Here is a 60,948-nt window from a genome sequence, read left to right as displayed (position 1 = left end):
AGACGAACGCAGTGGTGCTGAGGCGCACTTTAGGCTCCAGGATTCCGATTGATTACCTCTCCACACAAATGCACAAAGCTACACAAACACAAACACCCACATGGCACCTTAACCCCCAGCCTCCCACTGCCAAGCAAAGAGAGACCCAGATCTGTAAAGAGTCATGCATACATTGCACTGACAAAGGAAATGTGTCTTAAGTTAAATTTAAAGTTCCTGTTTTTTTCTGATGTCTTTGTCCCTCCCCCCACCTTCACAGCAGTGTGGTGCAGCTGTTCCACCAACAGCCCGACCATAATCATGCTCGCACATACAAGAGCATGACACCTGTCATAGCCGCGTAATGTACCTTAGCCCCCCTGCTGTGTGGACGTCTCACTCCAACACAAAAGCCAGTGTTTTCTCTTAGCACGCGAGCACAGGTGGCTGGAGGAGGCACGGTCGAGTTACAGCAGCGGCTCCCACAGTTGAAACCCAGGAGTCAGTAAAGTAAAGTCAACTATATAAATACTTTCTTCTCTTTAATGTCTAATTGCATGGAATCAAATCGTATCTGTCGTGAACAAAATCTTTCCGTTATTAAACACACTGATGTTAGATTTAACTATCCTTGCAGACTTACATGAGCGCCCACGCACCCATAACTCTGCATCAAGCATTTAGTACATACATCAACTACATACTGAAGACTGAACTACTATGTCATATAAAGTATGTAATGTGGCTGTACCCCAAATGCCCCTTAAATATCACGATTATATTAATAGAAACTCTTCTTGCCAAAAGAGTAGTGTATAGAGTAGAAGACGTTTAAACACGTTCTATTACATTTTTAATCTGGTCATATGACAGGTTATCAAACTAACCAAGAGCCATAACAGCCTATTTAGTAGCTATGCATAACTTCTGATTTAATAGTTTAAAAATCCCCTTTGAATATTCTGACACTATGTACCGTCAACAATGACTCCCATCTCCTACATAAGGTACTGTACAGCAATAACGGCGCTTGACTTTGCTTCACTCTTATATTAAGTGCTTTTAACAATGACTGCTGCTTAACTTCTCCCTTAGAGAAAGCAGGTTTAAGAACAGTTAATACACAGCCCAGGACTGAACAATGTCCCAAAGATCACTGAGCCTCAACAACCCAACACAGAATCCACATTAATCCCAGCTAAAACTGTTCAATTGTTTTTTGAAACTCACCTCGCTCTGCTCTCCTGATCTGAAGTCTCCAACAACACATGGAGGAGCCGCTGGTTCTCCGGGCTCTGGCCGGCTGACAGCTGTCTAACTAGAGGAGAAGACCAGCTTGTCCCGCTTTGTTGACTGAGGAGATTCACAATATTAAGGCTAGCCAAGCAGAAAGTTTCCCAGCCCCCCAGGCATCACAATTCCTCGGTGGGGCGTAACCCAGTTGTTTTATCTGCACCCATCTCCCTCCTGTGTGTGCACTGTGAGGGGAACCGAGAGAAATGCAACTCAACTAGCCTGCCATGTCAACAAAGTCTAGACAACGGCACTTTACCTGTGCTTTATGTCACAATCATGGTGCCTTTAATGTTTTGATTGAGCAAAATATTATTTTTTGACAAATCAGTTCCATCATTTTATCCCATTTGTGTCAATTTAAAAAGACTTATCATCTTAAATGTGGACTATCTACTGTGCTGTCAGCAATACAAAATAGGATTAAAGATATTTGTCACAATAAAGCGTTCAACAGCATCACAGCCACACTGATCTGTAGAGACAATGCAGCACCTGTCAGAGAAAACTGCCTCCAGTGCTCCTGATGGCACCAGATGTCAGCATGCATTGTTATATGGATTACTAGAGCCACTCAGTAAACACCTCCAGGTGTGCATTCCACACCAGGACAGGGAAAGGTGGGAGCCGCTCCTTTGAATCAATAAAATTTGCTGACTTTTCTCTCTCTTGAACGCTGCATGTCTGAGCAGATGGAGAAACTGTTGGAACTGGGTTGAGTGCTTGTGCACATATTTTATTGGACAGTGAAGAGAAGCTTCCCTGCTCTAAAGATGTAATCTCACCCTTACCGAGGAAGAGTACGGTGCACAAGCAAGTCGTTTATGTGGTCGAAGATGAAGGGAAGGGCGATGGGTGGCTAATCTTTGGTCTGAACTGTACACCTGGTCTCTGCAGGGTCTGTAATCTTTGGAGGAAGGAACAGAAATTAGAGGCCCCTCTCCTACATCCCTCACATTGGGTGAAACTACCATGGGCGTGTAAATATCCACTGAAAATGAATCACTGGCAGTCAAAGCCAAAGCATTGTGATGCAAATAAGTAGCAGTACATTTCATTCTAGTGACTGACATCAAGACTATTAATAAACATTTCTCTCACATTTGTTGTATTTGTCAATGCTCAAATAACTAGCCAATCTACAATGATTTATCAACTCATAATACCAAACAATTGGTAGTAAAAGCTTCTAAATTGTGATATTTGGTGTTTCAGATCACTGTAAACTGAATGTCTATTTTCCTTTTGGCAGTTAGTTTTAAGGTAACAATTTAACGGCACCTGTTTAACAAATAAATCTACTATTTAATCTATAAAAACATAACTGGGGTTTCATTCAAACAGGCTTATAGATGAGAGCAAAACAAACAGTTTAGCTAAATTGTCCAAACTGAATCTACAGCTCGTTAATTGCTTTCAGTAATAAAAAACAAAACAAAAAACAGGCACAAGCCAGGCCCTCATTTCCAGTAAACCCAAGGATGCAAGACACACTGATAACCATCACAGGACTCATTATAGGCCTTACTCTACATGTCTGCACCTGATAGTTTGTACAAATAAATGCACATCTGAGAGGAGAGAGAGGGAGAAAAAAAAGGGGGTAGAGAGAGGAGGGAGAAGACGATAGGGAGGGCGAGGTGTTTCCTGTTTCCATAGCTCTAATTATACCTGTCTCTTGAGGATAAGGCCTATCAAGAAGAGGAATTCTGTCATTGAACAATTCCTCAATGACAAAACACTGAGTGCATTTCATGTGTGCAAGAGAATAGTATAACTGTATGATTTAAAACTTTCTTGTGCAAATTCATATGGGAAAATTATTCACTTTGAGAAGGTAGGTGTACAAAATACCAGTGAGCCACTTTAATCCTCATTTAAAAGAGGACTACTAAAACTACTAAAAACAAACAGTAAATGCCCATGCTCATTGCATTATGGTATCTGTTGTCCTTTGCAACACTCACTCCATCTGGTTGTGAGTTGTTGCCAGAATAATTATCCCTTCCTGTTTAAAGATGCAGATCTCTTCTGAAATATTGCTGAGTCGGGGCAACGTGTTTGTAGCTCCCAAAGACATTTCACGAACATATTATCAGAGCACATCACAACAAAAACAGTTAAAAGTAGGTCTATTACTCTACAACTGGGTTTTCTGCTTCTCAACAAGACTTAAACACTGCCCTCCTCTGGTGGATAACGTCAAGATATAACAACTTTCCTGCAGGATACTTGCACATGCACCTGACAGTAACTGCACACTGCTAGACTTTCTGTCTACTGTATTTCACGGCGTGTTAGTGAAAACCATAAATATAACAAGTAAGAATAGAGGAAGGTCCCATAAAAGTCTGCCCCTGTAAACCAACCACAAAGCCGAGAATATTAATAATCAGTTTGACAGCCCTGATTTGTAATCAGCTTTTTGTCCATCTATTAGTATGCAAAAGAGCAGAGGCAAGCTGAGAAGAGAGGTGGGGGGGTTGCGAGACAGAAAGAGATGGAGAGAGCGGCCTGGGGGAGAAAAAGACCCATCTGAACCGCCTTCATCCAGCAGCTCACATTGCCTGGCAACCTCACCACCGGACAGAGAATGTGTACAGTGGTCTGCAGGCTGCCTCTGCGTACTCGCGCCATTAGAGATAATTGTGTACAAATACTGGAAAATCAATAGCGAGGAATGGAACTGTGCTGCTTAGATTTGTGAAGCTTGCAGTCCAATAGCAGGTTGAGGTAAACAGCAAGAAAGAGACACTTAAAGAGCTTTTTCCTGAATTGCAAAGAGTTGCCATAAACTGCATTGGTGGCTTTCACACCCATCCCTGAAAACTAGTGTCCAAATCTAAATTAAAAAGTCTATTGTCCATGCATTTTTTATGGATTGTTACGCATGCATGATAATGTATGCTTGATAATAAACATCAGATTGAGTTGCCAACATTCCACAACCAGAATAGCAATGCTCACACGTTGATGCTGGATACACGTTGATACTTACAATCGGGTGGATTGGTTTCACTACACAAAATGCATTTATGCTTTAATTAATACAGTATGCTGCAGTACATTTGGAATAATAAAGCAGGAGCTGATGATTAAACTGAAAATATGAAAAAAATGCGGTTTGCTTCTAGTCATCTGTCACTTATTCTTCTTCGTGTGTCTATATTCATACAACAATATGTTTTTTCAACCCAGCAAAGAACATTATTGTCAACTCATTGAATCAGATTCAAATTAGAACAAAGAGAAAAGTATTCCTTGATTTTGTGTCAGAACTTGTGAGTCAGAATTAGTGAACCATTTTCCCTCCAGATTCAACTCAGTTTAGGGCTTAATCAAGTGGAAATTGGGAATAGGGGGTTGAGTGTGTGTGTGTGTGTGTGCGTGTGTGTGTGTGTGTGTGTGTGTGTGTGTGTGTGTGTGTGTGTGTGTGTGTGTATGGGAGGGGGGGTAGGGTAGAATGGAGCAATTGTTCAGATAAAGGCCTCATGTTGAGTCCGCTTTGATGTTCCTTCTGGGGGATATGCTGGGGTTTTACAGTAGCATTTCACTGCCTTACTTTTTGCACACCGCTGGCAAAACAGTGCAGGCTGCAGAGAGATGATGCACAATGGGGCTCTGAGTTGACTCTTTTTTTTTGTTCTTCTCCCAAATGTGCTGCCAGAGGGTCAATTTCACATTTTGCATGGAATGTTTCTAAAAAAAAAATGTGTTTTCTGTTTTACACCCGCAAACATCAACATTGAAGTGAGATCCCCCTCTATTCGCCCTGCGTCTATACAAGTAGACAGGCTCCCACTGATCTATTATGTCGCAAAGCCTTTCTCATGCATGTCTTGAATGAAAGCCAGCGTATCGATGGGCTGGGGATAATCACGTTTTCCTGAGACAGGCTTAGGTGCACTAAATAAGCCGCACAGGGGAAAGAAAGGTGGGTCGAACAAAACTGTTGTATATTAGGAAGAAGAAAAAAAAGCCACAAAAAGTGTTCCACTGAAAGTTTCGTAAAGAAAAATGAAAAGTAGCAGAGCTAGTGCTGAGGAATGCGAAAAAAAAGGGGGAAAGTTAGGAGTCTGTTGAAACTACGGAGAGGAAGTGGAGGTAGTGGGAGAAGTTATACAGTAAGGTATGCTACTACATCAGGATGCTGCACGTGCATTTGGACACCATTCGTTTTTTCCTACCTCTCGGTTTCGTCCTTCAGCAGGTGCACTTTGCACATTTCAGAGATGCTGCGGCGTCCTGTCTCCACTCCGCTTCCACACTTGTTGCTGAAGCAAAGAAGCCTTCATGTAAAAACTCGGTCCGCAAATGTACAGCGAGAAATACCACACACACAAAAAAAGTAAGCTGTTCTTATAGTCGTGGTGTCTGTAATACCTACTAGGATACTGCCACTTTGAGTGGAAGTTGGTAGTTGTCACTGTTTAGTGCAGGTTCTCCAGGGCGCACAAAGTGGATATTTGCATTAGGCCGACCCTCCCCTCGCCTTTCATAGCTGCCATTGTTTGTCTCAGTCGGGGCTCGGATTCAGTCCTTCCCTAAATCCCTGACGACCGGAGCAGGGAATGCTGCTTTCTCTGAGCCGGGCTGCCAATTAACAAAAGCGCGTTGATATGAAGCGACACAAAGAAACTATTATGCCAACAGTTTTTAAATTATAATACATTAAATAATCTGGCTGTCGGGAAAACACGAGTGATACATAGCTGAGAATTAGCTCACATTTAGCTGGAGACGGCTAGACTACGTTTTTTTTTATTTTTATGTTTCGCTTGAATGACAGGTTAGGTATACACTGTTGCATTGTGGGTCACGTAAAACAGGCACGTTCAGGAAGGTGACAGCTCGACTTGATCCAGGAAAAAACAAATTAATTAAAAAGCACAATTTATCTTGACAACATACATTTTAATTATATTCACTAATGCAATTGAGTTTCTATGAAATATTTCAAATCTGTTTAAATAGTGTGTTGTTTACAAACCTCACAGCTTCAGAAAACGTTATTAACACCTAGTTGAGGTTCAAAGTGAACTCTTGACCCTTGGACCAAGCAGCTGACAAAACAATATTATCTGGTTTTGAAGCTTCTTCCTTTTCATCTGCTGATGAAGATCATATTATGTGATCAAAAACTCCAGAACAGCTACTAAACTGTAGTAAGGTGATATTATTTTGTCAACCTTCAACCTGACTGAGCATGTATCCTCCTCTACAGTGATGAACTCTTCATGCTCACTTCATGGATGCAACAGATCTACAAGTGACCTACTGAATTTCACAGTATCTCAGGAACACTTCACTCATTACTCCCCACAGTGAGTTGTATGTGTCATTGATGGCTATTTGTTGCCACCTAGTGGCTGACACAAAAACATACCTGGTTACTATTGATTTTTCAAAACAAAGCCCAACTGTTGTATTTAGATGGAATTAACAAGCCAACTGCATGACTTGTAAATTAAATGAAATTACCATATACACACTGCACATACTTTGCATTTTTGCACTTTCTTTATTGTTTAATTTTCTAAATTAATACACGCTGCTGTTTTGTTGTACATATTGAGTATTTTCCATTCCTGATTATTTTTTTGTCTCTTTTTTTGTAAGTTGCTTGCTTATTTCAGTTTTTATTGTCCTTATACGGTGCATATTGCAAAATAAATCTGGTTAATCGAATTACCACACACTAATTGACACACAAGGGGCCAGATGCAGAAGATTGTAGGGACCTCCATGTGGCATTAGACTATTCCCTATCCCTGTACTGGGAATACAGAACCACCAGAGGTTTTTAGTCGACAGTATGAACCCTGTAGGGAAATTCAGCACAGTCACATATTAAAGCTCTCTTCAAGTCACCCAACTTTGTGTTATGACCTTGTACTGACTGCCTTTTCACACTGTGGAAAGGATCTTCCAAAACAGCCAGCTCTGTCTTCTCAGAGAACGAGAGGGAAGTGGAAACAAAAATAGAAATGAGACATTCTGCTTTCATTAATAAAACCACTTTGTGATAACATGAATGTAATGCTTTTACAGTAACCGGATGGCGTATGGTTGTCTTGCTACAAACGTGACTAAAACAAAAATGCCTTATTTCTGAAAGCAGAAGTGTCTCATGCAGTTTTCTGTTTGCATTTCCCTCTCAATCAAAGGACAAATTCCTTGTATGTGAAAACATACATGGCAATAAATGGTTCTGATTCTGATTCTGATAACTGTAAAATCACTACATTTGTATTATAGATAGACAGTTACTGCTGTGCCCGTATATATTTATGTAGCACATAATAAGTTTAAACTTTCAGTTGCTGGTGCTGACCAAAATCAGCTGTCTGTCTCTAACCTTTAAATAACGTGAAAGGTTGGTCTTCATCTCCTTTTGATAATTACCATCACATGATTTTAGGTTAATCAACCTAATCAAATAACTCAAAACCACAAATCACTGACAGGACATTGTTGTAATGTAAATTAGAAATTACCTGTTTTTTTTCAAATGTACTCACACACCACAAATATGTTTTAATTATAATATTATCATTTAATGTTAAATCTCGATAAATAACATCATACTGTGATTTTGTGCTGTTGTCCTATTTCTATCAACACAGTGGCAGGCAGCAGACACCATAATCAAGTGTTTATGAGCAGAAATAAACAAACTGTTAAAAAATTAAATAGAACTATATAACGTTTATTAAAATATATAAAAGACAAAATACATATATGCATAATTATATCCATGATGAAATATGCATATACAGTATAATAATTATACAGTAAAATGTGTTTACATATATATATTTTTTATACATATAGCGAGATATTTTTGCATTAAAACTGGCAGTGGTGATTTCATCCCTACCCCCCTCTCCCCCCTCCCCCCACCCCGTCCCCCCACCCCCACCCAAACAGGAAACCCCTCAGTCCACAACAGGCCTTCTGAGGGAAAAAGCCTCTGTGAAAAGCTCAAGAGCAGCAGCACCTTTACACCTGAGATCCATGTTTTGGAAAGGTCTCACACAGAACAACACAGCTACTCTGACATATAGCTTCCAGGGACTTCAACCCACAGCATTAGGAGGGAAAGGATGTCACATCAAAGGTCCTCTGATCTGTTCCTTTCAGGCATCTGTACCCTTACTGAACATGGGCAACGATCACAGCAGTCCCAGCAGAACATCTACGAAAACTTCAAAAACTGTGCCACACGTCTTCTGTTATTACATTATTAACCTCAGTAAAAACATCCCACTGGTCCAATATCATCAGCCATCGCAGTACACGGTTCCCCAGAACATCTAATCTCAGGATATATCTGTATAGCTTGCGAGAGAAGAGTAAAAAGATCCTGGACAGAGCGTGAGACACTCCCGTGGATGACGTTAAGTCCTTCAGACTGGTGTGGTTGGTTGTGGTTGGTCCTGAACATAGTTTCAGTCACTGCACACTAAAGGCGGTCATGTCTGATGGTAATGGTGGTAGTGGTGGTGGTGGTGGTGTTCGTGGTGGTGGTGGTGCTCATGACGCTGGACCATAGGAACCACAAACCCTGGGCTCCCAGGATGGCCAGACACCTTCTCTCTCTCCAGGCTTGGCAGTACAGAGGGCTGTTGCTGGGGGTGGGACTGAGGGGACACCGGGGTTTTGGATGGCGACATGGCCTCTCTGGCTTTTGCCCTAAGGCGTTTGCTATGGCTGTATTGCAAAGGGTGCTGGTGGTGGCCGGAGGATTGGGCTTGGTGTGGCAAGTGGTACACATCCTGACCCCCGTGACCCCCGTGACCCCCGTGCCCTGCTGCGCTGCCACTGTGCAGTGTGCTTTGCAGAGGAGGGTGGTGGCCGTGACATTTAGTGGATTTGCTGACCCCGTTATTCCCTCCGCCTCCCTTGTAGGTTCCTTTGGGAGATTTGACAAACTGTGTGCCCTTGCTTCGAGAATCAGTAGGGTTGTAACTATCGCTGATGACCTGTGAGCGGCGCTGGTGAACCACTTGGATTTCTGGTTCTTGGGAGCGTGAGCGACTCTGGCTCTGGGAGCTTCGAACATGAGCCTCCTGTGGAGGGAAGTCAGGGGTGGTTCCTGAAGGACACAGGATTAGTGGTTAATACAATTATGATATACAACACTGAACTGCTGCTACACTTCAGCTTCCTCATCGGCAACGTTTAACTTGTCATTGTAATATAATAATACAACTTTGTGCCTACAACAACAAGTAGGCTGTTACCTTCAAATCTGGAGGTATAGTTCTCAATACCAGCCAGGTCCAGGTAGTGATTCCTCCTCTCTGTGTTCTCGTCCACACAGTAATGCTGACCCTCTGTGGCCGGCGCCTCATTGCTCTGGCCTTTGCTGCAAAAGATGAGTAAACTGTCTTGATTAGAGGACTGTCGATTATCTACACGGATAAACTACGAAAAATACTACAACAGTGCACACATACATTCCAGCCTTCAAGCAGAGTACGGACCTGACGTAAGAGGACAGTCGCTTGTCAGCTGAGCGTCCCTCTTCTTGGTGACAGCGATCTGAAGAGGTCACATATAAAAACTCAGACTACGAAAAGTGCGCAGGTTTTTTTTTCCCATCCCATTTTTCCCCCAGACATTTCAGATGACTGATGACAATGGTTCAAGAAAAACATCACTGCATCTAAACTCTAAAAATATACAGTAAATGCAGAGTTGGCTCACAACGTACTCGGATAATAGATAATGTCTGCGGTATGATGCTGCTTTTGTTGTCATGTACCTGTTCCTGTTTCTCTTCTGTTGCATTTGGGCTCTGGAGTGACCGTCAGCTTGACACGTAGCGTCTTGCTCTTATTATGGCAGGAGTGATTCACAGAGGCATCCACCACATCGTAGATGGTGTGCATCAGACTAGACATGTCCTATAGTGAGAAATAAAACGCTGTTAGTACGGTTTGTAGTCTTACCTTTGACCAAGAAACAGCTGATAGGTAACAAACACGCACATCTTTTGTAACTTTCCCACTGTTGTCAAAGTCATAAAGCGTGAAGATCCACTCCTGACGGTTGCCATCCTCCACAGAAACGTCACACTCTAAGTCCTGTGGAGAGAAACATGATCATACTTGATACACATGAACAGCTGGAGGTTTCAATCCACATATTTCTGTAAATAATGAGCAAAGCAATAGTGTCAAAGATGGCGTTTGCAGAAAAGTACGTCCAATTGAATCGTCACAGGCGCTGTCTTCAGTGTGATTCATGAACATTTTTCTAAAGTGTTGTGTTGTTTTACTTCATTCTGCACAATAATACACTGTAAACAAAAGGCAGTACTTTTGAAGACTTCCATCCTGTGCATAAGAAAGTGTTGGACGATTCAAATAAAGTAACACATCTGTAAAGCAATAGAACAGAGGCCAACTGAAAGTCGTGTTTTCAACATGGAAACAGATCACTTCTCAGCTGCCTTTACTTTGAGTGGGGGAAAAAGTCAGCATGGTGGGCCCTACCACTCTGACCTTTTCTTTCTACTTTCTTTCAGGAAAAATGAGCGCAACCTCTCTTCTCAGTTACAACTTTTTGGCAGTAACTTTGATTCAGATGTATCTAGTAACATGGCCATAATTGGAAAAATAAACATCTGGAGTATAGGCCCTGCTGCAGGCATGGTGGAGAACTGACACTTTGTGAAAGGCAGTGTGCACTTACACGGGAGGAGTCCCCTGGGAGAGAAGCGGCCCTTTATGGTTCTATAATATCTCCTCAGCTCACATAACCAGGAGGGATCACCAAAGAGCAGATCTAAGCAGTTCTTTAAAACATGCAAGTCTAAACACTGCAATCTATTTATTCTATTTATTGGTCCCTAAATTCAATCAGGATATGGTCTGGAGCAGTGTCAACATGCAGATGTTTTGTGCACAGGGTGAATGACGGCATACAGCTGCAGCTAGGATGTTACCCACCATGCATGTATTTTATAACATAAGTTTAAATAATGTTCACTTACTGGAACACAAAACTATTGCAACTCTCAGCTCTCTTGACCTTTTTCTGATCCGGGTCCTCAGACCACTAAAGGCTTAACACAGACTCCCATTAATAATTATCAGCAATTTAGAGTCCCAGTCTACCTGAGCTGTGTGTTTTTGGAACAACTTTGATAACATTGGCTGGACATGCACCTTCCAGCATGCAGTACAGGCCTGGTTCAGAACCTTTTGCTACAAGATGAGTCCCTGTGCCACCACTTTGTTGCATATTCATATTAAACGTGGGATTTTAGCACATTACATCCTATCACATAACTGCTTACATCCAGACTGATGCGTTTTTTCCCGGGAGCTTTGGTCGAATCTCGAAGTATCTCCCGCACTCCGTCCTCTGAGTGCAGATACCGCAGGTAGCTTTCACAGCCCTCAGCCTTCTCTGGAGGAAGAACCACTGTCAACGCAGGAGGACACGTTCAAGTTTAGACACATGTAAAAAATTGGGCAACATTTTGTCTAGTTTATTCGCTTCACTTTCAAAGAAAATCTCAAACCCTCACAAGATCATACACTTTACTGTATATGTTGAATGTTCACCAAACACATGCATTCCTTGTTATACTTTTGTGTCAGTAACACAAAATGAAATTATATGTTCTCTGGCTCTACAAAAATGAAACCAAATATCTCAATATTGGACTTCTACATGAAAGTATCTTGAAATAATAAATGCATACTATGATATGTTTTATTTAAGGAATCATACATACTAATTGCAGATACATACAATCATACCACGTTAGATCTGTTTTCTGCAGCATAAAATATTCAAGTATGGCTTCAGCATAAAGCGTATCAATGAGTGAGTAGACATCCTTCTCAACCTACCCTCTAGGGGACAGTGTTGATCTGTGAATTGTCTTTCCTTCAGCTCACCGTTTGGAAACCCCTGGGACAAGGAAAGAAATGAGGAGAGAGAGAGAGAGAGAGAGAGAGAGGGAGGAAAGGGGGGGGGGCAGAGATGTAAGTGAATCTACAGTTCAGACCACAGACACAGAGAAAACAAACAGTTCCAGCTAAAGCATTTCCTACTCAGATGAGAGGAGAGGGGCTGGAGGCTCCAGCGCGGCCAAACACTTTGAACATCTGCACGCTTATTGTGTTTCACTGTCTGGGACACGACGAGTGCGGCCAAAGCCAAGCTTTCAAGATTCCTCCAAACCCTTCAGCTGGACCCCTCTCATCCATCAAAAAACCCATAATGCACTTCATCGCCTGAGCGCTCTCTCTCTTAGCCAACCTGTTTATTCTCATCCTGCTTGACATCAAAGCATGGAGAGATTGATGGAAGAAGTTAACGGAAAAGTTTTGTTGTATTTCTCATTGCAAAACTTGACTGTGAGAACTTTGGTTTATGCTAGACAAACCTCACAATAAACTCTCAGTAACGTGCGTATTTATTTTGAATGGAGAATAATGGCCAGATGGAAATTTCCATGCAGATAGGATGGGACTGATTAAATACACAATTCCATAGCCATGAAACAAAGGCAAAGCAAAGGGGTGTAAGGGGAAAAACGCTCTGCTGTCACATGTGAATAATCTATATCCTCCATAAAACAGACCCACAATGTATTCATAACCACCCCACACATGTTTTAATGCAAAGGCGCACCGAGGCAAAGGCAAAAGAGCCTTAATGTGTGCGCACAGTACACACAGCCATTCTTTAATTACCACTGGATTGTGGAAACAATGAAAATTAAGTGCAGCAGAGCCCCTAAACCACAAGTATTTAAAAAACAAATGATTCATCTTATTTACGTCATCTCAGTCCTCGAAGCTGCTCCACACACACTTTGAAATAAAACCCCACCAGATTGAATCAAGGAGGCCCAGTGAAACGAGACAAATAAAAAACAGATAGATGCTAGAAAACAAAAGAACTCCATGTACCTTTAACAGAACCGAAGCTCAAGCGAGAGCCTGAACATCTGCATGCGTTTAGGTGAACGAGCCCCCCTTTCCCCTTCCCCTTCCCCTTTTGCTCAGAGTAATGACAGCGCCAGGGCCTCTATTTAACAATCTCAGAGCCCGTGATTATTCCTCACTTCAGAGGATGATACCTCCAGCCTGTAATCTGGACCTGACCTTCACCGCTGAAAGGGGGGAGCCGGTTGAGTCTCAGGGTCAAGGCTCGGGCACCCCCTGCAAATTGGCCACCGGAGACATTGAGAGAAAACAGCAAAAAGAATGGGAGTCGAGCCTTGGGGAGAGGAGGAGAGGAGAAACGGGAGAGGGGCAGGAAATAAGCGGGAGGAATAAAGAGGAAAGAAAGGAGGAGAGGAAAGAGGGCACAAAGGGGAAAAGGAGGGAAGGAAAGATAAGATGAACAAAGACGGGAGAGCAGAGAAGCAGATAATAGTAAAGCAGAGGAGGATGTGGTTAGTTAAATTGGGAAATATGGCCTATCTATTGCTTACTCCAGACCCAGTGAGCTCAGTGGGAGAGGTGGAGTTGGGAATCAACAGACTCTGGAAGGCTTCTGGGAAAAGTGGAGACAACTATACACACTCAGAACCAGACGAGCATATGTGCATCCCGATGAAAAATCCCACACAGTTTCCGTCTTTGCGGTTTCTGCAGAGCAAGTTGTTGTTTCCTTACACTGGATGCTTTTATCTCCCCTCTTTGTAGGGTAGTCCCTTAATGAAGGGCAGTACATAAGGAAGACGGAGTTCACACAGACACACTGTTCTGCAGCTCAGAGGAACATCAAAGACAACCATTGATTCCCCGTATCCTTGTTCCCATGAGGATACAGAGCAAGGTATGAGCACCTCTAAATTAAAGACAGGATTCAGCGTTAAATGCAATGAAACAAATCAATCTACCAGCTGCCAAAAGTGAATCTCGTCTCTAATTAAAATTCTGATATCAGGAGACGTCTTGCTGCGTGCAAAAGGAGGGGACCAGCAGGGCTTGTGTTGAACACATGGCTCCCCCTCACCTCCACCACCACCTCCATGCTCATTACATCCATCGGGGGAGCTAATGAGAGAGCAGGCTGGGTCTGACCGCAGTCTGCAGTTTAACGTCTAAACACATGGCATCTCCTTCCACATCGCCCACGGTGTCGGGCTCAAATCTGCCCACCACATGTGTAATTAACTGCTTTCTGGCATCTGGCTGCGCTCATTCTTTCACTATCAGATCCCAAACTGCTCTGTAAGCTACGCAAACGTGCTAGCATTTTGGTGCAAAGTATTGCTGGTTTTCCACCAGTGGCGTACACCTGAAGCCCATACACTGTGTGTGATATTAGGTATGGGGAAAACAGATGGAAAACTGCATGTGTGGGACGGATGCTTCGACGAGAATGACAAGAAGATGATAAGGTATTAGATCTGTTGTCTTGAGGAGAGAAAAAATGCATTGAAAATATGCACTGACAGTGTTCTTCCATGTAGACAGGTTCTGTCTCCCAGACGCCTGGACATAAGAGACAGACAGCGAGGTGTGTGATGTTTGTTCCTGTTTAATGCAGCAGTTCTGCCAAGCTTCCCTAAAGCCTCAGCCTACTGCCAGACTTTTATGTGGGATAGGGTAACCAGGGGAAGCTTTCATAGCTCCCTACCAGGTGACATCAGACATCCCCCAGCAGTCTTCTCTCTCTCTCTGCCTGCCTGTTCACCACCCATCCTCCCGCTGGAAAACACTGCACATCTTTGTTCTCGCATCCCCCTCTTCTAGCTCACCCCCTAAATATAAGTACACACACACACTTCTTTTAGTCTATTCTTCAAACCATACAATGCAAAACTGATTTTGAAAATCACATCTACAAAAACAAGGGAGGCTAACGGGAAGATTGTTTACGCAGTTCTTCTGGCCTCTGGGTATGAAATACAGCAATGTGATCAGATGTAGTACATACATATGCTGGAAAAAAATACAAACACAGAATACTGGCTGGATGCTCCCATGTATAATTTTAGGCAATGTGGTTTTCTAAAATACTTCAGGCAGTTTACTTTTATATTGCATAAGTGTAATTCATTTTAAAACAACTTTTACAATACATTGTATTCTGTGTTTGTGTCTGTGCAGTTCTTTGTTCAAAGCACACCAACAATCTCAGTTATGTTCTTGAGTGTCTTAGGAGACAAATACTTTGCAGCGAACAGTGGGAGTTCTCCAGGATGTTCACCTGGAGCTGACACTAAGAAGGGCGCCACACTAAAGCCTTGACGACCACCAGCCGACCAACATTCCCGCTCCCACTGATCATTAATAGGAGATGAATATGGGGTTCTCCAGTGATGAGGATTGAGTAGAATCAATATAAAGAAAGGAACACCACTTCGTAAACAAACTGCATACTCTTCACCGCAGAATGAAACTGGAGAGGGAGTGGGGCCATTGAGAAATAAAAGCTCTCCATTCCAGAAGAAACCAACCTGGCCTTGACTCAAAACCAGATGTGAGCTGTTACACTGAGGAAAGCCAAAGTAGAGGAGAGGGAGATGAGGGTGGAGGGGGGGGGGGGCTGAAAATACGGAGAGCCGAAGAGAGATGAAGGCCAGTTGCACAAATTCTGTCTCTTCTCTTGCAAGACAGTAAAAGAACAATATGTTGGTTTCTTGACGGCTGCACAGAAAGCTCTCTCTCCCTCTGGTTCATCAGGCGTCAGCTTTCAGTCCCAGGCAGGGTAATTATGGTGCTCAGAGTCAACAGAGCAGATTGGCCTCAGCCTGTACTGAGCAGAAATATAAAAACAAACAGCATTGCATATGCTGCTGGGTTTGAGCTAGCCTGCCAAATAATGTCCATCACAATATAAGCACAAGCTAAAAGCACATCTTTATTTTTCAGTTTCTAACCGTGCACCGTTATCATGACGGAGCCAAGGACCCTTAAAAAAAGAGTTGTTTTCAAGTTTAGCCTCAGCCTTACCGTATTAATCCCTGCCATTACATGACAGCTAAAATGTGCCTTTGTACATTAATTGAGGTATTTTATCTATGTATGTGCCCTGACATGTCTTTCTATGAATGGCAATGAGATCAGAGCAAAATGCCATCCTGTCATCTGGACTGGACCCATGTGGCCAAGATGGCCCAGATATGGCCCTTCCAGGGTAGCAGGACTCTCTCTGAGGTCAAACAGGAGGCAAAAACCTCTCCCTTGGCAGGACATGAATCACTGGGGCGAAGCCTCTTCGTTCCTAGTATAACAACAGCTGTGGGGAGAGATGAGCATGCCTGTCTATGTAAGAGCAGCACGTAAACCACTGAAAGTCACCCGCTCGTATTCAGTCAGGACAGACTATCTCCTAAAAATCTGCACGCCCATCCAGTCTCCTCCTCATCCTCTCACTGATCTTTCTCTCACTTTGATTGTGACCTGCTATATGGCAAAAACAAAGATTAGCATCGCTGGCTGACCACTCTGCATCTGTCATCGATGCTGTAATCAGCTCACCTTCATTAAAGTGGGCTTTGATAGGAGTCTGATGTAATGGAGTGTCCTCCTCTCAGCTGTCACACAAGCAGCTACTGGAGGGGCTTGGAAACCATGTGCTTCATACCAGTGACTGTAATCACACTCGTGAATCTGGGTTAGGCAAATGTATGAAATTAAGTAGAGGCAGTGGATCATAAAACTATTTGATCAGTTCCTGGAAAGAGAAAAACACAAAGTGGCTGTCATAGTTCACTTTATTTGAAACACAAAACACTGAAGTAAAGTTTAAAATGCGGTGCCACACACATAATGACTGCACCACAGAGAGCATGTTGCTTTAATTCAGAGGTAACAGGGCTTGGTGGTGTAATGCAATAGTCTCTGAGTGAATTTATATATGATCAATGCCATGTGTTATATGCACTCACACGTTTAACAATCTACTTCGACAAAAGTTTAGTAAAATGGGTTCTTTTAACACTCAGAACTAAAGCTGTATGTCTTTATACTTTATTTTGTTCTGGGATTTTATGTACAAACGCCACACTTCAAAGTTCAAAGTTTCAACTCAAGTTTGTAGAAAGTCCACGTGTCTTGTGATAAGGCATACTGTGTAGGTATAAAGAATTAAAACGTAACTTACTATGTTAAATAATTGCAAATAAACTGCAACTACTGACTCACATTATTGTTAATTAATAAAGTAAACATCTATGAAATCAGGAAAGTGTCCAAGGTGACGTCTTTAAATATTCCAACCAAATTCTTTATCAAGTTTTTAATCATTTCAGGTTTAAAATGAACTAAATACTGCAGCACAAGACGTTAAAAAAAAAGTACACAGAAACTAGACAGGATAGCGAGTGCACAAGGAAACGGCATATCAAAGCCAGTGTGGGACAGGCGGTTAGACTCAAACAGGATGTTCCTCTGTTTCTGGCCTCCATGTGAAATTCTGTAAGCTCCCGCGCAGGCCCCTGGCTCTTAAGCCCGGCCAATGGGGAGCGCGCCCAGGCCGATAAAGCTGAGGGGATTTGTTCCACATTCCTCAGACCCTTTAAACAACACAGTGGATCTAAGAATGCCAGGTTGTGGGTGAGGTGGCTGCAACGCCAATCCCATTACTGTCCAAAGCAACTCCACCTCTCACAGTTAGGTTCTCTCCACAAGTGTCCAGCTGAGCAGGGTTTGAAACCGATCAGCTGCAATGACCTCATGTAATCAGGGGTTTAGTGTAGATCAACTCTTCAAAACTTGTCCGTCTTGTCTGCTTCTGCTAGCTGAAAACCATGTTGACACAATCACTCTCACCTGTAAAGAACGCTTCTTGTGTAGTTAGTATCAGGTTCCCAGCTGTCTGTCTAGTATAGAAATGTCAGTTATAATTGCTCTCACCTGTGAAATAACCACCAACACCACTGTTTTCACTGCTCCTTTTTGTTAAGCTACAAGGGATTTGTGTCGCAGCTTTGAAAACCAGGCCTGGCAGTTCATAGGGGCGAGGCTCTGTGGTTGGAGGCCGGTGAAACTACAGGCATTACAGGGCTCCTGTGGGTGACTGAGAAATGTAAACAAACCATGTTGGGGATGGACAGCTGCACGCCACAGTGGAGGAGCAGTAACATGGTCCTAGCTTGTTGTGGAGTGGCTGCCAACCGCTTTTTGTCTGATGTACCCCCACAGCCCCTACATGAGCTCAAGTAGCTCTTCAACAACACCACCCGACATGTTACAAATATATTCGTATGGCTGGATTATAAACTGGCTGGTCAATGGCTATTGTTAGAATACACAAATTGTCAGTGTGTAGGTGCCCATTTCAACATATCTGCTCCCTTGCTAACTAGCTTTCACTCACTCTCAATTGCAACACATTGGGACAGCTGGCTCAGGTTAATGTGTTGCTTAAACACTAAAATGACTGAAGATCAGAGCCACTATAATGTATAATTGTTGGCAGTTTATTTCCCTCCTGAACATAATATGTGGACATATTTATTCATCAAAAGAAAAAAATGTATTTCAGTGAGTTGAGTTTCTTTGAGCTTTCCGTATACCCATTGGAGTACACACCTGAAAGATGCTGTCAAAGTCAGTTTTATTTGTCACTTCTTCTATTTGTGCAAACATACAGAAGATCTGAAATTGTGTTTCTCTTCTGTCTGACATAAAGTGGATAGTGCAAAAACTGTTCAAAGTTAAAAATAGAACAACATATAGAACAACATATATACAACATATAAGTTGTTCTATATGTTGTTCTATTTTTTACTTTCAATCTAATCCACAATGACTTTTTGGGCTGCTCCGTCCTGCTGGACTCCTGCTGTCAAGGCCTTGTGGGCTGGTGGATGAGCCGCCTGCTGGTTTCCTGAACACGTCTTCCAGCAGGATAACAACAGGTTCGGGGTCAAATCCACAGCTCTACCGTCCACTAGTTACGGCTCCCTATGGGTAGCTTACACAGAGAAGTAAAGATCCATATGACTGACTACGATAAGAGGATGTTTTTGCAGCCGTGACCAATCAGCTGGTAATGTAGCATGAACTCTCAACACATCCGTCTGTGAGGCATACTGGGCAAACAAAGACGGGCGGTTGTTGCGCGGTACTATTATTGCATTCAGCCCTCAGGGAGAATTAGGCTTACCGGTCACAGACTGCCAAAATACAGTTCAGTGCAGTAGGATGCAACAAATAACCAAGGTAGCAGGCAAGCACACATGCACCATAGAGCCCATAATAACTCATCTGCGATTCTCAATGACACTTGCCAAACCTCGAGTCCCAGGAGACACTGCTTGTTTGCATAATTGGTACGGTTCCTTCCTATAAAATATTTAAGACTCTTGGCTTTGTTTTGTCTGTTTGTTTTTTTACACTAAATATCTTGAATCTGCATATTCAAAGTGGCTTCACCTCTTTTATCACCTGTCACCCTCTGTGTTGTTGTGTAACTCTCTCTCTGACTGTCCCCTCCAGTCGGTAGGGATTGCCAGTCTCAAGAATTCTTGACACTGCAAGACCCGTCTTAATTCCAAGTTGTGAAGTTCCTTACAGTCCTGGAACTGGACGGGGGGGACGGGGGGGTCATCCCTGGGTTAACACCAAGTGTTTTTCTGAGGGGTCCTAAAAATACACACCTGCTGGGTGCAGGAAGCAGTGGAGACTCCACGCTATTTAGATGATGTGAAGGAAGCCTGGACATGTAAAATAGCCAAAGGACCAAAGGCTGTAATGTTTTGGCATATGAGATGCAACTTCCCATGAAAAGAGGGGACAAAGTTGAAAGCTGTAGATGAACAGATGAAGAAAAAAAAGTAGCACATGGGCCAATTACTGATGCACCAAAATCATGCAAAGCTCATTCATATATCTGTTGAATTATTCTCAAAGAAAACGACTGGTCCAAAAACTAAAAAGTATATGAGGGTCTGCATACGATGAATTACTTTTTTTAAACGTAGCTACAAGACAAGAATGTTAAAGCCTCGTGGTGCAAACCATGAATTATAATTTTCATTTGTGACACATCACAGAAATATGCCAAGTGGAGATTTTGAGGCTGCAGTCGGCGAGACTGCAACATCTGTGCTTCTTGCTTTTGGACTGAAGCTGCCATGTGTGCACTTTAGTGACCTGACAGACTAGCTGTGTGTGTCTGAAGCACAGTTCCCCAGTGTGAAATTCTGGAACGTAATTCATCCATGGCACAAGCAGAGATCAAAAGGCTATGGTGCAGAGGGCAGCTCAGCAAAGCGCACAGAGAGCTGCTGCTTTCACAGCCATAATTACTGGAAACCAGGGCCGTGAGGCAATATGAAAGAGCACTTAAACATGAGCTAAGTTAGCCTAGCACGGTTGCTTGTATATTCTTATCTTATCTCGGTATAAAGCTACACGTCTGATGGAGTCTGGTTCTCTGTCACACAGCACGTCTGGAGGCAGTCCACTTAAAAGCACTAAGTGTGACACTTATTGTTTGATAAAAGTTCTTGAAAGACAAATTATGCTTCAAAAAGCCAAAGGTGCTGATTACAATAACAGTGCAATAACACCTTGAAAGCTATGAGGTGCTGCCAGGATAGAGCAGTTCTCAAAGCTGAGCACATGACACTGGGGGTAAAAGTTCAGATATTCTGATACACTGGCATTCTTTAAGTGATAGGATCAGTCAGCCCCTATCAACACGAAGAAGTAGGTGCTGGTTATTTAAAAATACCTTGCAGAGCTGCTATACCTGATCACTTTTCTGTATTCATCTATAGGCAAATATACTGCCAGAAAACAGTTACTGTTTGTAACACAAACTTTTAAAAACAGATATTCTATGAGCCAACGGATTTCTTTCTGAATTGTTGAGATTTTAACATTTGGGTATTAGCTTTTTATAAAGACACATGCTACAAAAGTCACTCAGCAGCAATATAATGAAATAAAAACCCTGTTTAGAAGAGTGTGTTTTCTCAGTCTACAAGCAGATGGTGTCTCTGAAAGGCTCTCAGTGAGGGGGCAGGCATCTCAAGGAGAACTGCTGTTTATTTGAAATGAGCCTTTAGGTAAACAAGTTACACGGCACACACAGGGCCAGGTCAGCTTTTGAAGTGGACGGGGCTTAGGAAAGAAATGGGTGGGGGAAGAAAAGAAAGCGGCCTTCAGAGGAAATGAGAACAGTGGCCTCTTTCAGCACTGTTTCATCCTCTCCCTCCCTTCTTGTCACATATAGAAAAAGTACAAAAGGTGTTTCGATACATAAATACACCAGAGCAGAAGAGTAAAATCATTCCGCAGTCATTCTTTCCCGATTTAAATTCCCCTGAAAAATGACCACCCGTGACAAACATAAACCACTTCCTTTTAATGGAGACCCATTGAGGGTTTTGATGATGGGAACAGGTTTTGCAGCCATTCCCCATTGGAGAGGAATGTGATGTGCAGAAGTAAGGCCAGGCCTGTGCTGTCTGCACAGCCTGGATACAAGCTTTGAAGCTGCTAGTGTGTTTCAACAGCTAACCACTTTCAGATGGGACTGTGGCGTTTTATGAGCTGAGTAATAGCGATACCTACACATGTGCAGGCTCGGGGTCCCAAAGAGGGGGAGGCTGAGCTCGAGCAGAGAGAAAGATGCCTAACTCCTAAGGGGGCTGGGTTTTGGGTGTTTTGGTTGATACATCTTGTGCTATGGTATTCTGTATTTCAAACTGGAAGACAGGAAGATGGATGTTGTGTAAAATCTGAACACAGTTCTGTTAAAAATTCCATTTATTTTTCAAGGTTCTTGAACATCAAATAAACTGAAGGTATTGACTCCTTGTATGGAATGAACACTCAAAATCATGGCAATACTCCTAAATCTCACGAGGGACCCCTGGGGTGAATACTATGAGCGTGACAACCTTATAGTATACACCCAAATACAAAACACCTTGAAAGGCAAACAGTGCATCACACAACAATGAAAACAATGCCAACAGTGGTCAGGAGTGCCCACTTTGTTTTTTCAGCATAGAGGAAGCCAGGATTTGTGGTGTGTGGTGTTTCACTCTCCAGTCTCAAACCTAGCAGGGCGTCAGGTTCAGGAATGTGGAGCAAGAATGAGGTTTCGAAGCATTCTGGGCTGACTCTGAAAGCATTTTGTACATTAACAATACAGAAAGCGAACGTAATCCGCCAAATGGCTAAATGGCCCATCACTATATGAGGACTATTGATGAGTAGCTCAAAACATAAAGGTTCAAATTAATTTCACACTCATTTTAGAGATTATATTTCTTCTGGCAGCATTTTTTTTCTAGCGCAAACCATAACATTTAAAGTATTCATGCTAAAGATGTATCTTCTAAGTTACTCATATCAATCAGTGCATTGTGCTGCACACTGCTATTCCGTTTCCCTGTGCTTGCATTGTGAAATATATGTCAGGTCAGTATCTGACCTTTGTGGAGGCAATCTCAAGTTTCCATTGGCTGAATTTCGTAGGAAAACAAACTTGTGTCCAAAAGAGGAATCTCCCGTCCTCTTTAAACAAACAAGTTAATTCCTCCGTCTCCCTTTCAATCTGAAAATATTTAAAGCAACAAAATATTGAACAAACATAGATCTGCTTTGCCTCTTCTGAAGATATTTGAAGCTTTATGTCTCCTCCCTGAGCTCCACACGGGCACTATGCTCACTGAAGATGTCATTTCAACAATGCAATCAATTAACAATGGCTATAATGACCGCATTGAATAACACCACCAACAACCATAACTGAAAAAATATGATATTCCCCTGGCTGCTCTGAGGCTTGCGAAATGAAGTCCACTTGGAAAAGAGCTAAAGCTTTCTAAGGGGGAACAGGGGTTTATGTGGAAACATACCTTACACACTAAAATGTAATAACCTTTGAGTCTCCCGGTGTTTTACTTGGCTGGGAGAAGCATAAGATCAAACACAGACTTGGATCCAGCATCCTTTGCCAAAATTGTCAGCGCTAAGCACTGGGCTCCAGCTTCAGGTATTTTCTTTCCCCTGGCAGGCAGCGATCGAGAGCAAAGACACAGAGCAGTGTAACCCTAGGCGGGGCTGCCCCAAACAGCCACCAGCACACTCACCATGAAGGGGAAGTGAGGTCTCCCTGCTGTCATCACTGACCATGCACGTCTGGGTCATGTAGTGTCACTGAAAACCTGGGATGGGCTCCAATCAGGAAGTTGAGCTATTCACTGTAATCCGGTCCTGTAAAGCTACACTGATCTCTCTGAAGCACTCAATCAGATATCTCATAAATATCATGAAAAGCAGGGACAAGAAGTGACTTCAAAGCGGCGCTGATGGCGCTGAGATAGCTCGAACGGCTACAGAGCTTCATTCCATATGTCTGCAGATAGAGCTCCATTAATGAAAGAAGCGACTGTCATCTCTCTTGTCTAAATATACACTATTCTTTTGAGCTGTAAGAGAAATTCAAATAATTATCAATACGTGGATGACATGTGGATGCGTTATATCTATTTTGATATCGCTATTTTTCATAATAACCTTGGCAAAGAATAGGCATTAGGACATGCTTATACTATTGACTGATGCCACTGTCATGTCTATTCAGTGAACAGTAAATATGAAGCTACAGTCAGGAGAAGGTTAGCTTACTGTAGCTTAGCACAACAATTTTAAACAGGGGAAAACATCTAGCCTGGCTCTGTTCAACAATACAAAAAATCTGTGTACCAGCACCTCTAAAGCTCACGAAGTAACGCGTCATATCTGGTTTATCTGGTTTATATGGGACTATTTTTGGAAAAGGAACAGTGACTTCTTAAACAAACAAGATAACAAGATGTTGAATAATGACCTATAGATGCATTCAGGGGGACGTGTTGTTTCAGGTACTGGTCCGACATGAAACCAGTAGCTGCTTTTCATTCACCATATCCCTGCACGCTTTATGATACTCTGCCAGAGGCAAACTGCAGAAATACAGTGTTCAAGTTACAAAGTAATCCACCAGAAATTTAATTGTGTGTGTATGTGATTGGCCAACTCAGCGCTTTGCCACATGATGTTGCGTTGCATCAAACAGTGGCAGCCGCTCACTGACTGAAAGCACCTAGGTGCTTGTAGGAGATTTGTAGATTTTCTTTGGAAAGTCAGGCTAGCTGTTTCCCCCCGTTTCCTGTCTTTGTGCTAAGCTAAGCAGCTGACTTTAACGTCATATATTTAAATTTAAACCAAAGGGATGGGAGGGTCAATAGCTAATTTTGTACCTGACACAGATAAATCCGACCCTAGTTTGTGCTGAAGACTTGTGAACCAATGTGTGATGGCTCTTTGATTCCTCCTGATGGCCAGAGAGAGGCCTGCTCCCTCCACGAGTGCAGGTCACAGAGGATTTAGGGTGAAAGTGAGCAAACTGCTTCAAAGTACTTCAGACCGTATAAATATCCTCAGAAAAATAAACATTTAATCTTCCTGCCGTTTTTTGTAATGTCTTTCTCCATTAGGCACAAGCCGCACAAACCACTGTTTGCCTCTCACTCAGTCATTCACTCACAAACACACGGACAGAGGGGGAGAGAGGGACTCAACCTCTGACTCACAGGCGAAGCCATGTGGTGAAACGCACTTAAACACTCCAACACGAAAGAATGGCTAAAACAAGCTTCTCACACTTGTGACGAGTGTCTGAGCCGGCCAGGTGATGATGTTTACACTGACAGAGAGGTGAATGTTTGTTCTGGACGAATGGCAACCAACATAGAAAAAAAAAGCGGTGTGATTTGGCAAAGTGAGGTCAACGATCAGCTCCTGACCCCCATACAATGCAGTGGACCAGGCGGATGAGACTCTCCATTACTACCCTTCCCCCTCTACCTTTAAACCCCCTTAAATATCTCCCCAATGAAGAAAAAAAACACACCCTTAAACCCCCCACTCCTCCTCCTCCTCTTTTCCTTTTCCCCGCCACCCTCTACCTCCCCCTTCCCACCACAGCCCCTCTCCCTGCTCCAGGATTTTGCTGTACAAACCAGGAACAGATGTCTGCTGGGGCTGTGCTGAAAGACCCCGCTGTTCTGGATGCCAGCCACATGCTTTTCATTCAGAGATGAAGGCTCACAGCTCGCTTCTTGTGAAGCCAATTTCCCCCCCCAAAAAAAGAAGGGTTGGAAAAAAACAAACTCTCCAAATGCCTTCAAGTCCCTTCAAAAGCAGTACATATTTGAGCACACCTTTTTGTCTCCTCTCCACCATGTATTGCTCCCTGGTGGTGTTGCATCAGGGACAGGCTTTTTTTATCGTTTGTGTTTGTATAAGAGAGGCGGAAGGGAAAAGTCACGAGATGTTGCTGGCGAGAATATTTCTTGAGGGAAGTTTTCAAGCTCTCAAAGACTTCAGGAGGTACATGATTGTATCCAGTGCAAGCAACTCAAAAGCAAAAAAGGAGTTGACCTCAAGTTTAAAATTGAAAAATATATCGTCATTCAGGGCCACAGCCTTAAGATTTACACAGATATCCCAGCCTCAGATCCAAATCAAATACTGCTAACTCAAAATGAACATGGTGACTAAAAGATATACCCAAATGCCAGCGGCAAAACTGTCCAAACATAACATCCGTTTTGAGCAGGATCACCAAATGAGGAATATTTATATAAGGGGAAAGTCTTATTCACAGATTCCAAATTAATGTTAAAAAAAAACACTAGTTTACAATTAGTCGAGTGAGCTGCATGGAAACTCTGCCCCTAAACAAAATGTATTATTGAGAGGTGAGTGCTATGTAATTCTCCACAAGTCCAAATAAATGTGCGTCCTGGAGCTTTTGGCACATCATTACATCCAACCGAATCCCTAACCAAGCCCTTTTAACTTCAAGTGTGATATTATTAACCTTTCAAAGTGGAATAATAAAGGTCTTTGTTGTGGAATTTAAAATGTTGACACACGGGCCAAGTCTGTGGGGAGTTCTGAGACAAAAGATGGTGCTGAAAGGCTGAATTAGCCTGTCATTATTTGGGCATTCAAGCTTGTCTGCTTGAAGCTCCAAAATGAAGCACTGTGGTTGTGTATGTGAGGGTCTGGGCTGTTGATGTGTTGATGTTTCCAGAGGTGAAACACAGTGATCCTTCACGGAACTCTTCCACTAACGAACGCAGGTTTGGATAAGTACAGGGAAGGAGTTTTCTGCACATTACATTTTCGATAAACACAGACTAGACTTGTTTTTTTTAGGGTGGGGCGGGCGATTATACCTTGCACAACCTCTTCTGATCTCACCTGTTATATTATATCTACATTACACCAGGTGTTTGAACAGGTAAGACTTGTAAATCTTGAGCACCTGCAAAGAGGTGTCAAAATCGTGATGTGATGTCTGTAGCCTGGATGAGCCAAGTCATCCTGCTGAATCACACTCCCTTTGTCCACTAATGTCATTCTTTAAGGAGGCTATAGGGTTACATACTGAGGGCAACCCGCCAGCTGCAATCTTGAATCATGGTTTGCGGCAATATCAATATTTAAACAGGCCCTTGCATCCTTTGATCTTTTGTTAAATCTTGTTAAAGTGCGACAAAGCATTCACAATTCGTTGAATAGAAAGGACTGCGTTACTGAGGAGAGTCACAGGTTTACACAAACTGATGTTGGGCACTGGCTATCGTAGCGCTTGCTTTTCCCCCGCCTGGTTACACTCCATCCCTCAGCCCATCCCCCAGGACAGGGCAGGGGGATAGAGGGGTGAGGGTTCGGAGGCTCCACTGATATCAGAGCCCTTTTATAACTCCCAGCTCTGCGCTTTGAAGTCGCAGCCAGACAGCTCAGGAATCCTACTCCCCCATTTGACAATGAGGAGGGGGATGGTCAGAGCTAAACAGTGTGTTCGGCCAATCTTCTCCTGTACAAAATCATAAGCAATTTGAACTGTCCCTGCTGCTCATCAACCAGGACTAAGTGCTGTAACTACTGTCTGGTGTGAGCTAGATGCCAAAATACTCTGTGGGATGAAATGTGACTGAGATCCATGTAAAAACATCAAATACATTAAAAACACCACATAGAAAACAGCAATAATAATATATATATATATATATATATATATATATATATATATATATATATATATATATTTGTATATATATATATTATTGCTATTTTCTATTCGACTTGGACTTGTTTAATCATGGTCTAAACCTCAGACATCTAACAACTCATAATCCAATAATTACATCTGGATGTGTGACAATGTAATCCAATCCTGGTGAAGAATTAATTAAAGGCATGTGGGATCAAAAGAGGAAATGGTGCATCGTCCTATACAGCAGAGATAAATGTGTTGAAAGTCAGTCTGTTCGCTGGGAAACTATACACCATGAGAGGCATCCCTGAGGACATCATCTATCTTTACATTAACATCGACACAGGCTCAATTCAAACACCATGAATAGAGCTGTCCCTGCATACGAGCAGGCAGTCACATATTGCCCCTGTGATACAATAGTGAACATAAATCCAATGCGTCGTCATAGTATCAATTTCATTCATGCTACTGGATCATTTGGCATTTCATACCTTGCATCAGAGCTGCTCCAATATTTTCGTTGTTGGTTGATCTGCAAACTATTTTACATGAATCAATTGTTGTTTGGTCAATAAAATGTCAGAAAATTATGAAAAATTGTCATTATAATTTCCCAAAGCCCAAAGTGACGTTTTCAAATTGCTTGTTTTGTCCAAAACCAGAAAAAATGTCATGTGATTGAGAAGCTGTCACTATATGAAGTACTTCTTCAAATCAATTATTAAATGATTTGTCATAGAGGGAGTTTTCTGTCAATACACTATTCAATGAATTGACTAATAGAAAATTCCCCCACTGTTGGACTAATAAAGGATTAACTTATTTTATCTAATTGTTTCAGCTATACTTTGCATCATGCTTTGGGTTTACAAGCAGCACATTATCACTGCTTGAAACATCAATAAAAAGTGATGTAGAATTTTTACTTGGCCTAAAATAACATGTTAAACCTACATTTGTTTCTCCAATACAAAAAAACAATGAAATAATTTTTATTTTCGGTTTTTACTTGTGATGTCTAACATTTATAAATAAATAGAAAACATGTCTGTAGGCCAGAATGATAATTATCATGTTATCGGCCTCAAAAAAAAGCATTACTTGCTATTTACTGAAACCATGACTACATATCAGGGCCAGTATAAGCCCTAACAGACGTGACTGCATTGTGGTTTGTTTCTAAATTAGTCTCAAAGAAAGCAAGAAAAGTAATAGGTTGGTTATCCAGTTCTGGTTATGAGCCTCGAATGTAATGAAACTAAATAAATCAGAGTCCTGACTTTGATGGAAATGAGGGTGGGATCAACCTACTAATAAGTGCTAAGCGAATGCCTTTGGTGGTTTTCCTTGAGGGGAGTGTGAACTCAAGACTCCTCTGAAGCAGAGTAAGTTCTCTATTAATTTGCCATGAGTGGGCGGTTTATAGCGTGATATAATCCATAACTCTTCCACTATTACAACCTCACAGATTGACAGTACCTCTGTGTGAACTTCTCGCACTTTCTGTCTGAGCGCTCGAGACTCTTGTGCCCCTCAAAACGACACACTAATTGAAGTGATGTAATGTTATGCCACAGAGGGCTGCCCACTGGGAGCCGCACTAGAATGGGAGGCATTGAGGAAAAAGACACAACCCTGAGTCATGATGCCAGCAGCCGCAAGAGCAAACGCTATATATCCCTCAGTCTGAGAAACGACTACCTTTCCACCCAGTCTCCAGTGTGTGTAAGTGTGTGTGCCAAGCCGCTTAACACACATGGCTCATGGCCGTCATAACCCTGTCCATGGATGCTTGCACAGGGGAAGACGCTGTACGGTGTTGTGCCGGAGCCGGACATGACAACCTACAACTTCAGCGTGTCTTCACACATGCTTATGAATACAATTTGCCTTTCCCTCAAGTTCTCAGCTCCTCTTTAAGAAGAGGGAATGTAACAGATTCAACCAGACATCTTTGAAGTGCTTGACAGGCCCATCCCATCAGCAAATACACACATACACACATACACACACCTGTATAATTAATTTTGTTCATGAAAAACATGAACGTTGCACATGCATAACAATAACAATATATTTATTTCTGAAAGTATAAAGCACCATTTAAACAGAACAGGATTAAATAATCCTATATTTGAGAGTTCTTTTTTTCTCATTTTTAATGGATGCTAACTTTTAGTTTGACTTGGAAATGCTCAGGCAGTGTTCAAACTTATTTCCACACAGTCTCTAGTCATTAAAGGGGAAACATAATAGCCTTACAGACTTTTAATTGAATTATTCAATTATGTCTCCTGATAAAAAGAAGAGGGAAAGGTGCCTGATACCTGCATGTTCTTCAGCTTGTGGTCCGTCGCGCTGTACCGCTCACATTCCTCCATCCCTCTCCGGAGGAAGGCGTTCACAACAAAACTGTCTCCTGGAACATGAAGAAAGTACAACGATCAGCGGGAATACATCTCAAACTCAACCTACTTCATGTGATCACCATCATTTATAAACCTTCACTATACAAAATAATCAATCCTTCCTCACCTTCAGGGTTTTCTCTGCGCTTGCACGCTTCAGATCAACAGAAAGAGGGATGCAAAACAGATAATCGTTAGTTTGTGAGACTTAAATCGAAATATTTATATATATTTTAAATGAAAAACGTCAATATTTCTTACCATGCTTTGACTGATGTTTCCCCATTCTCAAGTCCCTCTTCTTCCCTGGATCAATAAACGTACTCCGATATCGGACAAGGACAACACAGTCACTGCTTCAACATGGTCACATTGTGTTTGTTCTGCCAGAAGAAAACTCCAACTTCATCCAAAGGCAGGCAATTAAGTCGCATGTTCATTGAAGCATCAATTGCGCGTGTGCAGAAACGAGATCAATCTGTGGAGGTGATCTGTGGAGGAGACAGCAGGGCAGCACTGGCTGTCTGTCCGCGGACTTCTCTTCAGTCCGACTGGATGTGGAAGCGCTGCGAACACAGCAGAAATCACGGAGAGAGTCAAGGCGCGAGAGCAGCGCGCCGTGTTTCCGGTTAATGCTTTTACAAAATAAAACATTTCGTGAAACATATTTACGTTGATTAAATTGTGTCAAGTAATATATAACATCAAGAAATGTGGACAGAAATGCGCATACTATTTATGGAATACAAACAAAGAGAAACAGCTTGATAGCTTTATTTAACTTACTTAACCAAATTAGTCAAGTCTTACAATTAAAAAATGACTGGAGTCATTGATTTGCAGCCGTTTTTATATAGTGCATGTTTTTGTTTTTTTTGTTCAATTATGCTGCACAATACACAATATTATTAATGATAAAGATTGCAAATCAGGAGATGTGCTTGAACCTTGAAAGTGTGTCCTTCATCTTAGAGGTGACGAATACAGCTGTACTAGAAAGATGTGTGGAAAAACCTTGTCTGGAAAAAAAAAGTCTTCAGTTTGTTTTGAAATCAATACAGTTTGTGTTTACCATCTAATTGCTTATTTATTATTGTGTTGTTCACTCTAACCATGCGTATTTAAACCTCTGAACAGATCATTATTTATTTCTCTACACTCAGTTGGGTTTTCATTTAAAGTTTTTCCAAACGTAGGCTACTATTATTTTGAAAAGCCCCTTAATTGGTTTCCGGGTTTATTGTTGGACGCTCATGTGACGTCCAATGTGAAACCGCGTCCTCTGTTGGTGTGATTTTTTTTTTTTTAACAGCTCCATTCATGGTCTTCATTGCTATGTATTTATGAAGAGGGCACTTTTATTATTTTGTAAATTATTCATTGTCCTATTGTGGCACATATGTTTGTCCAAGGCTAAGTTTCTCTCAATCAAACAATGTAAAGCTGTACTATTAAAGTTGTTAGACAAAAAAATAGTTAATTTGAGCTAAATGCTAAATGCTAAAGATGAAATGTTGTTCATAAAAGAAAACCAGGAAGAACATGCTGTACTTCAACGCACCAGACATCAAAAGCTCTTCAGCCGTTTTACAGTTTGTGTCCTTTGGCAGGGCTTAAAAACAGGTCCCGCCCGCAGGACACATGCCAAGAATTATGAATATTCACCTTTTGCTCAGTGTGAAAACATGAATGTTATGTTAGGGTTTAGTAAATATCCCATCCTGTGCAGATTATATTCAAAATGAAGGTAGATGTTACTTTGATCTTTATCGTGTTATAAGGCATACACTGTTATTATACGCTTAGTGTCAGTCGTTCCCTCACTCACTGCTCCAAAAGGCTGCTGCCATATGAGAAATCACGAAGCCCTGTCCTTTATTACCTAAACAAAGCAGCTCTGCCTGGAGGAACAACAGAGACATGTATTCATACATCTTATTCTCTGTGAAAATTGTTCATTATCATAGTATCCCAGTTTCCCTACCATACCTTGATGAAAAGAGTGAATCTTCATTGCTCTTCCTGTCAATTTGTCTGCCATTTGACTTTTCCCACACTTCTCTCTGGCTGACAGGATGAGCCGACATTTGCATAGCTCATTGATGGCAGCTTTCTTTGATCCTACTAGCCGTGCCTAATTATCACCATTTCTTTATGCAGCCTGGATCCCAGGATTCTGCCTCTTTACAAGGTATCTCTCTCCCTCATCCTCTTTCTTCCACTCCCTCTAGCGTCCCACTCAAACGAATGACATACATACGAGATGCAAAAAAAAAATCTCAAGCAGAAACAACAACTGTTTCTGTTTGGATTGGGAACAGACATATGGGATAGTTGAAGTTGTATTTAAAGAGCAATGCTCACTTGAGTCCTGGTTTATCATTAAAGGATGCCTCGACACAGCATAAGTTTTAGGGGCTGTTACGTTATACTGGCTGAAGTGCAGGTTTGGCTAAACGTGCTTCAATCAATTAACTTTAAAATCCTCTAAAATAGCACATCTATGTATATCATAACCTCTTTCAAACTCAATCTGTGATTTTTAATACTCCGAGAAATGAGTGAGAGTTTCCATGGTTTGTTCCGTTTATTCTTAACGTGCCTATAAGCATGTGTGTAAGTTAATTCCCTCACTATGTGAATCACCATTGGCACATGCAGCGATATTCCATTGCTCTCAGCCATGTACCTGAACAACGGTTGAGAGGATAAATATCAGACTGTTTGCTTTGTTTGGAGTTTAGACATTTTGAAGTTGCTTGAAACCGTGATAAAACTCTGTAACAATAAGGCTTTTGACTTTTCCTCACTCTGTGGCTTGATTGCTTTTTAAAAGCTGCCTGCTTTTGGAACAACTACAGTCAAAAGAAGAAAAGAAATGCCTCCAGACAGAGCAATTATGGTTTTATTTACCATGCCCGTTCCTACAGCTCTCCCTTTCTCTATCTTGCCTTTTTCTCTTTTCTTTGTGATCATTCACGAAAAGCAGAGCTTCCTTATGATTCATCTCACATAACAACCCTAAATGATATACTGAAGACAAATTGTGGGTGCCAAACAATTAGGTGTAAAAGATACAGTAGCATTAAAGGGATCATTCACACAAACAACAGTTGTGTTCCTTGGACGAAATGAATGCTTTGAGGGGAAATCCATTATGGGTTTCTTGCCAAACTCAATACTTAAGGATGTGGAAATGTTGATCAAGGTCTTGATAACAGTAACAGAAGACAGTCAAATCTAATCCGTAAAGATTACACACAAAATGTGTTCAATAGAACACGCAAGAAAGGACAGTTCAAAAGGTGACAGAGACCGGATAGAGTAGAAAGGAAGCGTGTGAATGAAGATGAACATGTGTGAACTGCTTGCTATCCTTTTACATTCAGGAACAGCCTGCAGATTCAACCTTTGAAGTGGAGTGAAAAAGCTGTTGCTCAACAACAAACAAAGGGCACATTGTCTGATCCCGGCAGCTGACATGCAAAGCGGCAGAGCATTCACAGAATGCAAAACATGTTCATACGAACAATGGAGCCACTGATCTGATCGTGTTAACTGTGCATATGACCGATACATTTCATAACTGAATCCTCTTACAACTATTTTGTTTTTTTTCCGGTCAAATGTGTGGCACACAGTCTGTCAACGTAACTAGATCACTTTGATTCCCCGCGCAGGAGCCGGTCTCATGAAGGAGGACTACTATGTTTGCTGCACAATACCACTCCAAGGAACACCGGGATCAGCTCTTTTTAATTCCAGATGTGCACATTTGATATCTGTGGAGGTTTATTATTTTACTCATTAAAGATATTTAGATAAGCAACATGAGACAGACTTCAGGTCCATTGTAAATGTTTTTTTTCTCCTTCTTGTTATTTGGGGCTTTTTCCACTTACTATCGCTATTGTAATTATGACTTCTCATTAAATCCACAATATAAAATTAGTCTTTCCATATTCAAAACTGTGACAGTATCAGCGCGCCACCAAGTGGTGGCCTAAGGGCTTTGTTAAAATCTCTACAATGCATCTGTGGCATTTCAAAAACATGCAAGAGCATAAATGATGCTGTTTATTACAATGTTATATACAAGATAAAGTCATAACGAACCCATATGTGATGGGAGTTTGAAGAACATTTTTAAGTGATGGTCTATGAGGAACATCCCTTTTTTCAAACATATAAACACATGAACAGTGGAGAAAAAAAACATCATGTTTCAGTGGCAGTTCACATTTTTCAACACAAGTTGGTATTGCACATAAACATTAGCTCATTCTACAGATCCTGAGGATGAAGGCCGATCAGTGATCTGACAACTTGCATGAGAGAAATTAACAGTCAAACATGGAACCAGTTAACAAAACATATTTCCATCTCGATGAGATATCCTCAAAACAATCCATAGATTGAGCTCATGTGTACAGTTATTTAAATAAAAGTTAAAATACAAATATGAACTATCCCTTTAACATGGAAACCAAAAGAACTGGGCATGGTAAAGGTTAAAGCTGAACATTAAAACTAACCCATTGAAACTAAGGAGAGTAAACACAGAACATTCAAGCATTGGGTACTTCATCTTAAACCAAACTGCCTAGACTGAAACAGACTTGGTCTTTTAAGGTAGTAGCACCAACAGAAATTACCTGAACAAAGACTTATGTTATAGATTAGCATTTGTTAAAACAATGTTACTTGCCAATATAGTTAACACGTTTAACACACTTGATAAAAAAAAAGATGTGCGGGTTGTAGATTTTCAAACGAACATGGCATGGGATTGAGAGCTCACAAACAATCATGTGTCAGCCTTTGGGCATTGTAATACGTTCAGACAACATTGACCAGGTCAGCCTTTTCCTCCATCTGTTTAGCCACTGCTTGGTGCATTGCCTCCAGAAACCTCTCAAGCGATACGGTCGGTGTCTGCAAGCGAACAAACTACATTAGGACTATTTTCCTTCTTCAACCTGTAGAAGGAAATCAAATCCTTACCTTTACAAACAGCGCGTGGGCTAGAAATGGTAACTTCCTGAGTGCTCTTCCACTCAAACCTTTGCTCTTTCTGGAAGTGAAGAGACAAACAAAACATTAGCCCCTGGCTGTTTCAGTTCTCACTGGCACTCAGCGCTTTGACTAGAGCACAGAGACGGTGTTATTCGGGTTCTATTGCATTATGGGAGGCTTTACTCACGCGGCAATGTTCCTCAGGTTCAGACTGTGTTCGGACACCTCACTCTTCGCAAAGCCCATCGTCTCCAGCTCAAACATGGTAAACAGCTGCTGCCGGGGGCAGATGATCTGGCACTGCACATATCAGAGAGACACTGGAGGTCCATCAACTCACCCGATTACATTAAGTGTTGCTTTTTAACTGTTGCAGCTTAGTACCGTTTTTGAAGCACGTTGATAATACATTTAAATATTATAAGCATCTATTATATACAATATAAATGTTCCACCTACTGCTTATCAATATGAATTGTAACTCGTCAGTAATTTAAATATTGAGCCCAATATTTTTATTTCATGCAAACAAAAAAGCAGTTAGATTTTTTTATTTTTTTTAATCCATGAAATAATTCTGGACTCCACTGTCGTTTTCTTGTTATTAGCGCAGCACTTTACTTAATTCTTACCCTGTCGTTCTTCCACCTCCATTATAGTAAAAGAAAGAAAAATCCTCTCAGTCATGTTTTGGCAAAATGGAATGGCCCTTTTATCCAAATTGCTCCATCAAGTTGCTGACTTGGGGATTTGGGGATGAAAGTCTTGCTCGAGGACGCTTCAACACGTGGACAGGGATTGAATCTATTAATTAGTCGACAACCTGCTCTACCTGCTGAGCCTTGCTTCACACGACCATTTGTTTCTAATTATGTACTCTTTGTTATAAATTTACAAAGCCTATCCTGAATATCACAAAAAAATGTGATTCCAAAAAAGAAAAAGGCAGAATCGTTGCTAGATTGTTGGGTCACCTTCATGAGCTCCTCCAGGCAGGAGAGGTAGATGTTGTAGATACCCTTCTCAGATGGAGGGCCGATGTACTGCTTGATGTCAGCTCTGTCCACAAACGCCAAGTCTATCTTTTCTGTCACATTGGAGGTCGTCAGGATCACCACGTTGGAATGTCTGAAATATGAGACCAAAAGACACAAAACAAACTAAATAAGACAAAATACATCTGATGGATAGATTTCCCATTGAAAACAGTCACTAGGAGTGATTGTTAGCAGAAAAAACTAAGGCTTCCGATGTAATATCTATACATATTTACTATAAAGAGAGGTTTTTGCCTTCTGACCGTTTGATCTGGTCCAGTTGAGTGAGAATGGCGTTGACCACTCGGATGGCGTCAGACGGCTCCGTTCCCGCCTGGCTGGCACTCCTAGCTGCTGTCAGACTCTCCACCTACCATAACACATGTTCACAAAAGGAGCAGTCTTTGTCACAGCAAAGACACGCTTGAACATGAAATAACTTGAACAACATGTGCACAAGAAAACCTTCAGTTTGATCTCAAGCAACTCAATGAGGGAATGTAATTATTAAACTAATTATAGGGGGTTCACAGTTAATTTCCCTGAAGTGAAGCAGATTTTTACCTCATCAATCAGAACAAACACGAGAGCATCTTTGTCGTCTATCAGTTGTTGGATCTTTTGAAACATCTTCGTGACAAGCTTTCCACTCTGTAACAAAGACACATGATGGAAATACTTTCAGTTCCATCTAAAACATGCTTCAATCTAACAATGCAACATAAAAAGAAGCCAGGTGTACCTCTGAGAACCACTTTGAGAACAAACTGTGGCTGTTTATCTCGACAAATTGCCCATAAGAATACCTGCAGGGAGAAGAGTGTCTTTTGAAATGAAAAGAGCAGGAGCACTTACTGCTAAAGCGCTTTCACTGAAAAGAGGATTGACTTACCGACTTGACAGTCTGATTGACAGCTTCTGGGCCAGAGCTTTGCACAGTGATGTTTTCCCTGTGCCCGGGGGTCCTGATTGTAGGCACACATAACGTGATAAATCGCACATCATCCTTGGGATGACCTCAACTGATAAAAATGACTATTTCTCACGAGTTATTTACCGTGAAGCAGCACAACACGGTTCCACGAAATCAGGTTACTGTCGACGTTTTTCTCTGAGAAGTAAATTGTTGTTGTGATGTAATCCAGGAGCTGCAGGGAAATGAAAACAATTGGAAGTTTAGCAGTGATAAGTGAAAAGGTTATGCAATAATTTGCTGCTATTTTCATTTTACCTGTCTTTTGACTCCACTCTCATATACCAGACTCTCCCAAATACCATGGAATTCAGCTGTTAAACAGAGATCAAGTAATTTGAACTTTAGGGGGAAATTCAGCAAAGATTGAATCAAGCCAAAGCATATAGAAAAATGTACATTAACATAATGAAACATCATGTATAAATCACATTACTTTAACTGTACCTTTACAATAACGCTTGAGCTAGCCTTCATCTCACTTTAAATTTTCAAAAGCGTATTTTGATGGTGTGGCTACTACTGCCATAAGACGTTGCAATATATATATATATATATATATATATATATATATATATATATATATATATATATATATATATATATATATATAAAAACGTAAGATGTGTTATTGAGGTTATTGAGAAAGTCAACTGACAAACTGTCAAACTGTCAACTTCTGACAAGCTCCTCCTGCCTGCGTGCGTGTCACTGGTTGTCATGACAGCACCGGAGTGAGGGCAGACTGGACTGAGATTTTCAACTAGTGAACCAGTCTAACTCTTGCTTTTGATCAAAAATCATGACTCTGAATGCCAAAATAACGGAATCAAGAGAAGCACAAGACTTCTTAAATATTTGTAATGATTTAGAAATGAGAGCGTAACTTCAGTTTAGAAACTGCCCACGTTTAAGTCATGAGAGAAAATTGTGGTCAGATTTAACATACAAACTCTGAAATGGTCCCAAAATGTTCCTAAACTTTAACAATAATTACATGAAAACTGTGCTAGCTATCAAAAAATGCCCAATTGGGCAAATAAACTCCAGACTTTTGTGAACATTTTAAACTGTAAATCATTTTTCGATGTTAAATTATGGCGAGTCACTATGGGCAGAAAGATGAGTGTCTTTTTGCTCTCTTTTCACAGCCACCTTCGAAGCCTACAGGGAGTGTGAATCAGTGTACTCTAGTCTCTTTATCCCTCTGGAGTTTAATGTTCTTATTGTGAGAAGTAGCTAATTCAGTCCCACATTGCTGGAACACAGAGATGTAAAGGAAACCCCTTCTCTCCTACATTAGGTGTCTTTCATAGTTTTGGCTTCAGTTTTGGAGTATCAATTTAAGTAATACTGAGTATTATACTGTCTGCCTAAATGACTGCTCAATTTCAACTGGATATAAATCAAACTAAGAAAGCAAGAATTTCTCAACATGGTGTTAAAGTGCAGCATCACCTGCTGGCAGCAACCAGTGATTGGCTGCCGAAAGCTCCTCATCCTCCTCCAGACTGAGCGTGCTGGGTCCATCCTCATTTAGAGCGAAGATGTGAACGGAGACAGAGCAGCTCTTCAAATCAACAGGCTGAGTGGGTGAGAAAATTAAAAAAAAAAAAAAAAGAATAAACAACTGCAAAGCATTACTACTGATGATGGGAAACATTCACAAAGCAAATCAAAATTACAGACCTTTGTTAGCAGTTCCTCTACATCAACTATAGCCACAGATTCCACATGTTTCTGCAGGAAGTCCTCATCAAACTCTACCCATCTGTAGTTTCCAAAAACTATGCTGTGGCGATTAAGGAGACCCAGAACATGTATCTTCACCTCAGACAGTTTTGCTGTGCTGAAATGGAAACAAGCATGGGAGAACAGGGATAGCATTTAACATACATCATTTCATAATGTCTCACATTGCTGATAACATAGCAATATTGGTTTAGACTCGTTTCCAATGTAATTGTTTGGAAAGTTCTGACATAAATACCCCACAGCATGATTTATCAGCCTGTGTAGCTTTCCGGTGGTTTGATCGAGACTCCATACACGTTATTCACTGACTACTACTCACCTGTGAGATCTAACATGGACTTCCACATCAATGTTTTGTTTCTGGTTTCCCGACTCCATTCTGTCACCGTCCATCCCTGTGAAACTGATGACAAAGGGGAGACGTTCAGAACCTAAAAAGCAGCCTTTATGTTCCGTTCACCATAGCTAACGCGAACACTTCGCGTTAGTTGGCGATGTTGTAGCTAGCTAACATAGCTGGCTAACGTTAACACCCTTCAAAGTAAAAATAAACACTTTGCTAAATCGACAAAACGGAAACCATAACTTACACCATTTACGTTATCAAACGGAGGACTTGCGTCAACACAATGGGACTCAAGAAACTATCGGCAGTTCGCTATGCTGTCAGAAAGCCGACAGTCACTCGAAACCAGCGCGCTCTTTTGTTACACCGGAAATACATCATTTGTTTTGAGTTGTCATTTCCGGCTGCCGCGAGCTCGCTTGTCGCTAAAGGGTCGTTTACGTCTCGACCGACGCTCGCAACCACTGGCAACTTCACTGGAATAAACACGGGTCTTCCAATATAAACACGGAGCGATGGGGAAAAAACACAAGAAACATAAACCGGAGTGGAGAACAGTGGATGGTACCTACATGCATGTTTCACTCTGATATGTTACCGCACCGCTTTTGTCCCGGCTAGCTTTATGTTAGCTAGCTTAGCTCGCCTGGAAAAGACAGCAGATTTTCATTGTTTTTGTGTGTAAAAAGCCACCCTACCACCTTGATGTACAACCCACATCCACCTGGTTTAACGTCCTGTTAAAATCCAGAGTTTCCTGGAGTTTTTCCAGTTATTTATATTAATATAAGATACCATTTTCAATTATTATATTTATTTTGTGTCTGTTTCCAGTAAGTTATAACTGAGGTAAGACAGAAATTTAACTTTGGTCTTTAAGTAGTATGGAATTACCTCCAAATAAACAATGCAGTTAAATGCAATAAAACCCAGTCACACAATATACAGTGTGTGTTTTTCGTCAGCTAGAGAAGCTACAACATGAGCTACTCTTTTACAATACACAATCTGTTTTGGCAAGTAATTGCAGAACTACAGTATTCCTGCCATACTAATGGCAACACCATTCTACTCCTCCCACAACTCTTCATCTTTTCTATCTCAACTATCCCCTGTTTGTCTGTAGACTATGAGGACAAGACCCTTGAGAAGCCCCTGAAGCTTGTCCTCAAAGTCGGAGGAAGTGAGGTGACAGAGCTCTCGGGTTCGGGCCATGACTCCAGTTACTACGATGACAGATCAGACCACGAGCGAGAACGCCACAAAGAGAAAAAGAAGAAGAAGAAGAAGAAGTCTGAAAAGGATAAAGACAAATATGTGGACGATGATGAGAGAAGACGGCGCAAGGTTAGTTTACATAAGAGCATTATAACTTGTGAATCTGTGTTTTGCTCCACTATAAGAATAATAAATGATTTAAATCCCATTCTATAGGAGGAAAAGAGGAAGAAGAGGGAGCGAGAGCATAATGAATCAGAGGCAGCAACTTCTACTGCTGCCACTACCGGTGTACCTGTTGAGCCTTTCACATTGCCAAAAAGTATAAGTATTGGATTGGAGGTGAGTAAACGTAGCTTAAGTCTAAGAATATGATCAATACATTCTTAATGTTTTTGCTGACAATTCACTGACATCATGATCATATCTCATCAGCCGGAAGAGAAGAAAAAGAAGAAAGAGAGAGAAAGAGAAAGAGAGTTTGAGCTGGAGCCGGAGCCTGAAGAGGACGAGTTTAACTCCGATATGGCGATGGACCCGGATCAACAAGGAGACAGGCCGGTCCGAGCCTGCAGGACACAACAAGGTAAAAATGCCTCTCTATGAGGAAAATATCAAATGTTTTACTTGTAAATGTGTTGATAAATATCAGTATTTTTTACGTTTGCCCAATGCAGAAAGTGAATCCACTCCTCGTCAACAACTTCTAGAGCACTTTCTGAGGCAGTTGCAGAGGTGAGGAACAATGATTCAGTCCAATGGCTGCATCCACCTGTGATGCAGACCGTCTAATGCTACAGCACTGCGCCTTCAGACAACATCCCACACATGTACACAAGAAAATGCACCCTACAATATATATTTTTGTAGGGTGCAATACACATTGATGCCTTTTTGGGCTGTAGGCTTTCAGTCTTCAATCTATTTGAGCATGTATTATTGTGAATGGAGGGGGAGTCCTGTTGTGGCAGAACAGTTGTGGGTGACTTTGCTGCTGTATTAGCCATACATTGCTGTCAACACTTTTGCACTAAATGTAAATTAGGCCACATTACGATACAGACTGGTTCATAGAATCGCAGCACAAGCAGGGGCCATTCATATTGATCTTATTGACCTGACAGATAACGTGCACTGACATGATCAGAACACTCAAAAAGATAACTCTAAACCAACATCACACATCTCTTGTCTTCCCAGAAAAGACCCCCATGGATTCTTCTCCTTTCCAGTAACAGATGCAATTGCCCCTGGTTACTCAATGATCATCAAACATCCTATGGACTTCAGCACCATGAAAGACAAGATTAGAAACAATGACTACAACACGGTTACAGAATTCAAGGTGAGGATACTTAAACACAAAGAGAGGGTTTGAATGGTGAATATGTATTTGTTTTAAGTGTATTATAAAGAGTAATACAATGTGTGCAGACTAAGCTTGCTTTCAAACCTGTTTGAACACTGTTTTTGCCTTCAGGCGGATTTTAAACTGATGTGTGACAATGCCATGGTGTACAACCGACCAGAAACCGTCTATTACAAGTCTGCCAAGAAACTGCTACATACAGGATTTAAGATGATGAGCAAGGTAAAGAGAGATTGTTTTAGGGTGAATGTCCCCTTGAAAACATCACTGTCACCATCATCAACATTTTTAATTAAGTAGACAAAGTTAAGTTGCCACTTTTTTCCTGTGCGTAGGAACGGCTGTTGGCTTTGAAACGCAGCATGTCTTTCATGCAGGAAATGGACTTCACCCAGCAGGCAGCCATTTTGGGAGATGAAGACCTCACAGCTGATATACCTCCTCCAGAGATAACCCCCATCCCAGTGGAATCGGCTAAGAAGTCAAAGAAACAACCCATTAAAGACATGAAGGAAGTCATCAGGTACGGTATTCTTAATTTGTAATATCTGGAATAAATGTGTCTTTTTGTGTATAATATCAGTATAATGATCCTGTAACGTTGTCTCTTCTGTTGTCTCAGTTACCTGTTTGAACCAGAAGGAAACGCTTGCAGCTTGACTGACAGTACAGCAGAGGAGCATGTCCTGGCACTCGTTGAGCATTCGGCAGATGAAGCTCGAGATCGGATCAACAGATACATGCCCAACTCCAAGGTTTTCCTCTTAACTTATTGTGTATAAATTGCCATTCGTCCACAATGTTTCTACAAGCCATAGCTATATTTTATGACATAAAACGACAAAGTGCCAGTAAGGCTTCCATGCTTCAAGGAGTTACTTCTTCATGGTCGTTAGTAGTGAAAATGTATTTTCTCTGATCTGTTTTCAGATGGGTTACTTGCGTAAAGAGCCAGACAATTCTCTTCTATACACTGTTGTAAATCAAATGGATCCTGATGCAGAAGGTTTGTTGCCACAGTGGTCGTTTTTTTCAACATCTTTCAAATATTCACAACATTTGTATAATTATTCTTAATGTATTGCAGAAAATGAGACCGATAAAGTGGACCTGAGTTCTCTATCGAATAAGCTTCTGCCTGGATTAACAACCTTGGGTTTTAAAGATGACAGGAGACACAAAGGTATGCAGTAATGTGAACGGTTTAACTAACAATGATTCAAATTTGCCACAAAGTCTAAGACTTTTTTCTTGCTCTGTGTAGTAACGTTTCTGAGCAGTGCCTACAATGTTCAGACCCTTCAGAAGAACTCCATCTTTCCAGACCTGCTACCTGAGGAGGTGGACACGCTCTATTCCGCCTATGGCGATGACACAGGGGTACAGTGTGCTCTCAGGTACTTAGTTGTTATTGGTTAAACTTGGATATGAAAAGATCTCGTGAAAATAATGTGTCCCTGTCTTCAGCTTGTGTGTGTTCACTTTTTACCCGAAGTATACAGGAGTTTGTCAAGGACTGCGGAGATGTCACGAAGATTTGGGTTGACAGGCTTCTGGACAAGATGACCGCAGGCGATCACACTACAGCTGTCAGTCAAATCCGACAGGTATCTGACTTATACCTAATATACAGTATTACACCCATTACTGCCATAATTTTCTCAGTCTCCAGGGTTGTCATGACAAATTATACTGTGTGTGCGTATATATATATATATATATATATGATATGATATGATATGATGCTTACTTTACATTTCAGAAAAGAAACATTACGCTAAAATCTGATGAAACCAAATCCAACATCTGTGACATGCAGGTATGCTGTAGTTTTTTGACACAGTGATGATGATACATTGATGTAGTTGGCCGGCTGTCTGATTGACACTGTGTATTTTTGTTAAGATGGCAGATGGCACTGGCCTGGGAGAGAGTGGCTCAGTCCTGGACTTCATGTCAATGAAGAACTATCCTGATATGTCTCTGGATTTATCCATGCTGAACTCATTAGGTGATTATCCCCATCAACACTCTGTATGGCTGCATTTACGTGTACACTTTAAGTCTTTCATAACCTAATTATGGTAGAAAGATGAGTATGGCGGAGTCCATGGAAACACTAAACTTGCATTAATGGGATATAGAGTCGCAGTTTTGATGGGCATTATAGCCACTTAATCACCAATCCTATTAAAACTCTTAGGCTCTTGAGTTTCTACTATATTTTGAAACACGGCAGTCAAAGTACTTGATGACAGAAATGTTGGGTAAGATGCTCCACTCTGTCTTTTCTGCTTTAAATGGAGGTAGTGCATTTATTTTTCTTGCAATGCTCTTCCCTCTTTAACAGGTAAAACAGTGAAAAAAGAGCCGGGCAACGACGAGGGCCAGCAGCACTTTGATGATGCAGACAAGCTTCTGCAGGAGTTCCAGGAGGCTCAAGTGGACAGAGGCGGCTCCAGGCCCTCGTCCAACGTGTCCTCCCTCTCTAATGCCTCAGAGAGGGATCAGCACCACTTAGGTATCTGCAATAGGACTAAGACTAAAAACTTACTAATGCTTTTTAGCTACAATTTAAACATGTTGTTGTTTGCATGCTAACAAGTCTTAATACCTTGTTGCCACGTATCAACTAAACCCTTTTTTTGCTAAATTGCTTTCAACAGAATAGTACCATCAGTGCAACAACATAAGAGCCATATCTTCTTTATTTCGCAGGAAGCCCAGCACACCTGGACCAGTCTGAAATGGTTCATGATCCCTACGAGTTCCTGCAGTCTCCGGAGACAGAGAGCACAGCCAACAGCTGACCACACACACTGCCCTTTTGTAGTCTTGGTGTTAACAGCACTGGGTACTTGGTCTTGGACTGTTCAAACACCGTGGAGACAGCAGGAGCTATTTTAAAGACTGAATGTGATTGCAGAGTGTTTGTAGTGTAATTGTATGGTTTTGTATGAGTGCAACAAATAAACGCTTGCACCTGTGTATATATATGTGTGTGGTTCAATAAGCATATTAGAAACTATTTTGTGCTGCAAATATATATATATATATATATATATATATATATATATATATATATATATATATATATATATATATATATATATATATATAAACAAAGGATCTGTCAACCGGTAATAGCCATCCAAACTTAGTGCATTTGCAGTAACATGATGTTGTAAGATCGTCCAACTGCAGTAAAGATGCACTGCCGAGTCCTCAGATTTGTGCAGCAGTACACTTCCATACATAGGCTTTCATTGAGCAACGTGTGCCATTGTCTCAGTGTGAGAGAAACAATAGGGAAGTGAAATTAAAGCAACATGCATGCAGTACACATAGACATTCAGTATGTTACATGATGTATTTTTAAGATGAAAGTCAGTGAGAGAATTGGGCTTTATTGTTTGCAGTTCTCTGTTGCTCTTATGGAAATATGTTTGCAGTTTGTCCTGCAAGCTAGATGCGCAGATACTCGGTGACAGAGTCAGTGAAGGACCACAATCAAAACAAACAAAAAAAAGTACACATGCGCAGTAGGGCTGTTTCCATAGCGCCGCTCCAACCTGCCGACTGAGTTGATTCTTCAACTTCAGATCCCCGTCCTCCGGGGACACTACACGAAGGTCGTCGGAAGACTTTTCATCGTCTCTGCGGATTTTTAATCGCATTTTCCGGGTTATGAGTTTTTGTTCATTATGAGAGTTTTGCTTATTGGAGCACGTGGTCTACTGATAGACTAATCATTTGGTATGAAGCGATATGTTTCTGCGTCTGTAATGAAACAGAAGCGAATTGTTCTCACCTCATGGTCGCTTTCTTTCAACTGCAAAAGTAAGTAATTCCACATCGATTAAAACTAAAACGAATATAAACTGTGCTGCTGTGACATGAACCCCGTCTAGGTTATTGTTGTCATGAATTCATAGTTTTTTGTAAGCCGTAATTTGACACAAAAGGCGTGGTGAGGACGTGACTTAATAAAACAAACAGCTGAAAGTGTAGTACAGTGATGAACAAAAAGCATTATTAATTGCTATAAAATCAAACAAATTATAGTTTATGTCCAAGTGTTGCAGATATATTGGTGAACTTTGGTCATAGTGGTGTCAGGCAGAAGGCCAGGAGCAAAACATGTGAGTAGAAGGGATGTAGCACTTCTTTTTCTTTGGATCAGCTGTTTTCTTTAGGCTATGTGACAATATCCTCCTGCACTAAGGTTATCTAAAACTAATGCAATTTAATACAGCAGCTTTATTTAGTCCAACTGTACCGTCATGAAGTTTATATGTTCAGTTTATCTTGAAACAGTTAGTTGGTGCTGTATTTTATACTTTTGCTGACTAATATTCCTGATATTTTGTCCACCCCATATATACCAACGAGGTTAAACTATGACTGTTGAAATTGTTCCCATTGTAATGTATGTAGGTCCATAATGGCTGAACAGTCCCTGTATCATCACGCTCAGCTCATTTTCCTAACTAATTTCCCCAGCAAATACAGTCACGCTCTGCTGGAGCTAGACTTGCTTGTCGTATGTCTAATGTGTGGCTGGATGTTTGAAGGTGCCTGGAAGAAGCTCCTTCTCATCTGACTGTGTTTATTCTCTAGATGAACTGCTTCAGCCAAAAGCTGAGACGCACATCTCCCATGCGTGGCAGCAGTAGAAATGAGCTGGTCCCCTCTAAGCCTCCCAGGATGAACGGATGGTCATGGCCCCCTCAGGCTTTCCAAGTGGTTGGCTGGCTGGTGTACAGCTACCTCGCCATAGTCAGCTTTGGCATCTACATCCCTCATCTGCCTCCACCATGGAACAATGTGGTCTATGCCGTATCCTTAACACGCAGCTGAAATCTTGCCGTTGTGGTAGCCGCCTGTTAAGTGTGCAGCAATGGGTATTTCTGTTTTAAATATGAGTCTCTGCTACGGTTTTGTTTGGACTGCAGGACAAGACAAGGATGTTGTTGTGTGGCCTGTCTGTATGGGCTGCAGTCAGACCAGGCGTGACTCTGTCGCTGTTACTGTGGTCTCTATGAAGCCCAAAAGACATAATCAGTGGCGTTTTTGTCACATGTTGAATGCTGCATGATGTCAACACTGGCTCGTTTAACTGAGGCTTCCCTAAGCCATAAGAACAGTTGATTTCTTTAGAACGGACTTCATTTTTCACACAAAAGATCCCCTTGTATGCAACAGTTTGCAGTTTCTTTTGCACTTGGGCCACTTACTATACCGCAATATATATCGCCACATATTGCAGTATTTTTCGAATGTTATTGCTATTTTCCTTGACTCTTGTTTGTGCAGCTGACTGGCATAGCCTTTATTGTACACTTTTTAGCCCATATTGCTGCTGTGACAATAGACCCAGCAGACGTCAGTGTGAGGGCCAAGCGGAGCTATTCCAGTCCAATGGCGCTTTTTGACAGGACTAAGCATCCGCATGTCATCCAGGACCTACACTGTTATCTATGTGATGTCAAGGTGTACGTATTCTCTAATGTGATTGAGCTTTTTCTAAATTCGTAGCAGTATGATTTGACAGACATGCCTAAATTGTGTGTTATGATGTTTAACGTAATCCATCTTCACGTAGTGGCCCCAGAGTAAAGCACTGTGGCGTTTGCAACAAGTGTGTGGAAGACTTTGATCACCATTGCAAATGGCTGAACACCTGTGTGGGTGGCAGAAACTACTGGTGAGAGAATGTCGTGGATGGTCTTTCTGTATGTGACTTCATGTCTAATGTTTAAATGAAAATGCTTTCTGTACTAATATCCGCTTTTTTGTGCGCCCTCAGGTGCTTCTTTGTGGCACTGTGCTCTGCTGTGCTAGGCGTCTTCCTGCTCGTTGTTGTCATTTTTTTCATATTTATTCAGCATTACCTGGATCCAATCAGCCTGCGGACTGCCCCACAGTATGCCAGTGAGTCACCATAATAATGAGCTTTTTTTCCGGAAAAAAAATCACATTTTGGTGAATTGCATCATTAAAAGCTGTTGGAGTGTTCTACTTGTTTTTGTCTGTTTTTCTATTTTTCTAGGTATGCTGGGGAATAGTACCTGGCTGGTGTTTTTACCCTTAGCACCCATAAAGACTAGTTCAACTGGTCTCCTTATATTGGCGTTCATGACGGGCATGCTGAGCATCACCTGCCTGCTGCTACTCGGTCATCTGCTGGGCTTCCACTTTTACCTCTGTGAGTCGCAATCTTCACACAAGACACACAACACAGTTTATCGGGCTCTTTTTTTCTCCTCATCCGGTCATTATTCCTCACTATACGCTCTTCTTGGCTTTACAGTTTATAAAGGCATGAGCACATATGATTATGTAAAGAGGCAGCGCCAAAAAGAAGCCAGAAACATTGAAGCAGGAAATCCACAAGATGCAAAAATCAATAGCAAGGCCCCACAGGTGAGAGCTGGCCTTTGCTTCTCACTGACAGTGATTTGTTCATTGTGCTGTGTGTGTGTTTGTGTGTGTGTGTTAAAGTGTTTTCTTTTTCTTTTAAAGAATCAGGAGAGCTCAATTGACTGTGAGCCAGCATTATCAACTAGTTCAGGGTAAACTTCCTTAAAGTTCCTGTTATACTATTTTTAAAGCTAGTTTTGTAGAAAACTAATGACATTCTGGTTTTCCTGCAGTACCTGCAAATTTGACGATACAGGCCCATTCACAAGCCGACTTTCAGAGTCCATATGCACTGAGGTAAGCATGTCTACTTATATCTCACTTGAATTATTTTTGCATGCAACAAATGGGGAATGCTACATTCAAATTCTGTTTTGGTTTTCTAGGTGGAGAACTTTAAGAGATCTGCAGATAAAGAGAATAGTTTCCATTATGGCACAGAAAATCCCACAAAGAACATAGCAAGTAAGTATTTTACTTAACTTATTAACACAGTGGAGTTATAGATGGGTGCAGATTCCTGCAGCACTCTATTGTGTTAAAGAGTGCTAAAACCTGAAAATTAGTCTGGAATTTATTGTTTTTTTTAATGTTTTTTTTGTTAGATGCCTGAAATAAGGTCTGTGATTAACACAACCTTGAGAGATTCATGTTCTTTGATTTAAAATATGTTAGCTTATACCCCTCTCGTGAATTTTGGAGCTTTTCCCGTGTCTTAAAAGAAGGTGGTTGCTAAGAAGTGACTCAATGAGACTAAATGTCCTCACGCTGTATGCTCACGCAACCGTGGTGTAAACCCTTTATAACCCTATGTTAGCTTGTAATTTCTGCCGCTAGCATTCACTATTAAAAAATCTTTAGTTGTGAAAATGATCTTGCTTAACGAAACATGTAAGTATGTCAAAATCCAAGAGAAAACTCTCATTGGCTTTTTGTCAGGGGAACCATCTGGGGTTGGCCTACAAAAATACATCATCCCTGCAGCACTTGTTTTATTGTTATATTGTTCATCGCTCTTTGTGTTGACCTCATTTACAAAGTTGGAGGAGCAAAAGTATTATAAATGCATTACAAATAACTACAACACCACAAACTACAGTTCAAAAAGGTTTCATATCATATATGAGACGGTTGTTGGACTGCATTGTGGTGTAAATGAAATGGAAATAAAGGATACATGCACATTCACTGTACACAGATATTTTTTTCTGTTATGTTTATTGCAGTTAGTAATTAATGCTTCTCTTCTTTTGTTTCCTCTGTCTGAAAGGGGAAATGTCTGTGAAAGACAGCAAAAGCTGGAAGCCTGACACTAAAGAGGCTCAGAGTGCTCCTCATGTTCCTGGAGTGCAGGACCCTCTGGGAAGCTCAGTTATGACTCTAGGTGATATTTAGCAGTAACTAATGTTTGCATGGTTGTGCATCAGGATGTGCTGCTCAGATAAGTTATGAATTTATTATGAAAATATGCATCATGAAACTGAGCCACGCACTATGGAGCATTGTTATTGGTTATTGTTAAGGATAGAGGACGCATTGGACTTTACACCACAGTTTGATCTTGGGACAGTTATTTCTTCCAGTGGACATTTTGTATGCAGTCTGAATAGCTGTGGACCCATCATTGTGTTTGTTCCTTTTTTTTTTATTCTACATTGTGTTTTTTACAACGGTTGAATTATTTAAATCATTTTTTTTTATCTCACTCACGAGTATAGAGTCAAAGTCCATGTTAGACCTTTGTTCCACTCGCCTGAGTCAGATAGCTGGGTGTACTCTGGTATCTTCCTGAAAGGCTGGGACATGATACTGGATGTTACTATTCATATTGTAAGACAATAATGGGTATCAAATAATGTAGAGAGTAACTCTTAAAGCCTTTTATGGCAAAATACATTGTCATACATTGTCATTTCTGAGCCACCATATTGTCTTAGGAACTTTTGTATTGATTTTATTTAATAATTTGAAGTAGGGACAGTCAAGTCTCGTTTATATTCTTGTACTTTTTGTCCATTTGTATGTTGTCACATATACTCACCACTAGAGGGCAGTGTTACAACCTTCACTTGATGTTTAGGGGGCGAGGAGTAACCTTTGAGAAAAAAACACACTTGCAGTGTAACAATTAGTTACATTTATTAACAAGTAAAGAGAACAACAAACAGAAGCCAAAAAAGGGGCATTATGGTGTCTAAGGCCAAAACAACAAACAGAAGAAACCACACTAGCCAGAAAATATAAACTCAATGATTTTACTGAAAAAAATAAAGACAATACTAAACTCCTTTACTAGAAATGAACCTGGAAAAACGTAGTGCCAAAGAAATGACAGAGAACCCCGACAAGGCTTCTTTAAACAAAGTCACCACAACTTTCAAAAACAAAGTCTCAAGATTTTAGCAGAGCTATGGAAGACGATACAGTTTCATCATCTCTAACACAGAGCAGCAACAACAACAGACAGCTCAAAGGCCAAAAGGGGACAGGAACACTGAATCTGGGATTAGATATGCATCTTCACTGACTGTTGAACCAGATTCAGGTGCTGAGAAAGGGGCTCTGCAGACATGGTTTTCAAATTGATAGAGGAACAGTTTGAGTGGAAACTAAAGCATTTCATCTCTATTGTTTCAGAGTGGGCTGCCTGTCATGTGACCGACCATAAATGAGAATATTGTTACATATAATGTATTGTATGGCTTGAATAAAATATTGTTCTACAAATTGTGTGATTAAGTCATTTTCAGTTATTAAATCCTACATAATAATGTAAAGTGTGACATGGGGCACATGTATGGAAGGTGTACTGTCTGGGTCAACAGTGAGCCAGTAGGCCAAAGCATTTTTTCTTCTTCCAATTTTTGAAATATAAATGCAATGTCTGAAAGGAAGAAAAATACCAGCAACTAATCAGATGCCTGAAGCCTCAAACAGAGAAGTTTACATGTATGAGTTCATACAATAAAACCATTAATACATGTTGTGAATAAACAACTACATCAGTTGTTTTTAAATATGAATTATTTTCCCTTCCCATAGGGGAAATTATTGAGAAAGTCTAAATGGGGTGAGGCTGCTAGTAACCACACAGTGGCGCACTAGAAGCAGCTTTCGATATAGACTATTATGTCATCAAGTGGTTTCACTCAGTGCAGCCTGTTTCATCATGATACAATCCATTTATTTTGCTCATAGACGTGCATGTTTTGGCTACTTGCCCCTGTCTTCGAACAGAATATCTGAGAGTTTGGTATTACTAGATTATTTGGACCATCAGTAAGGCTGAAAGTTACATAATGCCCATCCATGTCCTCCTATTAGGCTACTGGTTATGTAACACATTGCACACTGGACATCAGATGAGTAAGATTCAGAAGGCAGTCTTGGGAAGATAAGTATCCTTCTTGCAGACAAATCATTTCCCATCATGATATAAAGTTCAGCGAGTCAATTCTCTCAAGCCACCAACTGACCATCCAGAACATTACACAAAATGTGCTTGAGAAAGAGCCAGAATCAGGGTGCACTAATCTTAAAAATATGTTTTATTGCTATTTTATGTGACAATTTGGCTCATCGTTTCCTCCCTCTGTGGGTCATGGTCACACGCACATGCACGCACACACACAGGGACTTCATACTGGCTTGTTTATAATGAAGCTGGAATGCCCCTTAATATAAAACCATCCACGTCCATCTTGCTTCTTCGCCTTTCTAAGCACCTACAAGATGCTCCGAGCTCCGACCGCTTGTTTATGAGCGCTCCACTGATCACTGTGGCACCATCACGGCCAACAACACCGAGGAGGAGAAGACAAGCTCGTCGCACACGGAGGCAGCCAATCAGAGCGCTGGTTTCTCTTCAGCATCTCGGAGAGACCGAGCCGTCGAGCAGACTCGAGTCCAGGCAGCGGGGAGGAAACAGACTTCAAGGACTCCGCGACGCGCAATTATGATTTTGTGAATTTTGAACAAGGAGTTGGAGGATTACCTCACCAGGTGATGAGAAGTTAATTTGTCATCATTTCTTAAACTGTTGCTTGTTTTGGCGCATGCTAGAACTGCATGTTTTCACATTATGACAATTGAAGATTTCGATGACTGTATGACAGCCCACACAAAACGCATCTGATTCCTGAAGGTGCGCTCTGTTATGCTTTCATGTCTTTGCATGCTTCCTGTATGCTACTGAATTCGCAACATACGATGCATTTAAAGCTGTGAGGATGCGTGGCAGCACGCTACTTGAGTCAAATTCATGTTCCTATATTGTCATGTTCTGCATTGGCAGACACCCATCAGGGGCTGACAATAACACACTGATCACGTGGACTCCCCTCGAATCTGGTATTTGCAAGTTTATGTAACATGTTTCGCACTGACACAGCTGCAGCCATGTCTAGAAGCATAAACACGAGCTTTTTCTTCTCTGTTTATCTTTTTAAAGCGGGCTCAATGAGGGCTTCTCCAATAAGCACGGTTACTTCTCAGAAAAAAATGACAATGCATTTGGCATGTGGCTGCAGCTTTCATGCCAAGCTGCTGGCTTATGTCTAGGTAGTTACATAATTATGCATGAAAAAAAAAGACGCCCTCTTTTATTAGCATCCTGATCTATTGTGAATTGCTCATAGGGATAATAATATTAGGAGGCCCTTCAATGACAGTAGATCTAAGGAAGTAAATATGTTTTTTTTCCCTCAGTAAATGGTTTTGTAACGGCATTCCCCATAGGTTCAATTAGTGATGCATGAGAAGAAAAAACAGTCACTGACTTTGTCCCAGATTTCACTGTAGCTTTCATTGCATTGGTCCAAGAGCCGTTGGGTTCTGTCACAAACGATTAATCTCAGAGAGTAAATTACTCTATTTTGTTTATGGTGACTCAAATTCAGGTCAGGTTTCCAAAATAAAGGGAATGCTTTTGGGCAAAATGAGGTGCTGCAGTCCGACAGCCTTGTCTTTACAACAAAAAAGGGCAAATAAAAAAAAAAATTAACATCGACCTTAACATTAGGGTAGAGTTGCCATTTTGTGTTTAACTGCATTTTGTTTTTCAGTGTGTGTGGCTGCTGGAGAAGATATTGTTGTAACAAAGACACTACATGGCGTTACAAACACTGTAAAATGACTCATCTCAATTAACTAAGAGAGACATTATACAACACAGTCCAGCTTCAAAAAATCTTGAACTGGACTTAGAGCTAATGTGCTGCTGGATCAACAGGCCTCTCTCCATCTGAGCCATGTCAGGGACACTTATGCTGTTTATGGCATCATGTATTCCTCACAAATGTGGGGTTGCATAAGGACCCCATGGCTGTCTTTACACTGCCTTATACCTCTATTTGGCTTGTTGCTGCTGCCAACAATAACCACTGTGGCTGCTTGTTTCAAACATCTTGTTTTTATACTGCTCAATGCTTGCCAAGATCTTTGACTCACCGAGCAGTTAAAGGGTTTAGGGAGGCGAGGACTGAATAGAGACAGCGTGGTGGTGACCTCAGACCCGGTCTGCAGCCTGCTGATGTCATACCCGCTCTCCTTATGTCTTTGGGGGAGAGTGAGGGTGGGGGACTGTGGCCAAACTGGGAAATGGTTAAGAGGTTCCATTGAGTGGTGTCAGAAAACAGACCATGTTGAAGGATAGGGCTTCCATATTTCTAGAGTTTCTACTGACGATGTAAATATTAAAAAAGGGTCACAATATCTCATTTTAATTTTTAGAAAGAGACAAATATTTGTTTTTAAACAGCTGGTTCACTGTAGTTTTAAGTGAACGTTTGTTGGGATCGATTTTCTGCAGAGGAATAATGCATTTTAGGTGCATTAGAAACTAGTTATATATTGTGTGTGTGTGTATATATATATATATATATATATATATATATATATATATATATATATATATACACACTCACCTAAAGGATTATTAGGAACACCATACTAATACTGTGTTTGACCCCGTCCCTTTCGCCTTCAGAACTGCCTTAATTCTACATGGCATTGATTCAACCAGGTGCTGAAAGCATTCTTTAGAAATGTTGGCCCATATTGATAGGATAGCATCTTGCAGTTGATGGAGATTTGTGGGATGCACATCCAGGGCACGAAGCTCCCGTTTCACCACATCCCAAAGATGCTCTATTGGGTTGAGATCTGGTGACTGTGGGGGCCATTTTAGTACAGTGAACTCATTGTCATGTTCAAGAAACCAATTAGAAATGATTGGAGCTTTGTGACATGGTGCATTATCCTGCTGGAAGTAGCCATCAGAGGATGGGTACATGGTGGCCATAAAGGGATGGACATGGTCAGAAACAATGCTCAGGTAGGCCGTGGCATTTAAACGATGCCCAATTGGCACTAAGGGGCCTAAAGTGTGCCAAGAAAACATCCCCACACCATTACACCACCACCACCAGCCTGCACAGTGGTAACAAGGCATGATGGATCCATGTTCTCATTCTGTTTACGCCAAATTCTGACCCTAGTAAACCTAGTAATTCTGTAAACCCTAGAAATGGTTGTGCGTGAAAATCCCAGTAACTGAGCAGATTGTGAAATACTCAGACCGGCCCGTCTGGCACCAACAACCATGCCACACTCAAATTTGCTTAAATCACCGTTCTTTCCCATTCTGACATTCAGTTTCAGAGTTCAGGAGATTGTCTTGACCAGGACCACACCCCTAAATGCATTGAAGCAACTGCCATGTGATTGGTTGATTAGATAATTGCATTAATGATAAATTGAACAGGTGTTCCTAATAATCCTTTAGGTGAGTGTATATATATATATATATACAGTATATATACACACACAAACATAATTATGTTAAATTAATTGTACTGAATTGTAATGTCACATAGTTTTTTGTTTTCTCTGACCAAAATAGTCAAATTAATGACAAATTCTCAATTTTGAGGAGCTGGAACCATCAAGTTTACTAGTTTTTCCTGAATGATGACGTTAACAATTAATCGACAATCAAAATAGTTGGCAATTCCTTTTCCGGTGATCTAATAGAATAATCCTCTAATCATTGCAGCTCTATGGCTCACTAATGTGTTTAAATAGTTTTAGGGCAATAATGGAGGGATGGCATAGAAGAGTAGTCACTAGTACATGTATAAGAAAGCTGGTAGACATGGTGGACTATAGATGGAGATAGGTTCTGAGGACACTGGGGGCTTCAGTGTGATAACGATGGTCTCTCGATTGACCGACACGTCACATTCCTGAGCAGCTGTCTGGAAAGGACGCTGATCCCGATGGAAAGCAGATGGGATCTCTGCGTGCCCACTCACCACGATGCAGGAGGAGGCCTCTGTCAAGCTCTCTTCTCACACACACACACACATCACACTGACAACTGTGTCATCATTTAGTGAGTGAAACGCCATCTGCCAAACTAGCGGTTAAAAAACAGTTCAGCTTTTTGGTATTTCAGCCTGCATGTTGTCTACCGGCTGATCTCCTCCCTTGAGAATGAGTAGAATGTTCCAGCCATGGCTGCGTATTGTTGCTATGAATAGACGCAGTTCAAAATGGGTCAATTTATGGTTAAAGCACTCATCTGTGCAGTGTATTGCCAGAAGGCGAGTGTATGTAAGCATGCTGTCATCCAGTTACAGATTTGTCTCTGGAGATCTGCCCTTAACTAAATGGCTTCTTGTGTGTATGTGGAAGAGTGGGGCAGAAAAAAAGGGTACAGGACAAAACCATTCTACTACGATGGTTGTAATGGTTTCATTTTAAAAATATATATCAGATTAGGAATTTGGCCAAACCCACTGTATTGGTAAAGTACAGCTTCACAGCACCACATGGTGTCGACTCCATCCTATACAGTGATAATGAGTTTTTATTCTATCAGAGCACTTTATTTCCTTTCATCTCAGTATGCGTTCTACTTCAGGCCACTGCACTGTGTTAATGACCTCTCATTCATGTATTGAACATGATGTGGCTTGAGGAGGCTTGTTGTACTGAATACTTGGACTCTTGAAACTAGTGACTCTAAATTGGAGGAGGAGAGAGAGTGAAAAGATCTCTTTGTTTCACATTGATGCTGCTGCTGTCATTTAACACAAAGGAAAACACAGCGAGTAGTTACTCTATTTGAAAGGATGTGGATCTCCACTGAGAGTTCTGTTTAGTTAGTAATAACAATGATGGAACCTCAGTATCATATCTTTTTTTATAAATATTAGTTGTAATAATATTATTTTTATATTTTGAATCACAGTGTAATTTTATTGATTATAAATCATTACATCTCAAACATATAATTGTACGTAAAATACTTGATTAAAAACCTCAATGTGTGATATCTAAAGGGAATTATTTGATTTGTCCAACAAAAAATGATTAAGCAAAAAGAAAAATATTATTGGATTTGTTGCTTGATTATTTATTCAGATATAATTTTGTTGCATTGATATATAAGCATGTTGCTTTATGTTATAACTTAATTTTTTTCTTATTTCACATGTAAGCAATGTTGTTATTTTCTTTTAAACATTAACATGCTTAAAGAGCAAATAATGGGCTAAATTGTAAATGATTGTACGTTATAAAATGATTGACCAAAACAGACAACTAATGGTAACATCCCATTCATAACCACAGCATACCCATCACATTGAGCGCTAATGTACACATATTCACTGAAAATAGGCACAGTTACAAAGATCGATCATCGGATTTTTTAAATGATGATGATTTGTAGCCATGTTTTTATGTGTACTGTGTTAATGGATAAATTAAACATTGAGGCTTCAACGACCTCAATAACTCTGTCTGGATTGTCTTGGCCTGAGTCCTCGATGACATACGACTACAAAACCCCTTCCATGAATAGTGGTACTCTGCGATGTCACCATGCGTGTATGTGTGGAGAAATGGGCCTGGGTCAGACAGAGAAGCCACCAGCATCAGACAATGGGTTCCCAGTGTCTGTTGCTCTGAATGACATTATTCATACACACTCATAATCTCTTTTTTCCCCCCTCTAAGAATTGACATCCCGATTATAATGGCTTTGTGCAGTGTCAATCTTGGAACTTTTGTACCCATTCAAGTGTCAACTGTACTTAGCAAGGTCACATTTGTAATTGTTGGCCACAGCGTCCACAACCCTGCGCTTTACACGGTGCCACTGGGGGTGAGTGAAAGCGCTTCATTGGCAACTTGAGGGACTTGCTTGAAACTTTGGTAGCCGGAGCAGACGGTTAGGTCCACAGGACACGACTTCTCTCTCCAGCTTGCATCTTGTTTGTATCTAGTTTAATGCAGCTACTGGTTTTAGAGACTTTGTTGAGGACCGTGTACTTTGCCATGGCAAGGCAGGTCCTTTACGGATGCTGAGCTAAGTATGGGAACAGCTGAAAGGTGAGCAGAGCGCCATCACTTGCTACAAATATAGTTCTGGTTGACATTTTCCTATTAATAATAGCAGAGGGTTTTTTTCTATTTTGTTTGGGAGTAATGTTACCTTAATGACTAATGCAAGCACTTCAGTTGTGGTTTAAGTCTGAGGCTGTGTTGATGGTGACATGCTGCTGCTCTATACAAAGAGATGCAAGTCAGGATGATGATGTGTTTAGAGAGGAATCCCTGAACTCAGACTGAATGAAATCATCTTCAGTTGCATCTTCTGTCACAACAAAGGCAGATTAAAGCTTCGTGCTTAAAGGCAGATGTTATCTGGGGATAATTTGGAGTGGATGAGGATTTTGATCTTGTTCCTTTTCTGTGGTTATTATTCACTTCAATCTGAAGGTTTTCCTTAGTTCTGTCAGTGTTTCAGACTGGATTAGACATTATGTCATAACGAATTGTGTTTTTATTGGAGCATGATTAAAGAGGGACAAGCATATGAGTGGAATATTGTACCTTTGGTTCTGCTGTGTTTATTGCTTTGATTTTATTTGTTTCCTCCCCGTCACTCTCTGGCACTCACTGGTATGCGAAGACACATCCTCCCACAGTATTCACCTCCATTCTCATCTTTTCCACAGCACAAAGAGAAAACAAAAGTCAGCTAATCCAAACACTGCACAGAAGGAACCAAATTCCCGCACAAGCATGGCAGACCAGAAGTAAGTTTTTAGAAGTCATGGTATGAGCCGTCACCTCTCACATTTTGTGTTCTAGTTCAAGTATCCATCTGCTCTCTTGGTTTTTGATTTGTGCACCTTTTGAATTCTACAGAAATCTATTTATATCCTTCACCTTTGTCCTAGAACACGCAAGACATCTGCCCATTCACAGAGCACAAAAACACACCTTCGAGAGTCTAATTGTATCAGATGTAGCTTACAAAAAGGGAAAGACAAGTTAACAAGTTGTGTCTTGAATCTGAGACATGGCACACTGTTGTCTTGCAGAAGCGTTTGTCTGTTGCAAATCTTGCAGAACAAAGTTAGATCTGATGTGTTTCCTCCTTGCTGTACAGACTGTGATGCAGTGTCCCTTTTCTCTTGAATCTGTTAATTGTGTTCCACTCCATTAACGTTTCCTGTAAATCTTGATATTAATTATTCACTGCTGTCACTTGATGTGAAGCCAATAGGACTTCTTGTGTTTTGAATATTCAGTTGTGTGCTTCAAAAGAGTAACTTCAGTGCGTGTACCACATTTTCCATGATATCACCTTAACTGGAAACTGTTACATCATGGATGATGTATTTTTTCCGCCCCTCAGAGACAACATAGACGACTTTAAAGTCCAGACAGCCAAGCATCCTAACGCGGGCTCGTCCCCTTTACGGCCGCACAGTGAACAGTCTAGAGACCGGTTGTCCAAAAGGCTTTCAACTGATTCTAATGGGACCAGTGATGGAGGCGCGGGCTCGTCCACACCAGTGGAGGTGACCGCTTTGGAAGAGTCGTTTCGCCGCTTCGCCATCCACGCCGACACCCGCGCTACCGGCAAGGACATGCACGGCAAGAACTGGTCCAAGCTCTGCAAGGACTGTGGAGTGATTGACGGCAAGAACATCACTCTCACTGACGTTGACATCGTCTTCAGCAAGGTCAAGTAAGTAAGGCAATATTGTTTATGTGAGGCTATTTAAGATACCTTTCATTGTCCAAAGGTCTGTTCCTCTTTCTTAATCTGCCAACATCTGAAGCTAAGATCTTGTAACAGACATGCCACAACAGGATTCTTTTACTACAGTGGAACTTTACTGTTGCAGCGGCTGAGATGACGACAGGCTTAGTCACCCAGATCAGCATGCCCATAAGGCCACTATAGTGGAGAAAATGTGGTCCCATTATTGTTGTTAGGAACACAGAAGTGGAGAGAAAAACTGTCTCTGGAGGAATGTCTCTATTCCATTTCATTAGTGTTCAGATAATTGAATCTGTAGTATCATCTTTACTCACACAGTCAAGTAAAACAGACCCCAACACCTACTTAAGATGTCCAACCGTTTCATTCGTGCTTGCTCCAATGGAACATTAAGCAAACAATAATGTTTGTTAAACTGAAATTGGCATGAGCATCATAGAAATAGCTCAGAGGCACATATGTTGTAGTTACTGAATTTGTTTTCGGGCATTGTTTTGGAAGAAGCCTTTGTTTCTTACATCGAGTTGGCTCGGCTGTAAATCAGAAGCGGCAGCCAGAGCAAGAGGCCATGATGGCTCATCCTGTATCTCCTTAAGCCAGATTGATTCATCCTTTACTGCTTTATTTCACTGACGTATAATCTACTAATACGCTGTGACCTCAATATTACTTCACCAAAGAAGAAAAACAGTTTCATCTGTACATTTGTGCTAACATTGACCACGTGCACTGGATGTATGGGCTGACACACACTGACAGATGTGTGTAGATATCTTCCCCATCACATCAAGGCTGGCTTGCACCAACAAGGGCTCATTTAAATCATGGTTTACCTTTCAAACTAGCTACAAATAAAGAAATATCCAATTTAAACTTCTCTTCAAACCTTCCTCAAACCCTAGATTCAATATAATTGTGTTGCACCCGAATTTTAAACAATTTAAAATGTGATCCTGTATCAACTTTAAACTTTTAAAATGGCGGCCTTTTTGGGACGGGTTGAGCAAATGAATCAAGCTTCTCAAAGAGAGTTAACAGACAGACTCACTCAAAGTGAGTTTTATGCTGCTGCTGATTTATTCTCATGATACTGGTTCAGCAAGCAAACTGTCACAGGCGAACAGAAAGACTGAGCCAACAGGCAGGTCTCCTTTTCACCGGGTGAAAGCGTTTTTTCCTTAATACGCTGTTGTCCATTCATCATGAGTCATGTCAGGCTACTTAACAGACTTTTATTGTAGCTAGAAAACAGTGTAATGTTTTGTAAGGAAAACAGAGCGGCCACAAGTTGGCCACATACAGTAAGGTGACACATAATAAAGCTGGTGTAGGAAAGGTCATTTTACAATGTGGGTTTGTATGTTTTTTTTGCGTATGATTGTTTTGTTTCTCTTATTTCATACACAAAGCAGCTTTTTGTTTATTTTATTTTTTTTGTTATCCTGGTTGAACGTTAGGAACCAGAATAGAAGCGTGAAGCCACTCATCATCTGGTCTTCAGGAGTGTGACTCTCACACTGATTTAGTGGATTTTCCATCTCCCGCTGGTGTGTAACTGTAGTTCAATCTCAGTCACTTTGTGTACACACTTATATACAGGAGATTCCAAAATGGTTTTAGTGTGATTTTTCAACTTGAAACGGTTTATTCCTGTTTATTGGAGAAAAAAAACTGTATTCAGGAAAAATACAATATTTCAAAAAGCAGCACCAGGAGCTCCTGAAAATGTATCTCCACAAAACTAGGACTTACTTATTACGGACTGGGTTAGAAAGGCTGTAATGTTTTAATTCCTGATTTATTGTGTATCATGTAGCAAGATATTTAAAGGTATTTAATCAATTTAAGTCAATTAAAAACATGTACAAAGCATATTACAGGAGGCAGTGGCAGGATTCAGTCCTTTCCAACATGCATGTGGCTTCAGACGCTAGAGACTTACAGTGACTCACATGTTTGACGATAACTGAAGCTTTTATCATAAATATCCTCTGCTGAAGGATGATAAGCAACTTAATTATTTCAGCCATGATGT

The 60,948-nt window shown here is 41.1% G+C and overlaps 5 protein-coding genes across 6 annotated transcripts in view; 3 read left to right on the top strand and 2 right to left on the bottom strand.

Moving 5' to 3' along the window:
- Nucleotides 1-8,214: 8,214 nt before the first annotated feature.
- nkd2b (NKD inhibitor of WNT signaling pathway 2b) lies at nucleotides 8,215-30,026 on the bottom strand. Its single transcript, XM_079227255.1, has 10 exons — nucleotides 29,952-30,026; nucleotides 29,818-29,844; nucleotides 29,610-29,701; nucleotides 12,144-12,204; nucleotides 11,582-11,709; nucleotides 10,269-10,364; nucleotides 10,043-10,184; nucleotides 9,762-9,819; nucleotides 9,519-9,643; nucleotides 8,215-9,370 (listed from the first exon to the last, which is right to left on the bottom strand). Exons 1-10 carry the CDS (start codon nucleotides 29,974-29,976, stop codon nucleotides 8,748-8,750), a joined length of 1,377 nt encoding a protein of 458 aa, XP_079083381.1. The 5' UTR covers nucleotides 29,977-30,026; the 3' UTR covers nucleotides 8,215-8,747.
- A 4,503-nt stretch (nucleotides 30,027-34,529) lies between these two features.
- On the bottom strand, nucleotides 34,530-38,864 carry trip13 (thyroid hormone receptor interactor 13; the record flags this gene model as incomplete). The annotated part of the gene is made up of 13 exons (XM_079227790.1): nucleotides 34,530-34,625; nucleotides 34,695-34,764; nucleotides 34,894-35,006; nucleotides 35,681-35,834; nucleotides 36,007-36,113; nucleotides 36,308-36,394; nucleotides 36,486-36,549; nucleotides 36,636-36,708; nucleotides 36,801-36,891; nucleotides 36,975-37,030; nucleotides 38,175-38,301; nucleotides 38,406-38,565; nucleotides 38,791-38,864. 13 exons carry the CDS (start codon nucleotides 38,862-38,864, stop codon nucleotides 34,530-34,532), a joined length of 1,272 nt encoding a protein of 423 aa, XP_079083916.1.
- A 382-nt stretch (nucleotides 38,865-39,246) lies between these two features.
- On the top strand, nucleotides 39,247-44,361 carry brd9 (bromodomain containing 9). 2 transcript variants are annotated; one of them, XM_079227656.1, is made up of 17 exons: nucleotides 39,247-39,381; nucleotides 39,944-40,164; nucleotides 40,252-40,377; nucleotides 40,471-40,621; nucleotides 40,713-40,770; nucleotides 41,236-41,380; nucleotides 41,516-41,626; nucleotides 41,782-41,927; nucleotides 42,027-42,159; nucleotides 42,335-42,410; nucleotides 42,492-42,587; nucleotides 42,669-42,801; nucleotides 42,900-43,011; nucleotides 43,167-43,223; nucleotides 43,310-43,415; nucleotides 43,755-43,925; nucleotides 44,123-44,361. In XM_079227656.1, the coding sequence occupies exons 1-17, from the start codon at nucleotides 39,333-39,335 to the stop codon at nucleotides 44,212-44,214; spliced, it is 1,983 nt and encodes a 660-aa protein (XP_079083782.1). In that variant the 5' UTR covers nucleotides 39,247-39,332; the 3' UTR covers nucleotides 44,215-44,361. The 2 variants fall into 2 exon arrangements, with proteins under 2 accessions (XP_079083782.1, XP_079083781.1); XM_079227655.1 differs by having other exon boundaries at nucleotides 41,740-41,927.
- A 1,663-nt stretch (nucleotides 44,362-46,024) lies between these two features.
- zdhhc11 (zDHHC palmitoyltransferase 11) lies at nucleotides 46,025-49,222 on the top strand (the record flags this gene model as incomplete). The annotated part of the gene is made up of 10 exons (XM_079227323.1): nucleotides 46,025-46,243; nucleotides 46,721-46,899; nucleotides 47,010-47,111; nucleotides 47,214-47,338; nucleotides 47,457-47,612; nucleotides 47,718-47,830; nucleotides 47,930-47,979; nucleotides 48,061-48,124; nucleotides 48,214-48,292; nucleotides 49,098-49,222. 10 exons carry the CDS (start codon nucleotides 46,025-46,027, stop codon nucleotides 49,220-49,222), a joined length of 1,212 nt encoding a protein of 403 aa, XP_079083449.1.
- Nucleotides 49,223-57,200: 7,978 nt separating this feature from the next.
- tppp (tubulin polymerization promoting protein) overlaps nucleotides 57,201-60,948 on the top strand; it is a 6,250-nt gene continuing 2,502 nt past the window's right edge. Inside the window, exons 1-3 of the mRNA XM_079227078.1 lie at nucleotides 57,201-57,226; nucleotides 57,856-57,936; nucleotides 58,542-58,877. Of these exons, the coding sequence (XP_079083204.1) occupies nucleotides 57,210-57,226; nucleotides 57,856-57,936; nucleotides 58,542-58,877 (434 nt within the window). The 5' untranslated portion in view covers nucleotides 57,201-57,209. The remainder of the gene's footprint in view (nucleotides 57,227-57,855; nucleotides 57,937-58,541; nucleotides 58,878-60,948) is intronic.

The sequence above is a fragment of the Taurulus bubalis genome (assembly GCF_910589615.1).
Source record: "Taurulus bubalis genome assembly, chromosome: 12".
Taxonomy (NCBI): Eukaryota; Metazoa; Chordata; class Actinopteri; order Perciformes; family Cottidae; genus Taurulus; species Taurulus bubalis.
Note: the sequence above shows the minus strand (reverse complement) of the source record. Positions and strands in the feature narration are given on the sequence as shown.

Excerpts from the sequence above, each read along its gene's own strand:
- nkd2b (XM_079227255.1), bottom strand. The coding sequence starts at position 29,976 with ATGGGGAAACATCAGTCAAAGCATG. Across the intron at positions 29,845-29,951 it reads GAAACATCAGTCAAAGCATG|CGTGCAAGCGCAGAGAAAAC; the intron begins GTAAGAAATATT and ends GTTGATCTGAAG. Across the intron at positions 9,820-10,042 it reads CAGAAGAGAAACAGGAACAG|ATCGCTGTCACCAAGAAGAG; the intron begins GTACATGACAAC and ends TGACCTCTTCAG.
- brd9 (XM_079227655.1), top strand. The coding sequence starts at position 39,333 with ATGGGGAAAAAACACAAGAAACATAAACCGGAGTGGAGAACAGTGGAT. Across the intron at positions 40,771-41,235 it reads TTTCTGAGGCAGTTGCAGAG|AAAAGACCCCCATGGATTCT; the intron begins GTGAGGAACAAT and ends TTGTCTTCCCAG. Across the intron at positions 42,802-42,899 it reads GGGGTACAGTGTGCTCTCAG|TATACAGGAGTTTGTCAAGG; the intron begins GTACTTAGTTGT and ends TTTTACCCGAAG.